At 37.5% G+C, this 56,020-nt stretch overlaps 1 pseudogene; it reads right to left on the minus strand.

Annotated features, from left to right (window-relative positions):
* Positions 1–4,837: 4,837 nt before the first annotated feature.
* On the minus strand, positions 4,838–31,429 carry LOC139442093 (uncharacterized; annotated as a pseudogene).
* Between the last annotated feature and the right edge of the window lie 24,591 nt (positions 31,430–56,020).

Consider the following 56,020-nt stretch of genomic DNA (forward strand, 5'->3'; position numbering starts at 1 on the left):
TAACATATTTATTAAACGTATAAATATTCAGTTATTTTACAAAGTGACTGAAAAACATTTCCATCTGTATTATTATGATAACGAATTCCAAACATTTTGATGTTTAATGTCATCACCAAGAGACTGAAAATGTTACGTTGAAAAGTACATTTCTATGTTGTTTGGCTTCTAATCCTACATAATAATCTGTTGTGATGTTGGTAGGCCCTTTTGATCGTCTTAATCAATCTGGACAGATTTTTAGTCAAAATGACTGAAATATTTACACATTTTATACATTGCCTGAGAGAATCACATTTTACAAATTGACTGTAATATATACACGCTTACAAAGGAAATGACCTGTGAAAACAAGGTCTATCGCGCATTGAAGAATTTCCCAACCAAGACGTAGAGAAACAAGAACGAATCGGTTCAAATGAAGGAAAACAAAATGCAAATACCATAATTACAACTTACCAAATTTATGTGTATAAATAGGCAGCTTCCTTGTTCGAGGAATGTATCCGTGAATATCCACACAAAGGAATAATGTCCCACTCATCTGCAGCTATACAAAATAACTTATTCGATGTCACGTGTCTCTGTAACTATCAAATATTCTAAAAGATATATATCGTTTCGGGATATCATAACCAGTGTTCGTTTCTCAACTTATCACTTGGATTGTTTCAGGTGTTTCACATAGGTGTCAAGTCTCAAGGGTTGGCTGAGAAAGGCCACGTGACAACTATTTTCATTACGTCCACGGTTCCTAAAAAATCCACTGTGTTTGATAACAATGAGCAACCAATCAACGTATTATCAGTTAACCCTTTGAACAAAGTATGTTGTTTTTACATCGGCACTTCACGCCATGATATGAGTGTATTCCCTTTGTTTTAGTAAACCTAGACATGTAAACACTCACTTTTGACATATCCACTGTGCAAGATAACAGTGATTAATCAATCAACGTATTTTCTGTTAATCCTTTGATGACTAGGAACGATCCGTTGATTTACCTAAAAAAGTAAATCAACTTGATCATTCATCTCTTGCTGGGCTGCCACGTGCATATTACATAACGCATATTTCACCTCACTTCAAACCTGGATTTAGATTGAATAATTACCCCAGACACAATAAATGCCAAATGAGAACCTTTGTCAGGTAATCTAAGTGGTGCTACCACTAATTGTACCTGTAATAAATTCATTAACTGAGCATCAAGTGAATGACGACAAATACACAAGTGTAGGGTTATACGAGAAAACGTGGATGACAACAAGGTAGTAGTAATCGTATTATCGACGCAATCCGAAATCCGAAAATGCTTTCACTGCATGGATACTTTTTTTTAGTATTAAACTATAACCATCTGGGGTATTTCCAAATGACGACTTCCGATGAGCTCCGCCGTTCTTTTTGTCTGTTTGTCGAATCTTTATAGATCACATTTAACCAATCAGTGTTTATTCAAAAATGCGTAAAACAAATATTGCCTCCAGCCTCCAAGTTTATTTAGCTGTCCTTGCAGACGGTAGCCCAGTCTCTGGTCACGCTCAGTTGCGTTGCGTATCATCCGGGTACTCACGGGGGAAAAAACAATAACAAAGGCAACAACCAGTCCGGGGAATGGCGTTAGATCAGTGCCCCTTTAACACTGGCGACATTTGGATGTGTTCAGCACCAAATATCCCTAACAAACTACATTCTTGTGCATAATAATGAAAATTAATGCACCGAAAAAATAATATATGTATATTAGTTCCCATTTATAACCCTTTTAGCCACTTGAATTACGAGAAAAACGAAATAAAAAATAAATAAAAAATAAAAGTGTTTTCGTAAACTAGCGCTTGCTATAAAATGCGCCGCCGCAGGCTATATTCAGTAAACAAATATTCAAAACTCTCAACAGCGCTTGGCGTATTCAATGACATTTCGTGTAGAGATGATAGATCACTGGGAGGAGCTTATGCACACTCGATGACCCCTGACGTCACTTGGCATTGTTTCGCCGGTGTGACTGGCAACAAAATACTACAAATTATGTCATAGGGTATGATCACGTGTTTGAAAAGTTTGTGGTATTGTATTCTAAAGGTAGGCCAAATACGCTATCTGAGAGTCTCTGATTTAAACAAGCCGACAGCATGCTGAAAGCGAAGTGACCAATCCATAATGGCGGATATCGTAGCCCGAACATTAAAATGTTGCATTGGTAAACGGAAACGAAATTGACATTGAATAAATCATGCAAGTGCCTTTTCTGTACAGGCAGTTACAAATCCTGTGTTTGCTTTCAGATTCGAAGTTTGAAAGTAAACATATGAGGTCATTCTTCCAGGAACATTCATGTCAAGTTTGTGTGTCTTTTTATAAAATTTGTTTCCAAACAAAGTATATTGTTAAATGAAGATATGTCAAACTTTTCTTCTTTTTCTCTTATGCTATTTGTTGCTTCTAATATGATATTTATTGCCATTTTTTTAACATATATTATGTAAGAAAAATAATAATAATAATGTCATGAGATATTTTAGCACAAGTATAAAGTGGGAATGGGACTACTGCATCGAAAGCGGATTATTCCTATATGAGTTAACACTATTTGTATTGTAACAATCATTATATTTTCGCGATTTTCGAAAATCCACGTAGGTGAAAGAGTTGTTATATGTGTAACTTCTGCCGTAAGTCTAAAAAGTAAAATGTTTCTGGGGCATCAACGCGTCAGTTCTTGATTCTTATCGACGTCTTAAACAAAATAACTTAATTGTCTTTTTATACTGTCGCCCAAATCCAGTTAAATGATGAAAATATATTTGAAAAAATCATAAGAAAAAAACCGCAAGTCTGTCCAGTGGAGGGCAGTGGATATATATCTTCTGTGTTGTTTCAACATATTTATATTTAAATTGGGCACAACTTATTTCAACTTGGGTATATAACTTTCATTAACAATATTTACACGAAACATAAATACACCGTTCGGAAATGTTCAGAAATTAAGGAGTGTAAACACAAGGACGGGGAAGTACAAATGGAGATTATTGATAGATATTTTTGGAAATTCAATCTCTTTTGAAAATATATTTGTATAGGTGTTACCTACACAGCCATTTATTATTAGTTCAAATCTATGTACAATTTGTGTTACTGACGCAAACAATGACCTCGTCGTCCAGTGGACATTCCTTTTGAAGTTATCTCATGACAGACCTCGCAGACAATTTTATCATGCATTGTATGTTCTTATTTCACGTGGTTTGTTTGTTTATTACACTTCAGTTTAGTGAGGGGGCGGGAAAACATCTCTTGGCTTACCCGTACCCATGTTTCAATAACCCTTACTCAGTGGCCCTTGCCTTGAAAAAGCTTACCCGTACCCAATAGAAATTGATATTATTAATACTAATATTCAACACAAAGACATAGTTTTATCTAACATCGACATGACCCTCAAGAGTTTCTAGACCCAATATGCTTAAACATAAGCGGGAAGTTCAATTGATTGTTTCATCGTACTCGGACCCCATGGTACTGCGGCATTCATCGTATCGCGGTTTTTGTGATTTCCGATAGTTCACGCGAGACACGCCTCTTAGCGGCTGTCTTTTAATGCAAATCAGTAACCACGAAGTGCTCACTTCGTAAACAATTTCAATTTCCTCGGAATGTTCCGTCTGCTGTAAGTAAGGAGTTATTAATCAGTTGATACATATTTCTGGCATCTGTTGTAATATTGCCTTACCCCCATCTATCAATGGCCAACTATATAACCCGCAGTTCCCCAATTTCAGTACTGTTATGTGTATTTAGTCCAAATTTAAAAATGCAATCTGGGATGTTGCCATTTAGTCTGGTTACGTGTATTTAGGCAAGGTATACATAGAAAAGAAGAGAAAAATATATTCTTGGAAATCATCAGTTTATGGCACTTTAGCCAATTTGGTCCAATTTCATTACTGTGAAAAAATCTTCAAAATTTAGTCCAAATTTGAAATTTCATTTTATGATGGAGGAGTCTTACAATGTATTTTATGGCAAGAAACACACAGAATAAAAAATAAAAATAATATCCTTTGAAATCACCTCATTATTGGACTTTAGCCAATTTGGTCCAATTTCAGTACTGTGAAAAACTCTCTAAAATTCAGTCAAAATTTGAAAACTTAATCTGTGATGTTGACTTAAGTTGATGATGTGTATTTCACCATAGAACATACGAAAAAGTATAATCCTTTGAAAGCATCAATTTTAGTACTTAAGCCAATGTTCCATATTTCAATTGGGGGTAGGGGGAATGGGTTAGCTCAGTGGTTAGAGAGCCTGCCTTCAGCCACTAGTATCACCAGGGCGCTCACTGAAGATCCAGAGTTACATTCACATCAGCAGCAGTGGTGAAATTAGGGTGCAATGCTACATTGCGAATGCATGCTGCATAACACCCTCTGTGAGCCAGATACGGGCATTGTCCTCCAGATCTTACTACATCACTTAACTACCATGGTGGTGTTGGCTCTCGTCCTACATTAAATCTGAACGTCGTGAGATCAGTGAAATATTCTGAAAAGCCACATTTAAACCCAACTCACTCACTCACTCACTCAAATTTGGAAAAAGTTTATGAAATAATATCCTTTGAAATGAGCAAATCAGGTAATTTTGAAAGTGAGTTAAATTTTGAAACTTCATGCACATTAACCCACCAGGCAATAAACCTACATGTATTCGTGCCACTGCTGTGCATATATGTATGTGGACATCCAACCTGATGTGTGAGACTTACAATAGATTTTCTTTCTATGTCATTTAAGAAACAAAGACAAATTTCAATTATAACCTTTATTACTTCACATAAAATATCAACAGAAGAGTCCTTCACATACCACTAAGCCCTCATTACAATCCTTACTCAATCCTCACTTTCATTCATACACTATCTCTGTAACAAAAAATCTGACTTAAAATATACATTGAATAAGAGTTTTATTTCACATAATGAAAACATCAATACATTTCATGTACATAATACATGCTCAAACAAAAGTAGATGAGGTACAAATTCTTCCACATGATTGTGTTTATAATTCACATTTAATTGTGGCAGAACATCTGCTACAAAAAGGGTAGTTGGAAACCCATGCAGAAAAATAAATGTGGAAATGATTTTGGTATTTTTTAAATACAGAAGACAAATACATGAACCAACATTCACAGCCATTCATTCACTCACACATGAACACTAGTTAAAATAACAGAAAAATATTATCTGTTTTGACCCTGTAGAAGAAAATGATACCAAGTGAATAAATTAATGACAACTCTGTAAAATAGATCACAAGCAAACAATCTAATCATTAACTAACTTCAAAGGACATACATGTAACAAAGTCAACTTTACACAGAATAAACCCATATAGTATAAATATGTTCAGGCCAATGTGATGTCCAATATAAGTTATTGGCAATGTACATTGAAGCCCCTGTAGTCAAGAAAATACCTCCACCTGACAATCATGACTTTGTAAATTGATTCATTAAAACCAGATACAATGTATCTATAGACTTTCATATGGACACCAACCTGTTACAATCTGAGTGCAAGAACTATGCAAGATTTGATGTTGAACTCCCAGTGTGTTTGCTTTACTAACATTCAGTAACTTTTTTTAAGAACAGGTTAACTCAATTGTAAGTATTAATCAATGATTACATCAGCCACAATTATTGGTAATAACCAGAAAATGGTTACTGCTATGCTTTTCAAATTAACAAACTGATGATCATACGATGATCAATTCACACCATTTAGGAAATGTACATCTAAATATATTTTAGCAAAGTTTATTTTGACATTCAATGTAAATGTTTAATGTTATTAAACAAACACTGATAGCAAGAGTCATGAGAATATGACACATCCCCCTGCAGCCTCACAATATATCACCAATCTCATAAATAAGAATAAAAGGCAGTATCCATTTCCCACTGAATCTACATACTGAAAAAAAGTTATAAAAAATGTCTATATTCAAACATATCCAAAGTCACATCAACAATATCTGACTGATCATTTTCCAAATCTTTTTGAAGATATCATTAATATTCTTTCTTCTTGTAAAGAAATTCAACTCTACTGAATTTAACTCCAACTTTATTCCAGAAAAAGTAACAACTTGAAACTTTAAAACATTTTTCAGTAGCAAAAGACAGTTGTCCACTATCTGATTAACCATGCTGCATGTTTCATGAAAACACGTCTCATAATTCTTAAATTTTAATCTTGAACAACACCCTACTCCATCTAAATCCAAGTTGAAATTGTGTCAATGTCAACAGACAGACTTTCAATAAATCAAGAAATTGCTAAAAGCACTAGTTAATTGCTTTAATGATACACATGCCTTTTCTTTATGATCAGGTTAGTTACAAGGAGAACTGTTAAGATCTGTTTCTATAGTATACCCCTATTCTTTTTTCGATTATTGATTCACCAAAATATGCTACATCAAATAGTTTGGAAATTCATAAACATGGATAAGTTTAACACACACAATGATCTGCACTAACAGGGTTTTACTATATTCAACTGAAATATACATCAAAGGGAGGAGACTGAGGCATGTTCTATACACATATGTGAATGATTTGTTTGTTTGTTTGTTGTGTAACGCCACACTCAGCAATATTCCAGCTATATGATGGCGGTCTGTAAAATAATCAATTCGGGACCAGACAATCCAGTGATTGACATCATAAGCATCTATCTACACATTGGGGATCAATGACATGTATCAACCAAGTCAGCGAGCCTGACCACCCGATCCTGTTAGTTGCCTTTTAAGACAAGCATAGTCGCCTTTTACGGCAAGTAAGGGTTGCTGAAGACTTACTCTACCCTGGAATCTTCACAGGTCCTTATGTGATGAAGAAAGGTACACAGAACAACCAAACCACATCAAGGCATCAATGAGTTGGCTGCATTCGTTAAAACAGTAACCCTTTCAAAGGAGCATCATAATTATGCAATTAAAGCTCTTTTGGATGCAATTCTGTCCTTTGACACTCTGGGTTGATTGAAGAGTAGGTTCTCCCTGTCAGTTTCTCAGCAAGGAACATGATCACTTCCATAATGGCCACATACAGAAAGTAGTGCCATGCAGCCTTGTGATAAATTAGAGCATATTTATTATAACCAGACTCAATTTTAAGAATAAAATAAATATCTCCAGTTCCAGTTTCATAAACGTAAGTTGTAACTGGAATAATTGGAAATCATTTAGTTGCCAAAAATTCAAAGAATGAGTTTTTTACAATTACAATGAATATATTTATTTTCAGTAGCTTCATTAGTTACATTGTAATTGATTACTACTTTACAAGACTTATTATCTCATTCTTTGGTGTCTCCATTTTCACAATACTAAATGTTTTTCTAATGTGGGAGATATGCTAACAAAATATGACTGAATCTCTGTTCCCTTCACCAATTGGTTCTTTTCTGTTTAGCATTCATTCCAGTGAGTGTTTAATAATAATGTATCTAACAACATTGTACCTATAACTATGTACCAGAAATCAAGTAAGCAAACCTGTACACATAATACATAATTTAATGTAACAGACATGTTTGTTTTCCTAACTGAAGGAGTGTTTATCTCGTCGAGTGAAGTTGACTAGTTTGTATTGAGTGAGTGGCGTAGCCGCAAGTGTAAAAATTAAACTTAGAATTAAATTAAATTTCAACTGGACAAGATGACATAAACACGGTGTTCGACAGGAAAAGTCAAATGTTCTATTTATTCTATTCTTTCTTATTGCTGAATTTTATGAAAACCGGACCAATGACTCACAAATTCAGTACATTCACTGTGTCAGTCGTCTTGTTGCCTGGTGATGCGCATGATGTCATCACATTGTTTACTTTTTGATTTTGATATCTAACTCAGTGAAGATGCAGGTTTTATTTTAACCAATAAATGCAATATTTCACCGATAGAAATAGAATAATAAATTGTATTTTCTGTGCTTACCGTGTGTACTCCATTGGAAGGTCCCTGAGATTTGCATCAACATCCGGCACAGTAAAGATCTGAGTCACTGACTTAGTGTAAGGGCAACTGAAAGGAATCAAAGGTGGTCAGTGACATTAATGTGAAATTTAGACCATGAGCAATTTTCAATGTATCAATTTCATCTGTATGTCTAATCAAATGATAAGTTTCTTCTATGAATATGCTTTATATGTAAACTTTTCCTAATCACATTTCAACTACTGCTCTGTTCTCATTCAATGAATGAAATTCTGGTTACAACACTGGTAAATATATGCTCAAAACAACAACTGTGAATTTACACTGATTTTAAATTTGTGCCATTGGGATGTTTAGAAAAGAATCTACACTATTCACCATTATTCTTACCGTTTATCTCTCACTAGATGGCGTGTCAAGGATTGCCCCAGCCACTGAAGTATGTGCCCATACATCTGAAATTTGTTTTGCCATGTATAAAGTACAATTCATTGAGCAACTGATATCATCAACCATTTACCATTTTTTCCCCCAAACATTTTACTTTAATCTTCATGAACACTTATATTTTACCTATATGCAGAGAATTGTATGTCAGAAACAAAAAAACATTTATATTGTGTTTATTGCATAAGATGATGATTACTATCACAACATAAGAATTGTTACAGTCATGGGATTGGAATTTTTTCAACAATGAAATTTTGGAAATTGTCGCTACTAAATTGTGGACTTAGGACTTAATTGTGAACATTATCATTCTCATACTTTAATGAAATTTAGCTGTACATATGAATTCATTTTCTTACTTCAGCAGACACAAAATCTGACCCAAATCCAGCCTTGACTTCATGGTAGGGATACTTGGTAACAAACCAGTTGTGTCTCTCACCACGTCCTTCTTTGTCCTCACTGTAAAGACAAAAGTGCCTCAAGAATGCCACATTCATTTTATATTGACTCTGTTGTGTCATGTTGGTGTATATGTGACTGTTAACTTTCAATGAATACTTTCCATATTCATATCTGATGTACAGGTATGAATAATTTCCATATTCATATCTGATGTACAGGAATGAATAATTTCCATAATCATATCTGATGTACAGGAATATCAACAACAGTGTTATATAAAAGGAAAGGATACATACATCGAATTGGTTTATTTTGGCCAGATGTGATGTGCATGTTTAGGACTTCAGATCATTTTCCATGGCCATGTACTATAGAGTATATTACCTCAACTTTCCCTGTAAAAGGCTCTTAATGTAACTGCAAACTTCTGGTTTCTGTGAAGAAAAGTCAAACAGTCAATTCATTAGACAGTTTCCGCTTTAACAGTTTCGATTTCAACCAGCATATAGTCGAAGAAGTCATCTATATTCCCTGCCAACCTTAACATGTAATGGTCCGAAACCAGGTAAACTAACCCAACATTTCTTTAAGCCCAAGTTCAAATAGCTGCCATGAAAACCTTAAAATATAATGTTCTAAAATTGTTGAATAGCAAAAGGCACCAGTTCAGCATGTGTTTGATTTCTGGAAATGAACCCTACCCTCACAGAACCTAAATCCAACTTGTTGCCATAAAAATGTTAAAAAAATAAAACATTAAAAAATTTCTAAATATTAAAAGGCACCATTTCAGAAGTTTGGTAGATAGTATTGAATGTTTTTTCAGTTACACTCCATGAACCAACCCTACCCTCATATTAATGCTAAGTCCATCTTGTTGCCATGGCAACTAAAAAATAATCAAAATTTATAAAACAACAACTATTCCCTCAGCCTGTCCATGATAGCAAAGACAAGGTACTGCAGGGTAGGGAACAGGGGGATCTGAGTTGAACTCATTAAGAAAGTCTAGCTGGCAGCTGAGTGTAGTTGGGAATTCTGGATAGTGTTATGACAAATCAAACATAATTAATGTCAGAGATATGTATAATTAAGTTTAAGCATAAGATGTAGTCTGGCTGCAGAAACCATAACTCTGTGATGTTGCACCCTATAATTACTACCCCAATATGTGCGGTATACGGTTTCCGCAGCTAGATGTTCTACGGTTTCCACAGCTAGATGTACTATGGTTTCCGTAGCTAGATGTACTACGGTTTCCACAGCTAGATGTACTATGGTTTTTGCAGCTAGATGCACCATGTTTTTTGCAACTAGATGTACTATGGTTTCCGCAGCTAGATGTACTATGGTATCTGCAAATACATGTGTAGTAATATCTGACCTTGTTTTCAAAGAAATCAGCTGTGACTCGAAGGGAACCTGAATAGTAATTAAAGTAATTTTAGTATTAACATGAATAATCCGTATAGATAATTTGTGGGTAAGGGCAAGGACAAATGTCAGGTCAATGTTTTGAACAAAAACATGTGTTGATGCCCAGTATGTGCTCCCCTTAGACAAGTCCTCTTGTATTAAATGAAAAAGCATCAAAGGTGACACTACAATAGTATTATAAAGATTTGAAATTCTACATTAGAAGTTAATCATGAAAATCATGGTTCTTAATTTGTACAGCAGAGATATCAATTTCATAACAAGAAAGAAGTGAGCAAAGCTCACATACCCCCGTTATCCCCGCTGGTCAACAACAAATAGTAAATAGTTTGTTAATTAATGAAAGATAACATATTTAACTATATAATATAACTGATTTTAACTTCAATGTTTTAAAAACTAAGATTGAGTTCCAGCGAAAAAAAAAATTGACCCCCAAATCTCCCATGTTACCAGTGTTCACTACGAGGAAGTAGATCACCATGAACACCTTTGAATAAAAATTTGATTGAGGAGTTACATAAGAAGAATTATCAAAAGGACCAAAAATTGTTGATATAAAAACATACAAAATGGAACAATATCATATAAGAAAATCAATAAATTAATAATTTCCATCTAGCCTTAACAAATATGGTAAAGAATTAATAAATTCAAACAAAGCACAGATACTTATGATGATCTACATGAGTGGAAGCAATTTTGGAAAATATATTAGCTATACAAAACCAGACATCAAAATTTCCAAATTCCATCATGTTTCCAATAAACAGCAAAATAGAAAACTTTCAGAATCTTATTAAAGATAAAAAACAATCATAGTGGTTAATATAGCAAGTTTGAAGCTAGGATACATAATATTGTAAAAATGGATTGTACAAAAACTCTATCCAAAATATATGTTTCACCATGATTCCATGGAAACAGCAAAATTAAAAATATCAGAATCTTCAAACTAGCAAAGGGCACAAGTACTCATTGTGGTAAATGTGTGTAGCAGGTTTGGTGAAGCTAGGGTGCATGGATAAAAAGTTATGGGCCGTACAAAAGCTTGGACGGAAGGACGGACGAACGGAACGCTATATACCCCCGATTTACTTCGTAAACAGGGGTATAATTATGGATGGAAATGATTGTGACACAAAAGAATCTTGTGTTAAGCATGAGACTTTGTATCATTAGCAGTAAACACTTACAATCATTGTCTGATTCATCTCCACTTGACAGACTGGGTGACCTACAGCTGTCATCATTGTCAAAAGCGTTAGCTGTGGGAAAAATTACACTTACGTACAATTAGCACATTCAGTTGATGTTCACAAAAGTACATTACTGAAAACATGAAACAATTAATAACAAAAACAGAGTTAAAATAAACAACACTGAATTATCTCTATTGCAATTTAACGAACAAGAAAACATTAAGTCTTTTCAGATGTTTCTTAAACTTTATTTAACTATTAATTAGTTTTCATAAGAAAGGAGAATCAATTAGAAGTAAAAATTCAAATTACATATCTATTTTTATTGATAGTGATTTTATATATAGTTTAGCGCACAATACAAGGAAACAAATTTGCCTGCTTTAATTGCCTCCTACATATGCCCAAATGAGAAGTTCCAGTCCATGCCTGTGACACAGTAGTTTGAAAAGTTGTCACTAGCATTTCTGTGATGTTAAAGAAACATTTACATTCTCTTACCATTAATGCTTGCAGCACATTTGCAGACACTTAGTGTTTGGTGGCAAGTTCTGCACTTCTGGCCTGAAGAATAGAAAGATTATTTCAAGGATAAAATATGAAACAACACTACATATTTATTATTTTGCTGACTTACATTAAAGCAATCTCAAATTGGGAGATACTGGAATAAATCTGAGGAACTTAGCCTCATTTTATGTAATATCTGCTACAGTAATAATATTTTTTATCACGTTCACTTTCACACTACTTCAACCCATGAACCCAGTATCTACATAGGGTTTTAAAATTATATGACGGGACACACTGAGGACCCAGATTACCGTATTTTCTTGAGTATAGTGCGCACCCATGTATAATGCGCACCCCCCTCTAGCGGGTTCAATATTTTGGAAAAAAAGAAATTTGAATATTATGCGCAGAAAAAATTTACACCGTACCCTTTCAGCGAAGTCCGGCAAACGAACGGGTGCTGAGAAACTTCGTCATAGTCCGGTAATTAAAGGTTTATTTTCAATAAGGTTCAACAAAATTGACGGAAAAAGGTTTTTTAACACATTTCACTGCCTTGATAGGTCTACTTTAAAAAAAAAATAGTTTACCAAAATTTGACAATCAAAATCTAAACATGGATGATGACTCCATTTATAATCAACTTCATAGGATCCAGACAGGGGAATATATATATAACAATTTTGAAGTGAAATCTTACACAGAAATAAATTACGGCTGCCCCAAATTTGAAAAAAATGCAATTGTTCCATATCGGACTACAAAATACTTAACACGGGCTTATAAAGAGGATATAACCCTGCAATACTACACTTTACAAGTCAAACTTACTATCAATTTAAATGTCTAAAGTTCAAGACTGTCTTTATAATCACACTCATATACTGTACATGAAGAGACGATTATTCAGTTATGTCAGAAAAGTCATGACTTGGTCCATTTGAACATGTCATCTCTTTGCATTGTCCATATGCTGAGGTACATTGTAGACAAAAATATTCTGCATGAGCATGTGTTTTCATCACACTTTCCAGTGCAATTGTATCTGATTATTTTCAACAGAAATATAGGAGTGACAGCTTGGTGCCTTGTGATTGGTTTCAATATAGTGCCCTTGTTGCTCCTGTGAAGCGTCCAGCCCCATTCTGCCGCATCCATATTGTTGCCTAGCCAGGTCTGCACTTCGAGTCAGACTCGTTGGCTGGGCAATCTGGCAGCATCTGATGTCGGTGGAATGTGTCGAAGGGGTAGGTAATTTGAGCTTGATACATACCTTCTCAGTGAATTTTGTCACACGTTCAGAATTCAAATCCAAGCCAGGCATACAGCCAAAGAGGATTGCAAGTGCCTGATTACCAGCCTGCTCGATTTCTGCATGGTTTCCACCTGGCACCATGAAAACCTTTCAATATTCCTGAGACCATCCCTATGCCATATGGCCTCGATGTTGTGTCGATCCCTGACAATGCATGTACAAAGAGCAAAGAATGGCTGAGATTAGGATCAAGGATCATCTGTAGGATGAAGATTTCAATGATCTTTGTACTTGTCTGAAGAAAGATGGCCTCATGGTATCAAGTCTGAAGTGATATTGCAACAGGATGAGAAGGTCAGTGTCATTCCCTACCACTACCACAGGCTGTGTTTGAGCCAATGTACAGGCAGACATTGCAATGTCATAGTCAGCATCTCCGGATGAGTGTTTAATCTGAAAACCCACCTTTTTCGATTTTTGACCCCAACAGAATGATGAATTTCTGTTTGTTTCTTTCATTTGCCCAAAGGGCTTTTTCTTCATTTTCAGAATCATGTCCGGTGTGAAATCCACATCCACTCCAATTTCACTTCCAGTTCTTCTCTGATGAGTCTCATCCATGGTCGAAAAACACCACAATAACCATCAAACACGATAAGAGCATTGCAGAAGTGGTTCCTCAAGAAATGAGCCTGCACAGCTTGTGACACTGATTTGCCGGACAACATCTGATCTGCACAACCCTCTGAATATACTTGAGTGATGATCTCCTTTAACCCAGATCCAGCCATCAGATTCCCAACTGTACCCACAAAACTCATCTAAGTATGGAATCCCCCCGCAAAACCAGGACTATTTGATGCAAGGGGCTCTCAGCTGGCCGTGATTCGATGATCATGTATGCAATTCACCAAAGTTGCTGGTCGATTGTAATAACCGGTGTGATTCCATGTCGTCTGGCATGTTTGGAAATATACTCCAGCGTTGATCTGACACAGGATTTGTCACTTGGTGTCACGTTGATAATCAACAAGAATATCTCAGAGCTCTTCCTGGGGTATGGAATGTCAGAATGGAGCAACTGCATGCAACCGGAACACAGTGGTCAACACACACAGAAGTGGCACAGTCCACAAATTATCTAGTTTGCTATTCTTTTCATCAAGACAGAAGTCCCCAATTGGTGGATAGATAATGTTCGCCAGCACTGCCTTTGGATTTCTTTGTGAGAATAGTTTGACACTGTTGATTTTTTTAACATCATCCAAGTCCACCTTAACTCTTGGTACCCTCCGTTTCACCATCTCGCCCATGGCATGGATTGAGCCAGTCCCATCAAACCTTTTGCTGGCATGATCTATATAACCAGCCTGGTATTGCACGAATGTATCTGCAATGTCTTTGATTAGGTGAACACCATGAGTAGTCACCGAGAATTTTCTAAATTTACGAGGAGCTGAAACCGAGTTGGCTTATCATATCCACTAAATTACAATGACCATATTTGTGTTATAGTGTGTCAAACTTGTCGAGGAGGCAGAAATGATGGGGACATGTCGAATGCATTATTGCCTGACCCAATGACGCATTATGGGGTTTACTGTTTCAGCTCTTGATGATGCTTGAAGGAGGATGCGTGGGAGGTAATCAAGATTGGTGTCAATCAATGTCATCTGCTCATTGTCGAGATACACATCATCATGTTTCGACATGGTCTCTACCTGCGTATGATTGTATTCTCCCCCAACTTTAATCAAACTGCCCATGTCGGATTTGTCCACCTTTGCAACATTTTCATATGCCGTAAGAGATGCAATGCTAGGTTGTTGCCTGATTGTAGTTATGAATACCTTGTTCCCATAGTGATTCATGAACTGAGATGTAGTGTGTAGTTGATCATCACTCGGTGCACTCATTGACTTCATAATGTGATGCAAATTGTCCAAAGGAATCGTTTCATCATCATTCTCTTCCAAGTAATAAATGGCAATCTCAAATGCTGTCATCTAGGACATACACTTCAGTCGACCAAGTCTCCGTTCCTTTGGTGGAGCCTCCTCATGTTCAATATAAGCTGCAGGTATACTTGTCCCTCTCTGAAAATTCTTATCACAAGCATGGTGATGGATAGCTTCTTCAGCTGGTAGATCGTATATGGGCACGATACTTGACTGTACCATCTTGGCCCAATCATCTTGCCTGTTGACACAGTATGTTGCAGACATATGTTGAGTAACTCAAGAGCCATCGCACGGCTGAAGTACACTTCTATATGGATGTTTGTATGCAACATCCTGGTCAATACAAGTACCACATAGAAAACAGTGAGTTTTAAAATTTAAGGCTTAAACATATGATCGAAGAGTTTTCAGCTACTTTGATTGCCTTTGGATTTATATGCATACTTCGACACTGTCTGTGTACCAACAGGCTACAGTTGTATATGATGTCTGGTGCATCTCATTTGTGCAGTCTGTTTGCTTTATTAATGCTACAGCAGCTGTCAACTTCACATAATCCTGGGGTTTGTCCAGGTTAACTGGTTCCATACATAGCAAACAAGTAGTCATCTGTGATCTACATAGGACACCTTCAGTTGAGAATAGTCACCTGCGAATAGTAACAGTTGATAGAAATATGGTTGACATGTGTACAGATACAAATGTTGCTTTTCCGATTATAGCAAATGATTTTGGTGCTAAATGTCTTGATTATATCTTCTGAATTAACTTTTAATAAAGTTTCTGAGAAGCTAATACCATTTGAGAAAAATAACTGCTTCCTGGAGTTTGGATTTTCCTTGAAACAAATGTTGATGTTAATTGTAGGGCTCTGTTTCAAATTTTATATTTATATTTGTTCATATTTTCATCAGTAATTCCTCTCTAGAGCCAATCAACTATATCTTATACAAGTTTTCATTTTAGCTATAAAAGAAAAATAGCTTATACATACCTTTATGTTCTTGAGGTCTATCTTTAAAACATTGTATGAACGGACGCCATTTTGAAGAAGGGAATACTTTGGGTTTTTTCAATTATATTTGTTTCTAACTTGATCATTTATGTGAAGACGTCAACATTATAATAAATCGGTTCAAGTTCTGCAAGAATTACTGATGTTAACAAATATATGTACTTTTTCGTCATTTTGAAGCATTATTTTACATTTCTATGTGAATTTTCCTTTCAAAATTGTTAAATATACATTTCTTTGCATTTATCCTGGCAAGCTAATATAGATAGACTCATCATATATGTTTTTATTATTATTGGTTCCACGTTTATGACTATTATTACTTTTGTTGGCGGCCATCTTGGATTTGACCTATTTTCGGATGGTTCCCCATGTCCGATTTTGGTAAACAATTTTTTATTTTAATGTATATGTGTCAAGGCACCAAAATCCAGCAATAAACCTTTTCCGTCAATTTTGTTGAACCTGGACCTTTTAATTACTGGACTATCAGTACAAATTCGAAATTTGAGATAAAAAATCACCAGACATGTTTATTTACCGTTTAAATAGTATTGATTGTTCTGCTAGGCATTGTTTTATATCTAGGGATTAAGATTACCTTGTGTATTTTCTCGTAAACTAAGCCGGAAACAGCAATCAGCTGTACACACGTTTTCTTGGAATCGACCGGTGATTCGGTCAAGACACACCCAATGATATAACTTTATAGGATTTTTAATGCAAGGATCGGCAACAATTGTATCTGAAACTATTTTATTTATCAGGAATAATATATTCCATTATTTTCTTAATTATATGCAGCCTTTACTAAGCATATTTAAAATAATAATAACCCTAAGCGAAGCAGCTGATCGCTGTTCCCGGGTATTATTTTTTACATGGAACATGTCTGACCAGTCACCGTCAAGGCTAACGCGCACGGGATCACGTGAGCGCGAGAATTTCATGTTGACATAGAATCGTCAAACAAAAACAAATATGACTTTTAACGAGTCAAAGTATGTCATTTATGATATATGTATCCATTCTCTGTCAACTAAAGTTCGTTTCAAGGCGTCAATAGCGGTATTCTGACCGTGGTTGCTGTTAATAACGGTGAGTTGTGCGATCTTCCGATCGCTTCACACACGATTTCGCCGAAATTAATAAAAACAATATTATAAGAAATTTTGAATAAAATTAATAAAGTAAGTTACAAACATAAGTCCAGAAATACAAAGAACACTTTTTATAGACAGACAGTGTAATTACATAATTATTTTGCATACTTCAGTATGGATTTGTTGACATATGTTTTTTCCGGTGTTTCGTGCTCACAGAGACCATATAATATTATATGGTCTCTGGTGCTCACGGTAATGTCTTTCCATGGGGGAAAAAAACATCCAAACTCATAATTCGTGTATAATGCGCACCCCCTTCTACACAGCTGTGTTTTTTCGAAAAAAAGTGCGCACTATACTCAAGAAAATACGGTATATGGAATAGTTTAAGACTAGTCTAAGATACAGATATTGATTCAAGGGCAGAGATGTGTGATCTATCTACATGATACGACTATAAGTCAAGGGAAATATTGATGATGATAGCAGTTATCACTTAACTCTTAATAGTGTGCACTCACTGCTTACAAGAGTTCTCAACACTAGGGTACCTTTTTTTTCCAAGCTGACGTAATGGAACTCTGCCAGATGACCTAGACATAGTGTTCTGAGACCGGCCTTTTTTTCCCTGGGTTTGATGACTATAGGGTCATATGACCATGTGCTAATGACTTCAATCGTGACTTCTAGGACGTCTGCCGCCCCCATCAGCATGAGATTGTCTCCCCACGTCCCTTTCTTCAGCATCTCGTTCAAATACGTGTTCCACTCCTTTTTTCCGGAACAAAGTTCTTCAGATGTGTTCCATCAATCTGAAATACATACTTTATTTACATTAAATTGCCTATCCCACCAGTCAAATTTTTTTTTTATCCAGGCCAGAATTAACCAAGTCAACCTAACAAAAGATAAGAACTTAACTGCATATGCACACATCATGGTAGAAAAAATAGTAGGAACTCAAAGTCTTTGGAATAAAGTCATGGTTATTGTCATTCAATTTAAGTTAATCATTACCAAACCAATTTTTGCTTTTTCTTCAAGATTACACAATATTGATCACGATATGGACATCAACTAAACTGGTCTAGCTTGTAACTCTTTACAGCTTACAAAATAATGTCAAGATATATGCTAAAAATCTTTTTCTGGTACATAGTATAAACCTATAGAGTAAGTCATATTAATGCCCTATACAAAATTATCAGTATAAGTCGTTATAATATAATAGCTATAACAGTGGAATTGATAAGGACTAAATCTGCTGTTTTCCCTTCGTGTCATTATTGCATCTACCACACTTACCGTTCAGGGTTTTTTCTGCAGATGGTCAACCACCATGTCCCTAAGTTCAAGTCCATTGACCTCTAAATCCAGCTGATGATATATAGGGCTGCAACGATACAGGAAGGTCACGATACGATACGCATCTCAATATTCTGGTCACGATACGATACGTATCTCGATACGCAATGATAAAATAACAAGACTTAAAGCATGTCAAGTTTGAACCTTTCATGATTTTGGAACAGTCAAAATTATTTTATAATAACAAGACTACAGAAGTTGTTCAGCTTCAAAGTGGAACTTTCTCTAACTTTCCTTAAAAACAATTCAAAGTTCAAACACCAGAAAATAATTAATGTACTCCACCAGTGATACAACGTCAAAGAATTTTGATGCAATGGTCGAAGAAATTGTATCTGAATTTTTTGTTTTATCAGGAATAATATATTCAATATCGTGTTACCTTAATTGCAGCTTTTACTATATATATATTTAAAATTATAAGAACCACAAGTGTAGCATTTTGGTACTGGTGATTGCTGTTGCGGGATATTTTTACGTATGGAACAATTTGACCAGTCACCCTAGGGACTTCCCGTGCTACATGTATTTCGATTGCGAAAACGTTATGTTGACATATATTAGCCAAATTGCCACAAATATGACTTTTGACGAGTCAAAGTAGGGCCTTTTTTCATATATGTATCCATTCTCTAGCAACTAAAGTTCGTTTCAATGCGTCAAAAGCGGTAATCTGACCGTGGTTGCTGTATCTCTTCACACACGATTTCACCTAACTTAATGAAAACAATATTAAATGAAATTTTGATTAAAATTAATCAAATATACTACAAACACAAGTCCAGATATATAATGAACATGTTTTAATAACAAGATAGTATAATAATGGTATTGAATTTTAGTAAAATCTAAATATTTTTTACATTTGTATACTTATCCTGCATTACTCCGTATTGCATTTACTGCTGTCTTTGACAGAGTGACGAACTGTGTGAGATCCAGCTGCTGAAGAAAGTTGTCCCAACCAGCTCAGGAGGCAGCGCCCTCTCACAGTCGGCACGTGACCCGGAAGTCATGACGTCACACAAAAACACATAACTGCTTTAAACATAACATCTGAAACTTCGTGGGGAGGTAGCGTAGCGAAAGGGAGGGCACTTAGACTTCGTAATGCAGGATAAGTATACAAATGTAAAAAATATTTAGATTTTACTAAATTTTTTAACTTATCCTGCATTACTCCGTATTGCATCTTTATCAGACGGCATGGCCGGTGGGCATACCTGCAGATGTGAACCATATTAAACCCTCGTCAAGGTCCGATGAATCCGCACCGCATACAAGTGATGACCGGAACATCTACGACCATTCCTGTCTTCAGGAAACAAGAGTCGATGCAAAAACGAAACGCCCGAATAGGTAACCGAAATACAATGAGGCGTGTTGCCAAAATATATAACTTACCGAAGAGCGAAAGCGAAACGCAGTAGAGCCCTCTAATCTGAGGCGATAAACACCAGAGAGTTCGACGGGCCCCGCTCGGGGAATCGAAGAATCACCGGCGTCGGCGGCAAAATCTACGACCAATCCCAAGAGCGAATGCGAAACGCAGGAGAGCCCTCTAGGCTGGAGGCAAGGAACACCGGTGAGGTCGACGGGCACCGCTCAGGTATCAGAGAAGCAGCGGCGTTGGCGTCGGCGCCGGTGTCCACATCTACTACCATTCCTGTCGTCAGGAAACGAGAGTTGATGCAAAAAGTAAAACCCGGATAGGTGACAGCAATAGAATGAGTCGGGTAACCCAAAACTAAAACTGACCTAAGAGCGAATGCGGAACGCAAGAGATCCGTCTCGTCTGGGGTGATAAACACCAGAGAGGTCGACGGGCCCCGCTCAGGGTATCGGAGAATCAGTGGCGTCGGAGATAGATGACCTGTTGGGCTACAACCAGGGACCAAAACTGTGAACGCCGGCGACAACTTTCAAGGCTACATCACGGAAGTAGTGGTTGGTGAAGGCGGTGTCCGATCGCCACGAACAGGCTTCCCTGAACGACTGGATGGAACAGTATACCGTGAAGAACCAGTGTAAATACGATCGCCCTGATCTCATTTTATTTCAGGTGATAGCCTTTGGGGGGAGGGTCCAATCCGGCGGCTCATAAGCTTTAAGGATGACCGTCCGGAGCCACAGGGAAAAGTATTCCGGCTGACCAACGACTGCGACGAAGGGGAGACCGGCAGAAAAAGGTGTTTCCTAGACTTGCGGCAGTCTTTAGATCGTCGTAGAATAACCTTCAGTGCCCTTACTGGGCATAATGACGCTCATCCTCATCCTCGGCACCCACACTGGACGAGGGGGGAGGGGACAAGGAATGATCTATCAGGCTGTCCTGGGAGTTGAGTCTTTACGCTGACGTCCCAGTACGGTCCATGATGAACGGCGCCCTGGGTACCGCATTCGAACCGGGCACGGGAGACGTCGAGGGCGTGCTGTACATGGACTCGAGCGGCAGTAGTCAAAACCAGTAGAAACACCCGTCTTCTACTTAAGGTCGTAGAAGGAAGACGAGGGGAGTGGTTCGAAGGGCGTTGAAGACCACATTCAGATCCAACGCAGGCGGTCCGAACTTGGCCTTCAGGTCTTCAAGACTGAACGAGCGCAGCCAGGCCCGTAGGTCGGGAATTTTCGTCTTTCTCCGATCGTCCGGGATGGCCAGAACGGAGTAGATGGCGACCAGGTGTGTGGGGGTGGTAAGCCCTTCAACCGACGGGTGCTACGCAAGTACAGAAGGAACTGATCCAGGATCTGCGGTGACGCTGTCATCGGATCCTGGTGTTTGTCAGAACAAAATGCCTGGAACAAGCATCATTTATCAGCATACAGTCCTCCTGTAGATGGACGGTGGGCTGAAGCAATAGCCTTGGTTGCTCTAGCCGAATAGCCCTTGGCTTTCTGCAGGTGTGTCAGGCGTGCAGACGATAACATGCGGGTATGAGGGTGTGGCAACAGACCGTGTGGATGGAGCAGAAGGTTGGACCACACCGGAAGTTCCAGGGGTTGTCTCTGGGTATGTTTCGGAGGTCGATAACCCAACTTCTGGCTGACCAATAAGGCAAGACCAAAATCAATGGCAGGGGTCGAGTGGCCTGGATCTCTGAAGAACCATGGGAGGGAGAACCGGAGTCGGAAAAGCGTACACGCGTAATCCTTCTCAGGAACGATGGAAGGCTTCGACTGCCACAGCGGTCGTATCCGGCACAGGTGGAATGGAAGACGACAGCTGGCCACATTCAGATATGAGGCAAACAGATCTAGGGTTGGGGTGTCGACCGTTTGACATATTCTGGCCCGAGGCGCCGGAGAGCGTGAGGCGTCGGAGAGCTTGAGGCGCCTGGAACGCCGAAGATGGTGATTCTCGGGGGCGCCGGTCGAGTTTGTAGCGCCGGGAGAGGGGCGAGTACTCTGGGTCCGCAAACACCACACTACGGTGACGTCGTCAGTGGACACGATCAACAGGGCGTGACCGAGAAAGCACTGTCAGCAAGCGACGTCCTGGATAAGCCTTTATCTCGAGGCTGTTGCTGTGCCAATGGTGTTGATCTCTGGATCACAGGTGGTCACAATGTGGGCTGGTGTGGGCCACTAGCCACTGACAAGGTGGCAGGGGAGGTAGTCAGCAACAGGGGTCTGCGATTGCGTACCGTCGGTACGATTCGGAAAAAGGTGTGATCGCCTGCGAGCCAACCTCAAGTAGACGAAGTAAACCAGCTTCACAATCGACCGCCGGGGCATCGACGTAACCGGGTAGTAGGAAGTCGAGGCAATATGGCCATTGCACGAAGTAATTAGATCGTTTTCATCCCTGAAGCGGCGTATAAGTACTCCTGTTCTTATATCGAGGTGACGATGGAGGACGACAACACGATACGAGGCAGGTATGCAACAGGGGTCAGTGGGACGGCCGAGGGACTTTAAGTATCAAATCGACACTGTGTCCGGTAGTCAAGGCGGAAGATAGGAAGGTGTCGTAGTCGAAAAGATCAAACCGGACGAAGGAAGGCGATCTTTTCCATCCCTTGAACGCCTATAGGCGCTATCGTTCTTACAGCGAAGGGTTGATGAAACAAGGTTCCTCGTGACAGCCGTGTTGGTAGAGGAGGTCTATTGTTTCCAACATCCGTGCATGGATGGACTGCGACAGGCGCCTGTTTGAGTGGTAGCACCAAGCGTACAGGTAGACATGGAAACCAATCTGTAGAAATACATGGCACCCCTTGCCATGGTAAGTTGACCTAATTCCGGTCGGAGTTGTTGACAGTCCGAGTACTTGACACGTGACATGTAAATCACACTGCGCAGTAGCCGAGAAAACCGCATTGGAGTCGGAACTGAGGTGCAAACTCCACACACAGACAATCCTCAATGAACTGCGTGAGAGACGATCAAGTGGTGTACCCGAGTTTTGCGATAAAACACGGAACCCCATGGGCGTCGTGGAAAACCCGGTGAGCGCCGAGGAAGAGTCTCTTTCAGGAACGCTGGCGCTAGGGTAGGGTAGAACAGCGTTGGTGTCGGCGATGTCGACGAAGCAAACTCTTTGTAAGTGGATGTCGTCGTCGAATCTGATACAGACGCTGTTCACATGACGCTCTGATTCGATGGAAACCCGCAGGTCATCTCTCCGGAATCATAGCGCTTTAAACGACGGGATTATGGATAACGTCTCAGTGGGCAAGTTGAATCAGACCAACTGTCTATTGGTTGAAAAGATTCCACCCAGGAACGAAGTAGAACGATAGTCACGATCCCGAAGACCGACGGGAGAGTAGCGACAGGAGCGGCGACAGTTGTTTCACCATGCTTCTCCGTGTGACGAGTTATGAGACGGCAGCAAGAGAAGAGGGCAGCAGGAGAAGAGGGCAGTGGCGCCAGGGAGGCGATTGCCGATGGTGCCCCTTAAGCCGCAGTAGAAGATCGGATAGTCGGCTCGTTGATCTGAGCTTGATAAAGCTTGTTGATCTGGGCGCCGGATATATCATAGGCGCTTCTTCCGTAACTCTTGAGGCGCCGGAGTAGTCAGAGGCGCCAGAGACATTAGAGGCGTCGAAGATCATGAGATCAAAGACCTTAGAGGCGCCGGGAGCGCCGAAGACATCAGAGGATGCGGAGGCGCCGGAGCGCGAAGACATCAGAGGCGCCGGGAATGCACGAGGCGCCGAGACATCGGAGGCGCCGGGAGCGCCGAGACATCAGAGGCGCCGGAGGCGCCGGGAGCGCACGAGGCGCCGGGAGCGCCGGGAGCGCACGAGGCGCCGAGACATCAGAGGCGCCGGGAGCGCACGAGGCGCCGAGACATCAGAGGCGCCGGGAGCGCCGGGAGCGCCGGGAGCGCACGAGGCGCCGAGACATCAGAGGCGCCGGGAGCGCACGAGGCGCCGAGACATCAGAGGCGCCGGGAGCGCCGGGAGCGCCGGGAGCGCACGAGGCGCCGGGAGCGCACGAGGCGCCGGGAGCGCACGAGGCGCCGAGACATCGGAGGCGCCGGGAGCGCCGGGACATCGGAGGCGCCGGAGGCGCAGGGAGCGCAGGGACATCAGAGGCGCCGGAGACATCAGCGTTGATGTGGTGGTGTTGGAGACCGTGAACGGTCGTATGTCGTGCCAGGGGAGGCAGACTCTACGTTGGGAGCGCTGGAGCCGCCGGTGGAGCAGGAGACCGTGAACGGTCGTATGTCGTGCCATGGGAGGCAGACTCTACGTTGGGAGCCGCCGTTGGTGCTGGGAGCACTGCGAAGCTCCGCTGAGCGCTGCTGCCGTCAACGTAGGTGGGGGTCGACGAGCACGTTGAGCGAGGTGTGTCCTGGATACTCGCATGAGCTGAAGGATCACAGCGACGAATGACTGCAACATCGGCACTGCCTTGTGAAAGTACAGGGCGTCGTACAATCACGGCAGAAAGGGGCGGCCCCGACCAGATTTGTTCCCGCGGCAACAAGTGCAGCGAGGCAGAAAATCTGGAATTTAAGCAAAACATAACTATGTGGCAAAGCCACAAAGTGCGGGAAGCATAATGTGATTCAGAAACTTTGTATTTCAATGAAGTTTATGAGATCAAACAATGACGCTAAAAGGTAGCGAAAAAGCATAGCTTTAAGCAAACACATAACCATGTGGCCAATCACAAAGTATGGGAAGCATAATGTGATTCAGAAACTTTGTATTTCAATGAAGTTTATGAGATCAAACAATGACGCTAAAAGGTAGCGAAAAAGCATAGCTTTAAGCAAACACATAACCATGTGCAAACACGTAACCATGTGGCAAAACCACAGAGTACGGGAGACATAATGTAACTCAAAAACTTCGTATTATATTGAAGTTTATGAGAAGAAACAATTACGCTGAGAGGTAGCGAAAAGGCAAGGCTTTAAGCACACCAAAACAACATACATAAATGTAATGTATTACCCAAGCCAAAGAGAGAATTCAAAACGCAGAACACGACATTACGTGGCCACGTGGTGAATGGACAAAATGGCGGGAAAGAAAACAAAATGGCGGGAACAACATTGCGCCCGTAAATTACTGTGACGTGAGCCACAGACGAGCGATAAACGTTACAATTTACGAATGGGAAGACCCTAAGGTCACGGCCCATAACAGGTAACAATGTAGCAGCATATAATGAATGTAGAAACACGCAAAATATAAAAAACAAATAATAAGCTTTAATTTCCACAAGGGATACACAGTACGTCCGTCCGTGGAGGTGACAAAGCAGTTATGTGTTTTTGTGTGACGTCATGACTTCCGGGTCACGTGCCGACTGTGAGAGGGCGCTGCCTCCTGAGCTGGTTGGGACAACTTTCTTCAGCAGCTGGATCTCACACAGTTCGTCACTCTGTCAAAGACAGCAGTAAATGCAATACGGAGTAATGCAGGATAAGTTAAAAAATGCGTACTTCAGTTCGGGCTTGCTGACTTGTATTTCCATTGTTATGTGCTTGCGGGGATCAGCTGATAATGTTTAATGACATGGGGAAAAACATCTGTCGGTGTAAAACCTGAGCTTATTAAAAATGTAAGTACGTTTTTGGGAGCCATGCGTTACCACACGCTATAACCAAGTTTGCGGTTTATTGAAAGGCACAATAGCGAGGAAACGCTGTACTTGAGATTTGCGTTCCGTATCGTGGCATATCGATAAATGGGCCCACGTTTATCGTATATCGTATCGTGGGTCAAGTATCGCGATGCATCGGAATATCGGTGTATCGTTTCACCCTTAATGATATATCTGTTGGCTGAGTGCAAGAAACATGCAGTCACCACCTCCTAGGTTATGTCTAACAGCATAACCTCTCTTGCCAGCCATCTTTTCCAGTTTTTCCAAACTATTTGGTGTAGCTCGGGAACTGCTGAATCTTTTCAGCTTTTCTAGGATTTCGATAAATTCAGCTGAAAGAGAAAGACTGGTTTAAGTTCCTTATGAACCTATATAGGGGCGGTCGGGTAGCCTAGTGGTTAAAGCGTTCGCTCGTCACGCCGAAGACCCGGGTTCGATTCCCGACATGGGTACAATGTGTGAAGCCCATTTCTGGTGACCCCCGCCGTGATATTGCTGGAATATTGCTAAAAGCGGCGTAAAACCATACTCACTCACTCACTCACTATAAACCTATATAGTGTCAAATTCAAAACCATGAAGGGTTACGCTCGAAGTACATGACACACGATACCCCAGTAGATAACTTTGCATGTTTACTTAGCCCTGCTTAAAATACCACTCACCATCATAGCATGCTTTACAATTGATATCATCAGGTCAGTTAATGGCAAATTGTTGCACTTAAAGGGTATTTACATGGTATACACTTTCCTGCTATTCAGCTCTTATTGTTATTCGATCAAAATTGACATCATGTCATACCAGACCAATGTACATCTCTTTAAAAACTATATACTTAATTCATTTCTTCTCAATTTTCTACTTCAAAATAATGATGGGCAATTATAATAACAGTAATAAAGATTATAAATTGCTCTATGAAGTCATAACCTTCCCTTCTTATATTTTTTCTGAGAAGGATTTGTTACACAATCATAATAACAGCATTCAGTCCAGTGTACTGGCTAAAATGAATATCATATCACATAAATGATGTTATCAGTCGTTGCACAAATAGTATGAAGGGCATCTTTGTGAGTTAAATTGACTGATTATTATGCCCTAATAAAATCAGACAGTAAAGTATTACCTTCACTTGAACACACATCTGAAGTAAAGGCAGGTGTAAATGTCCAAAACGTTTTTTTTTTAGTTTACCTCCTGTTGTATGGTGTATTTGTGTATAGTTTTGAAGTCATGCTACATATATGTCAAACCAACATCTGTCTTTCTTAATTTTTTTAACAAGATATTTAAAAAACACAACAATAATAGTAAATTATCCAACATGATGTGAACACATCGTCACCTTCCATTGTATCTATTACTGGAGACAACATTCTCAGGAAGGCGACATGCATAAGGGTAGTTTTGTTTTTACAAGCCTAAAGTTTTCACCTTCTGGAAAGAAAGACCTCTTGGAATGTCAGAGTGACTACCGGTAATATTTGGGAATTTATTGAAATGATGCATGGGGTTTGTTGTTCTGCTATTGTGAGTACATGTATTAAAATGAAATAAAACCTACTTTGACGAGGGGTTTGACGAAGGCTTTGACGAGGGCTTTGACTCCTGTCTCTTTTCTTAGACCTCTTGTCTTCCTTCGATTGAGTCAGTGAGGTTATGTCCTCCAATTTGTGCCAGGACACAACTTTTCCAATTTTAATGTTATATCTATGGGTGTTACTGTTGATTTTGAGTATAGTTCCCTCCTTTGCTTTTGGTGAAGTGATTTTTCTCCCACCTCTTTTCACACCCTTTCCCAGACCCTTGTGGCGAACTAGCACAATCTCGCCGACTTCATATTCAACGAAAGGTTTCCTCTTCATACCTTTCTCAACCATCTTTCTTGAAGTTTTATCGGATTTGTTGCAGATGTCTTTCCTGATATTCCTAAGTTCTTTCAAGCGTGCACACACATCTTTTGATACTGTCACATCTTCATTGCTAACCTGCAAATTATATATATCAGTATCAATTATTATAATAAAGTAGTGACATTCTAAACTTTTGCTTTTCACTGCTTGTTAGTGCTTGTGTTTGATAATATAATACCATCATCACAAATAGTCCTGTCATGGTGTAAAGATTGTGAAAAAATATTCCACTCAACAATGAAAATGTCAATGTTCAATGTTTGGTAAATTGAGAGAATGTAATTCCCGATTTCAAACACTTCTAATCCAGCACTTTCCCACAATGCATCATTCTCTGACTTCACAAGTGTTACTATAATACTTATGATAATTTAAATCTGAAATGAGTTAACTATGGGTATGTATATTGCTAACCATTGTCTTGTCACTTGATACTAAAAGTACATTGTTGACAAAGAAATGGTATTATTCTGATGGTCACTTTAAGCAAAACCTTTAAACTTATCTCAGTTTGTTTAAAAACTGTTACATATGCAATATGAAGATATGACCTATCGGAAACAAATGTATATGTATTGAAAATCTCTGTTCACTGGTCAACATTTGAAATCTTAATACTTTTTAAAGATGAAAACTGAAAATCTTTTTTGGCTGAGAATAAATAACCACAAGGTACGTAACATATCTATTATGATATATTAGTATTCCTTTTACAAACAAACTTGTATTTATTAACTTCAATTACTTTGAAAATGTTTATTCTCTTATGACTCAACCGAATTATGCATTATAGGATTGTTTTACTTTCCCGGCTTAAGTAAACGTCTCTTGGTCACTTCTGAAGTTTATAACTTCACAATGTTGGGACTAAAAAAAGAGAGCAAAAGTGGTTCCTGTCATTCAAGTTAAATATAATAGCTTTGATTTTGGCAGACTCATTTATCCTGATACTGTAAGCATGTCAACGTTTTATGGAGGATTCTGGATTTAAGAAAATTCATTTTAGTTTTAAGTACACAGTTCTTACTTCCATCTGTTCCTGTTCTTCAAACTCTTCCACCTCGCAATCTTCATCACCATCACCACCAGCCTTCAACAGTCTTGTCAAGCGATGGGGTTCAAAGCCAAACATTGCTTTATATGGACATACACCTGACCAAAAATAAGTTTCATTAGTTCAGGAATATTGTGCTAATATTCATGATTCTTTAACATATGCTAGTAAGATGTTTTCACAGATATGAACTGTTCTTTGGCAAAGTTTTGGCATATTCCATTGTTCTAAAGCAAGTTTAATGTACATGTCAAAGTCATGCTATTAAAAGCTAGCATAAATCGACAATCTTTATGAAATATCTTCATGTACAATTTGAATGTACATAAACAAAAACTTAGTTTGTTCAACATATTTACATGATTTAAATGCTCACCAAGTGATGTATTGAGAGATTCATTGTGAATCCGACAATAGTCTGGCAGTGAGTGCACCCAGGAAACATCACCAAGATTCTGCATGTCATAACGGAGACAATCTTTCCATGATCTGTGTGACCGCTCACTCTGGAAGTGTTAGTAAAAAGAGTCAGAATATTCAAGAGATCATTAAATTACAAACAAAAATCTTAATAACCTATTGTCAAATGCATACTTGCAAACTCTTGATCACCCCAAACAGGCAGATTATTTGGCCAGTCCAAGCAAATAATATCTTATGTAAGTAGGGGTTTTCATGTTCTGGCTAGTATTTGACGGGATGTCTTACTGGTAAGTAGTAGATAAAGTAATGTGTTTTCAAAAGAAAAGAATGTTACATAAATATATTGAATCCAAACATAAAGGGCAAGATAAATTGAGTAAAGACACAAAATCTGTTTGAAATTGCTGATTTAGTCCCTAAAATTGATAAAACTGATTGCATATGTGGAATACATAATCCCCAGGCCAGCAAACAAATACACTGGATGTAAAATGGGAAACTGGTAGATTAGGCACGTCTGCATATGTTTGTCCCATCATTCTATGTTTGTCCCAGCTACAATACCATATAACAATACTAAGAAAGAAAGTCCTTACTGATGAAAAGTATGTTGCCATTTAGCAGTGTAGTGATTATGCTTAATACTCATGAATCAGAACCTGAACATACCTCGACATTTGACCTTCATGATGACCCGATTAATAAAGGCGGGTACCATGTGTGCAATATGAGTCAAAAGGATCTTTGCAACAAACTAATAGCCAAGACAGTTTGCAGCAGCTGACAAAACAGTGCAAATACTGTAAGTAGCCCCTTTATCAGGTAGCTAAACATACCTTTCCTTGGGATTGGGGATGATAGGCCCTCGAATGGATAAGTCGCACGCCAAGTCTGCCACAGAGGGTCTTCACAATGCCTTTTTGAATTCGCCCCCTTGATCGGTTTGGATGATTTTAGGGGTGCACCACTGATTGTCTAGATAAATTTCAATCAACGATTTTGCTACTGTTTCTGACGATTTATCTGTTATTGGGACAAGCCACAGAAATCTTGAAAAGTTATCCAAAATAGACAGTACATATTTGTATGTTTTCCCGTCTTTTTTTTTCTGCTACTGCAGACAGGTCCACAATGTCAATCTGGTGTCTCTCCATGGGAGCAACCGAATACACTGGTTTCAGTGGTGCTATATTTGAAAATTGTGGCCGGAGCTTTGTCATCGTTTTACTTTCCTTTAGCCAGTCAAGGATTTGTGATCTCCTAATGCCATGAAAGTACTTTGAAATGAGATTATACAACCGTTTTGAGCCAGCACCTTTTGTTTCCTTGCTGAAACTTCTTATGATGTGTTTAATTTCACTCTTTTTGGCAACTATTTTGCCTTTCCAAACAATCCTCTGTTCCTGCTTCCCAGATACAGGGTTTTGCATCATCTTCAACTCCAGTTTATACAGGCTGATCTTTTTGTATGCTACTATCTGTAGCTGAGTTCTTTCTTTAACTGGTACATTTGTTCCACTGAGAAGTAGTTCAATGGCTTCATACAAAGTCTGTTCTAAGGCTGCTGGAGGCATGATGATTTCTAAAAATATAAAATGTAAATAAGAATTTTTATAGTCTTAGGATACCAGGATAAGTTAATGTAAGGAAATAGGTACATGTATATTACTGTAAAACATGCAAAGAAAACTGAAACAGGAATGTTAGAAAACTATAACAGTTACTTCACAAATATAGAACAAAATTAGTTTTACCAATTCCTTTCAGAGTTTTCAGCTAAGGGCCAAGTCAACTCAGGGGTTTCTGAACACCTGATGGCTGGAACTCCCATTCTGCGTGACTGATAGTTTGACTGATAGTTTGACTAGCAAAGAATGTTTTGGCATATCTTTCTTTCTGTTGTTTATAAAAGAGATGAGTTGCACAGTTGGGTGGCTCCTTACTGAGGATTATAATCACTGAGCATGGCGGTATCTGTGATGTAACTGCATATGGTAAGATTGTTGACTGACAGTAATCCAACAGGAAAGTAAGGCATTCTGTTGGTTACTGTTACATACATACTAGGGTTTGGACGGGTAAGTCGGGTACCTATGCTAATCGGACATTTTGAGACATCTCCTGAGACCTAGAGTGGGTACCCGGGTAGGGTAGGGTAAGAGGGGCGCGGGTACCCGGGTAGTAAATTTTGACTGGTCCCAGCCCTAATAAACACAACATTAGAACTCCACCGTGCTCTTTAGGAGGGCCTCCTTCTAAGGGTGAAACGATACACCGATATTCCGATGCATCGCGATACTTGACCCACGATACAATATACGATAAACGTGGGCCCATTTATCGATACGCCACGATACGGAACGCAAATCTCAAGTACAGCGTTTGCTCGGTATTGTGCCTTTCAATAAACCGCTAACATGGTTATAGCGCACGCTAACGCATGGCTCCCCAAAACGTACTTACATTTTTAATAAGCTCAGGTTTTACACCGACAGATGTTTTTCCCCATCTCATAAAACATTATCTGCTGATCACCGCAAGCACATAACACCGAAAATACCAGTCAGCAAATCCGAACTGAAGTACGCAATTCAATACCATTATTATACTATCTTGTTATTAAAACGTGTTCATTGTATATCTGGACTTGTGTGTTCGTAATATATTTTATTAATTTTATTCAAAATTCCATTTAATATTGTTTTCGTGTGTGAAGAGATACAGCAACCACGGTCAGATTACCGCTTTTGACACATTGAAACAAACTTTAGTTGCCTGAGAATGGATACATATATAAAAAATGCCATACTTTGACTCGTTAAAAGTCATATCTGTGGCAATTTGGCTAATATATGTCAACATAACGTTATCGCAATCGAAATACATGTAGCACGGGAAGTCCCTCAGTACCAAAATGCTACACTTGTGGTTCTTATATTTATAAATATATAATTATAAAGTAAAAGCTGCAACTAAGGTAACACGATATTGGAATAAATTATTCCTGATAAAACAATAATTTCAGTTACAATTTCTTCGACCATTGCATCAAAATTCTTTGATGTTGTATCACTGGTGGAGTACATTAATTATTTTCTGGTGTTTGAACTTTGAATTGTTTTGAAGGAAAGTTGAACAACTTCTGTAGTCTTGTTATTATAAAATAATTTTGACTGTTCCAAAATCATGAAAGGTTCAATCTTTACATGCTTTAAGTCTTGTTTTTTTTTATCATTGCGTATCAAGATACGTATCGTATCGTGACCAGAATATCGAGATGCGTATCGTATCGTGACCTTCCTGTATCGTTGCAGCCCTATTTGCAAGAATATAATTTTCTCTTCTTTTATATGTATTCCTTGCCTAAATACACATAACCAGACTAAACGGCAACATCCCAGAATGAATTTTCAAATTTGGACTGAATTTTGATGTTTTTTCACAGTACTGAAATTGGACCAAATTGGCTAAAGTCCCATAAACTGATGATTTCCAAGAATATATTTTTCTCTTCTTTTATATGTATACCTTGCCTAAATACACATAACCAGAGTTAATGGCAGCATCCCAGATTGCATTTTCAAATTTGGACTGAATTTTACAGTTTTTTCACAGTACTGAAATTGGACCAAATTGGCTAAAGTCCAATAATGAGGTGATTTCAAAGGATATTATTCTTTCTCCTTTTATATCCATACCTTGCCTAAATACACATAACCAGACTAAACGGCAACATCCCAGAATGAATTTTTAATTTTGGACTGAATTTTACAGATTTTTTCACAGTACTGAAATTGGACCAAATTGGCTAAAGTCCCATAAACTGATGATTTCAAAGGATATAATTTTTATTGTTGTTTTTTTCTATTTGTTTCTTGCCTAAAAATACATTGTAAGACTAAACTGCTCCATCATTAAATGGAATTTCAATTTTTGACTGAATTTTGAAGATTTTTTTCACAGTACTGAAATTGGACCAAATTGACTAAAGTCCCATAAACTGATGATTTCAAAGGATATAATTTTTTCTTCTTTTATGTTTATACCTTGCCTAAATACACATAACCAGACTAAACGGCAACATCCCAGAATGAATTTTTAATTTTAGACTGAATTTTACAGATTTTTCCGAATTACTGAAACTGGACCAAATTGGCTAAAGTCCAATAATGAGGTGATTTCAAAGGATATCATTTTTATTCTTTTTTTCTATTTGTTCCTTGTCTTAAAATACATCACAAGACTAAACTGATCCAACATAAAATTTCAAATTTGGACTGAATTTTAAAGATTTCTTCCAAATTACTGAAACTGGACCAAATTGGCTAAAGTCTAATAATATAGATAATTTCAAAGGATATTATTTTTTCTCCTTTTATATGTATTCCTTGCCTAAATACAAATCACCAGACTAAACGACAACATCCCAGCCTGAACTTTTAAATTTGGACTCAATTTTGACGAGTTTTTCCACAGTACTGAAATTGGACCAAATTGGCTACAGTTCAGTATTGAGATGATTTCAAAGCATATTGTTTTTTGTGTTTTTTTCTATTTGTTCCTTGTCTTAAAACGCATCACGAGACTAAACTGCTCCATCATAAAGTGAAATTTCAAATTTGGACTGAATTTTGAAGATTTTTCCCCAGTACTGAAATTGGACCAAATTGGCTAAAGTTCAGTATTGAGATGATTTCAAAGCATATTATTTTTTTGTGGTTGTTTTTTTTTATTCCTAGCCTTAAAATACATCATAAGACTAAACTGCTCCATCATAAAATGAAATTTCAAATTTGGACTGAATTTTGATGATTTTTCCACAGTAATGAAATTGGACCAAATTGGCTAAAGTCCCATAACCTGATGATTTCCAAGAATATAATTTTCTCTTCTTTTATATGTATACCTTGCCTAAATACACATAACCAGAGTTAATGGCAGCATCCCAGATTGCATTTTCAATTTTTGACCGAATTTTACAGATTTTTTCACAGTACTGAAATTGGACCAAATTGGCTAAAGTCCCATAAACTGATGATTTCAATGGATATTATTTTTTCTTCTTTTATATTTATTCCTTGCCTAAATAAACATCACCAGACTAAACGACAACATCCCAGAATGAATTTTCTGCATTACTGCGGGGAAACTTCTGAATGCGGACGAATCTGTTCTATTCACATGAAGTGAACGTGAAATGAAAAAAACAAAGTATGTGATGCAGGGCCAAATTAGCTAAAATCCCATAAATTGATGAGTCCAATGGATATTTTGTCTTTTTTAATACATACTCCTCGCTTAAATACACATCATCAGACAGAACTGCAACATTTCAAATTGAATTTTTACATTTTGACTGAATTTTAAAGCTATTTTCCAAATTACTGAAACTGGACCAAATTGGCTAAAGTCCCATAAACTGAATATTTCAAGGGATATTATTTTTCCTTTTTTTCTATTCATTCGTTGCCTTAAAACACATCATCAGACATAACAGCTACATCACAGATTGAATTATCAAATTTGGACTGAATTTAAAAATATTTTCCAAATTTCTGAAATTGGATCAAATTGGCTAAAGTCCCATTAATTGGTGATTTCAAAGGATATTATTTTTCCTTCTTTTATATATACGTGCCTAAATACACATCACCAGACAAAACAGCAACATCCGAGATTGAATTTTTCAATTTTGACTGAATTTTAAAAAGTGGACCAAATTGGCTCAAGTCCAATAATGAGATGATCTATATAGGATATTATTTTTTTCTTTTTGCTACTTGCCTTAAAATACACCATCAGGCTAAACTGCTCCATCCTAAAATGAAATTTCAGATTTTGACTTCATTTTACATGTTTTTCTAAAGTACTTGCTATTATATTGTTAAATATTGAATGATAGAAAGTTTCTATTGATGAATTATGAATTGTTTCAATTTAAATTGTTTAATTCACCGGACAATTAATAACAAATAATATCATTTTAGATATATATGGAAAACATACGTTTGTTTCTGTTATAATAACGATCTGTTAACGTTGCGAACGGTCTAATTAATATTCATGAGTCTGCTCAAGTGTACGCATTGTAACATTTGGATCGAGACTATTATCCCATCTTTGGTTATCACGTGACCTCACGGGAAAAGTTTTTTTTTAAAACTAAAGATTATTTAAAAACAAGACAGATAGACATAAATCCTAAACTATCGTTGATAGCAATAGTTATTTGAATACTTTTTCATCTGTACTTAATTATTGACCATAAAAAATTGGATATCGATCGTCACAGAAAGCAAAATGGCGGTCAATCAAATCCTCATTGTATGTCAACCAAGTGAAAGTCGTTAGCCACGACTTACAAAATGATCATTCAGACTTTGAGGGTTTGGCAGATCCGCTTGACTGATCTGCATCGGTCGACTGGCTGTCTTACTTACTTACTTTGGAGATTTAACGTGCGCTTTCCGACTGATGCGTATTTCGCACACGGGCCCGGCCAGGCCATTTAATGTGTTTCCGAAAGGGGCGAAGGTGGTCTGTGCAACCCAAGAGGGGGGTTTTAGGGGTTGCTTATATAGAATTTGGGAATTTTGAGATTTGGAATAGATGCCGATGGGATTGGGGAGGAGAACTAAGGGAGCTGGGTATGGTGGATGTTTGTTTGTTTATGTGATTTTGATTTGGTAGGTTATTGTGTTTTTAGATGCGTTTTATTAGTTCCGTTTTTATTAAGAATACGCCTAAGGCCTTGAAGTTTTCTAGTTTATTTTGTGGGTTTAGTATTTCTTCTAGAGTTAGAGCCTTGTTTAGATTGAGGGTGGTTTGTAATGCGGTTCGATGTGTTAGGTAGTGTGTGCAGTGGATGAGTGCGTGTTCTGGGGTTTCTGGTTGTTTGCAGTGTGGGCAGTTACCTGTAGTGTGTTTTTTAATTTTTTTTAGGTGGTTATTTAGGTTGGTGTGTCCTGTTTGGAGTTTAGTGATTACTCTGTCGATTTTTTTGGATGGATGGAGAATTTTTGGTTTGGTTAGTGGTTTGCTGAGCACTTTTTTGATTTGGCTATTTGAGTTTAGATATAGGTTATGCCATTTTTTGGTGATTTTTTGCTTGTTTACACTTTTAATTTCTGATTTTGAGATGGGTAAGTTTAAGCTTATTTCTGGGATTTTGAGGGATAGTTTAGCTGCTTTATCGGCGTTTTCATTACCGTATATTCCTACGTGGGCGGGAATCCACAAGAAGGTTATTTGTTTGCCTGCCTTAGTTAGGTCGTTGGAGCTTTTAAGTATTTGATTTATTAATTTAGGTCGGTTTTTGGTATTTTTGTTTTGGAGGGCTTGCAGTCCACTTAGGGAGTCGGTAAGTATTAGGATTTTTTTGTGTTTTTTGGATTCTTGATTATGGAGGGCTGAGGCCATGCCCATTAGTTCTGCCGTGAATATTGATTGGTTGTTTGGAAGTCGGAAGGATTGTGTGGTTTTAGTTGGTTGTGTGGTATGGACTCCGAAACCTGTGTGTTTGGAGGTCGGATTTGAGGATCCGTCCGTGTAAATGTGACACCAATTTGGCCAATTTTCGTGTATGTATGCTAGTGTGGTAGTTTTAGCTATGTTTGGGTCGGTTTGTTTATTTATTTGGCTAGCTAGTGTTGTGTCTATTTTGGGTATTTTAAGTTTAGGGGTGAAGATATTTGATTGTTTGCAGTTTTGTTTAAGATTTTTAATTTGGTGTTCATTTAGGTAGTTTGTTATTCTTCGGGATATTGGGGTAAGTAAGGGGTGTTAACGAGCTAGAGCTTGGTTTTTGGGGCTGATGTTTTGGTTTATTAAGTTTTGGATGAGAGGGTTTGATTGGGACGCGGCCCAGAAATTTAAGCTTAGCTGTTCCCTGCGTAGACTTAGTGGCATTTCTCCTGTTAAGGCCTGAAGTGAAGTGTAGGAGGTGCCATGTTGGGTGCGTGTAATTAGTTCGAGAGCCTGATATTGTATTGAGTCAAGTGTTTTAGATAGAGAGTTGTTTAGGGTGTTGTATATGGCGCAGCCGTAGTCTAGTTTTGATCTAATTAGTGATATGTAGAGAGAGAGGAGGGTATCTTTGGAAGCTCCCCAGTTAGAGCCAGTTAGGCATCTTAGGGTGTTTAGGTCTTTACTGCATTTAGTTGTTAGGTTTTGGATGTGAGCATCCCAGGTGAGATGTTCATCGAAAATAAGTCCTAAGAATTTGGTTTGTTTTTGAAATTTGATTGTTTGATTGTTTAGCTGGAGGATTGGGGAGGCGGGTTTCATGTTTTTATGTTTGAATACTATTCCTGTTGTTTTTTCTGAGTTAAGGGAGAAGCCCCATTTGTCAGCCCATTGTTGTATTTTATTAAGAGATTTTTGGAGTAAATTTTGGACCATGTTCATGCTTTTAGCGCGGATCCAGATGGCTCCATCATCCGCGAATTTTGATGTGCTTACTTTAGGGGATAGGCCCTCGAATAGATCGTTTATCATTATATTGAAGAGGGTGGGGCTGAGGATACTGCCCTGTGGAGTACCATTTTCTAGGGGACATTGGTCCGATAGAGTTTGGTCTATACCCACGGTTATTTTACGATTGTTTAGGAAGTCCTGGATGTAGTTTATTATCTGACCTTTGAGTCCTATTTTTTTAAGTTTTTGTATTAGCCCATCATGCCATACCATGTCGAAAGCTTTAGAGAAGTCTAAGAAGATGCCTGTGGTATATTGTTTATTTAGTTGTCCTGTCTTAATATCTTGTTCTAGTCGGGCGAGGTTATCTAGGGTTGAGCGGCCAGGAGTGAAACCGCTTTGATCTGGGTTTATGATGTTATTTTGGGTTAAGTAATGTTGTAATCTATTTTTAGCCATTGATTCCATTACTTTATTACGACTGGCTGTCGTCACGCTTTCGCTTCTTGTCTGAGGTTACGTATCGTAGCATTGTGGGGATAATGAGGTACATCGATGATGCAAGGTATTTATGTACAGTTGTAAACACCTTTCACGCAAATTAACAAGATGTTCTCAGTAATTAATCCTCGATTAATCAGTGTCAACTCAATTTATTGCCTATTACAGTGATTGACTGATTGGACTATCATTGTCGGTACGATGTATTTACAGCAATCAAAACAAACAAAGCTTGTCAGTGTAGATAATCTTCATTGTGTTACAACTGCAGACAGAAACTGCTCAGTCCTAACTGTTGATCATGTCCGGTCAAAATTTAAGAATGTCCGAACAGAAAAATTTAAATGTCCGATAAGCAATAATTTAAACCGGACGTTTGAGATTCCCAATCGGACATGTCCGGCGCATATGACGGTTTCCGGACCCCTGATAGAAACATTTTTTAAACTGAATGACGGTATATTTTTGTATTGGTCACATCATTTATTTCATCAAGAAAAAAATTGAATCAATAAACGTAGGATCATTTTCAGCAGGTTGTGCTCAGTGATGATGAGTGGGGCTTGCAAAAAAAAAGCTGCTTTTTGAAAAAATATATGTAACAGCGGTACTCTGGTCGTCTCAAAGATAAGGGAGTACTTGTTGGGTCAGAAGGGATTTATTTTCAATGGGCGTAGAGTGAGAACTACACGATAGTCCGGATCTGCCCTAAAACATACATAATTTGATATAAATATCATGGGTATGGACAGTATAAAGGCACAAGATAACAACAATAATAATAATACATTTAGATCTATAGTTACTTACTTTGGCATATATATTTGAACAAATCCTTCCAGATAAAACAAAGTACACTCTATACATAGTTAATCATGCATACCTTGTCTCAGGGACGCAGGCAGGAACCTCCTTTATTGATGTACAGTGAATAGCCCTGCACAAATAAGTATACTACATATAAATATATTACATATCGGGATCCACCGTTACACTAGTGTGTATGAAATACAAGCATAATAAATTCTACAAAAGACTATACATATATACATGATACATATACATTTATCACTTCTAACCAGTTTATATCTATTTTATAAAATGTACACTTGGCTATTACCTCAGTCAAATACACAGTTAGGGTAAAAGGTAAAATAAATTCCTACGTGCACAAAATAAGTTAACAGCACAATATGTCTACTGAACTGTCAGGGGTTGAAAAATTATGAAAAATGTTACTTGACCAAGGGCAAGTAGGACCAACATTCTCACTTGCCCTATTTTAAAATGTACTAGCCCAAAATCAAGCTTATAAATTCAGTAAAATGTTACTGCTGCAGAACTGAGAATAAAATACGTCATCATACGCAACCCAAGGAAACTGGTCTTTCCACCCAGCGATGAATGTTCGTTTTCGTTTACGGTACATTCGTCATACTTCTTATTCTTTGCCGATATACAACTTTCGGAATTTCCCTCTGCCTTCCTTCTAAGTTCGTCCCCACCGCCAAAGAAACTTAAAATAGACCGCTGAGACATGATCGGCCATGTGCGGTACTGGCAATATAAATTGTTATTGCAGATACCCCTCTGGGTGCTAATGAGGCAAAGGGAGGCTACTCTGTCCTTTACTAGCTTACTCATTTGAAACAACAGATTTACTTACAGTGATCCCTCGCTATTGCACTCTTCAATATAGCGCTAACTCGGTTATTGTGTGCGGTAACACATGGTTCCCAAAACTTATATACACTTTTAGTAAACTCAAGTCACTGACACGATGTCATTTCCCCATCGCAAGAACTATACCACATGCACGTAACACCGGAAATACCAATCAACAAATTCCGCAATTAAATCCTATTATTACTATCTGGTTATAAAAAAAACCACGTTTGTACCTTGACATATGTTTGTAGCATATTTTATTTATTTTATTTAAAATTTCATTCAATACAGTTTAGATCAATTTTGCCGAAATCGTGCGTAAAGGGGTCGATAGAGCGCACAACTCGCCGTTATTTACAGCAACCCCGGTCAGCGCCTCGAATGAACTTTAGTTGACAACGAAAAGAAACACATATTAAATAAATGCCATACTTTCACTCGTTAAAAGTCCCGTTTGTTGTAGTTCGACAAAATTATATTTCATCAAAGCTAGGCCTAACGAAGCATCTAAAGTCGGAAAATGTTTCAACCTCGTGTTACAATTTCCAAGAAATTCCATTTCCAAGAAACATATGCCATATATGGAAGTGTTACTACGATTTAACAATGAAACAAGCCTGGTTCTCGTTGTTGACCTGCCTGACATCGAAATGTATTAATCCCATTGGTTGACTGGTGTAGCTGTATGCAAATTACATTGTCAGTCTGGGACACTAACAGAATATTAGCCAATCAAATACCGTAACATGATCACATGATTACATTCGCGTGAAACTTGACCCAGTTCTTTTTGTGTGATCTACTTGTCCACGGGCATGCTAGAAAACGTATATTACACGCCCGACATCTAAACCTTACTTGGCACGGGCGTCGGGCGATGGTATTTATCAACCCCTGACTGTAAACAGTCACATGTCTAATGTCACACAAAAACAATGTTATTAACTCTGAACAGACAAGCTATGTTAGATCTACGTAGCTGAGGAAAATGACAATAGGACATTTCTTGGAAAATCTCTGATGTTTAGAATTTTCAATAGGACATTCCCATAGACTGCTGTATAATTTCCACAAAATCAATGGGACATTTGAGACAATGGGTAGGCAAATATCCTAAATATTGGACGATCTTTATCACTGGTAACGTTACTTGAAGGCTTGTTGCAAGCGAGATTTCGTACAGTTCAAACATCGTGACACTGAAAGGGCCATGATCTAATCAGTGTGTGATGACGCCTGGCGTGCTAAATAAGAAACAGACCTTTACTATCTGGTCATAAGTTTACAACATTCACAGGCTTCGTAGGACAGGTTAAAATCAAACAATGCGCTATTGAAAAAGCATAAAAAAATATAGATCTACCTTATGCCAGACGGCTCCTTCGCATTATCAAGGGAGGCAACTCTTAATACGTTTTGCTGCCCACTATCAATGTTCTCTTTGCGACACATGAATGGTTTCATAGCTGGGTAATACTTTAGAATGTTGGAACAATATTGGCCCAACATTGTTGTATGTTTGTAAGAGTCTGATATCGCAAATAAAATTTATTCTAGAATATTAACACGTAATTTCCATTTTTTTTCTTTGTTCGTCGAAAAACTTCTCACAGTTTTGTATCAACTGGTAAAGTGGCCCGCAGAAAGTGGGTTGAAATAAAATTGTGGATCGTTTAGTCAAAATGGGCCTAGTCAAAACGGGCCGTTACACCCGTATAAGTATAAGCAACACGCTGATAAGGAGACCTGAGCCACAATTGGAGACACGAGAAACGAAATAGAAGGCATAGCTACGCCAGTGGAGAGAGAGTTTCCCAAAATGAGCACAGACGTGGAGGTAGAATCATTTCCTTTCGCTAATGACAGACCCGGTTGTATAAAAGCCTCATTAACTAATGGCTACATTAAACCCTAATGATACATTAAATGCTTAATGCACCATTAGTTAATGGAATCATTAAAATCGGTTGTATCAAACGTTTATTAGCATATCATTATCTAATGATGCCTTAATGTAAGTGTCTTCATTAACCTGTCATTAAATTCGGTGTTTCCCCTAAATATTTCCCACAATTCCTTGACGTAAACACGTACGCGTTACTTCCGGTCGTCTGTCAAAATGGCATCGTATCCACCTAAACCTAGGAATAGAAACAAGAATTTCGACAGTTCCGAAATTCAGCTTATTGCCGAGTTGGTGGAGAAACACATCTCCATACTTAACAGTAAGTTGTGTAGCACCGTCACCCACGAAAGAAAGAAGGCTATTTGGGCAGAGATAACTTCCAAAGTTAACGCTCTCGGTGTTTGTCAGCGTATGTAGCGACCAGAACTGGGATACGACCAGAACTAGGATAAACACCGTAGAGAATTATTTCTCTGGCATGCAACTATGTGTTTGATTGACAAACAGGGTAGACTGCAGTATTTGGGTCCCCACTTCGGAAGGAACGTTTTTACGTGTTTACGGAAGTTGTCGAATGAAAAACGTTCCACGCATGCGCAGTTCGTTATTTACGGTCGAAGCGAGAGGATTTGTTGGCCGCCATTTTTCTACCGAACGCTGTCTGCAGTTCATTACACAGATAACACACGGGGGGTACAAGGGGGGTTGTCCCCCCTTGTCGAAATATTAAAGTAAAAATGGGAGGTAAAGTGGGGTTACACCCCCCTTTTTTCAAATAAATCGCACGACGGTAAGTTCATTCTGTTACTTGAACAATACATTGTTGGGCGGACAACACAGCGGGGTTCAAGGCAGGTACAACCCCACCTTTATAACATTTTTAAAGAAAAATACGGGGGGTAAAGGGGGAGGATCCCCCTTTTTCAAATAAATCGCAATATGGTATAACTTCATTCATGAAAGCATGTGAATTTTCATAGGAAAATGATCATCGATAGATACTTTCTCATTCAAACAAATCATTTGAAACGTTGAATTCGTTTTGACTGTCATATAGATTCTAGGACCTAAGTCTGTGGATCCATTTGGACCTGATTCAATTTCTTTTTCTGCTTCTTTTTCATCTTTTCTTAAACGATCAGTTTGCTTCGTAAGTTTAATAAACGTAAACACGGCCGGTGAACTTAGAAACTGATCAATTGAACAACTGAAATATTTCTTTTCTGATAATGTTTTCAACAAAATAATTGTCATACATTCCCGCATTCGCCCCATACCTATGCAAAGATGTCTTCACTGTACGCCAAGTCGACTCTGTTTTATTTGTACAAGCCACACTTTATGAATTTACAATTTATAAGCGAAGTTGCTTTCGTAGTAACGAGTCCATATAAGGAAAGTCACATGATCAGACACGTGACGTCTTACGTCATTTATGTCCCGCCCACAAACAACAAGAAGTTGACAGTACAATAATTCGGCTTCACTTTCTATCGTAAAACTCTCGACCCCCACAGGGGCGGAGTTTTAGACCATACTTTTCACGTCCAGCTCATTTTTGGGGTCCTTTTTGCTAAAAAATGCCTCCTAACGGATTTCGGCACACTTGCGCGTGCGCGCTTATATATAAGCGAAGCTGCCTTTGGCAGCTTCCGTACTGAAACTGCCGAAGGCAGCGGTTGCCTTACGGAAACCCCCGAAGTGGGGACCCAAATACTGCAGTTGACCCTCTTGGCCACTTCTGAACACAGTGTTTCCTACAAAATAGCAAAAGCCAAATGAAAATAAAAATATTCTCTAATTTATGTATTTTAAAGTTGTTATGCCACTCATTGGTGGGGATACAAGCGTAATAATTCAAGTTCCTAGGATGTTTGTGTTATGCAATTTTGCAAGAGTTATGAGAGTTGGACATATTTCTTCTCATACACAGTAAAACAGCAGGTAAATGTCTAGGAATAAATACTCATGACATTGTACAATAGGCCATGATGTTCACAAAATATATGTGGGAGGGTATGTACATCAATATAATAATATTAATTATTTTGAATATAACTAAGTGTGTCATTAAACATCAAACAATGAATACTCAACATGTCAGAGTTGAAAGGGGTACAGTTAAATTTGTACTGTTCAAGGGATTTCTAAGCAACAACACCTCACAGCCCTCTGGCACCTGATGTGTGTATTTTTGTTTGTATTCTCAAGTCCAAAGTCATTTTTTGTAAATATTACTATCATTATCATGTTAGATTTTAGTGGTAACAATTATTCAAAATCACTCCATTTGATTATTGTGTACATGATGATAAAAGCAACTATTTTCTTATATTAATGGAGGAGGTACATGTAACTGCTTCCAGGCATAGCAGATGCAGGATGTGAGAAAGTTTGTGCTTCATCTTATCAAAGGAACATTAAAAAATAAAAGAAACTAATTACATATAGAAATATTAGAGTAGAAATTGTTGAAAAAGATTTCTCTTGTTAAAAAAAGATTTCTTTAATGTTGCTTTGATTCAACCACCACCCTATTCTTTTTCTCATTGTTTTAAAGGAAAAAATACATATGTAATACCCGGTATGACAAAATCTCCTTCCTGGTCAGTATTAAAATAACTGGGAAACTCATTGAACCATTCCTGGTAGCTTATTGACATAAAAACGTTGAAGCTTTCATAACCGTTTTGCCAGCAAAATGTCCTCATATTTCTGGGGAGACCATATGGAATCTAAATGATATTATTTAATATGATTGAAATATTTAGAAAGGTTTCAAAATTACCAACTTAAGACAGATAACATATATTTAATAAACCCATTACTAATAGAGAACTGAACTTGTTATCTCATGCTCTGTCATCATTGACATTAAAATTTGCAAGACAAAGCAACAGTAAGAGTTATCCTCCCTTTACAACTTGATCAAAATGGTCAACTGGTCCTTGCTGTTGAAGGCCAAGTGGCTGAAGTTTCTAAGATAATATTTCTTTGAAAGACGAGAATGTGTAGGTAAGTCATTATACCTTTACTTTTTACCTTTTTTCTGTGGTTTCTATCAAGGCAGGTACAGACCTAGCACAATGTCATGCATTGTGCAGTCAGTCCCTCCATGATGATCAATTAGCCTGTTACAGCTGTGAAGGTGACGAAGCTTTTTTTAAAACTATGTAGTTTCATATGCACAGCTTATTGTCAAAGTACATGTTTCTCAAAGGTTGTAAATGTGAATGACAATGTTCAGAAAACAAAACTCTCAAGATTCCTTTCATTCTTGAAAGCATAACATTTATGCCACTTCTGGTTGAGGGGATGTGAGTAATAATATAGTCAACAATCTCTTAACATTAGCAATATTGACCCATAGCATTCAGATTCTCCTCACAAGTTTGAAATTATATTTACTATCATCAGCCAAGAAGAAATCTTAAGATTTCATTATTAGTAGATTTTAAAGGTGTTATCCCATTTCTGGTCAAGGTTATATGAATAATAATATACCAGTAGTAAAAAAAATCTTTTAAAATTAGAAATCTTGACTCAAAGTGTTGAGGCTTTACTCACAGGTTTGAAATGTTATTTACTATCATCAGCCAAGAAGAAATCTTAAGATTTCATTAATTGTAGATTTTAAAGGTGTTATCCCATTTCTGGTCGGGGTGATATGAATGATAATATAGTAAAAAAAATCTTTTTCAGATTAGAAATCTTGACTCATAGTGTTGAGGCTTTGCTCACAGGTTTGAAATGTTATTTACTGTCATCAGCCAAGAAGAAATCTTAAGATTTCATTAATTGTAGATTTTAAAGGTGTTATCCCATTTCTGGTCAAGGTTATATGAATAATAATAATATAGTAAAAAAAATCTCTTAAAATTAGAAATCTTGACTCAAAGTGTTGAGGCTTTACTCACAGGTTTGAAATGTTATTTACTATCATCAGCCAAGAAGAAATCTTAAGATTTCATTAATTGTAGATTTTAAAGGTGTTATCCCATTTCTGGTCAAGGGCAGATGAGTAATGATATATGATTTTGCGCATACCACATGCGCCGTCAGTTTAAGGTTGGACCGTCCGGGTCAGCGCACCTAGCGGGTTAGTGAAGGGAAGATAAATTGAAAAAGATCGCCCATTGGCTAAAGTCCCATAAACTGATGATTTCAAAGGATATAATTTTTTCTTCTTTTATGTTTATACCTTGCCTAAATACACATAACCAGACCAAACGGCAACATCCCAGAATGAATTTTTAATTTTAGACTGAATTTTACAGATTTTTCCGAATTGCTGAAACTGGACCAAATTGGCTAAAGTCCAATAATGAGGTGATTTCAAAGGATATCATTTTTATTCTTTTTTTCTATTTGTTCCTTGTCTTAAAATACATCACAAGACTAAACTGATCCAACATAAAATTTCAAATTTGGACTGAATTTTAAAGATTTCTTCCAAATTACTGAAACTGGACCAAATTGGCTAAAGTCTAATAAAATAGATAATTTCAAAGGATATTATTTTTTCTCCTTTTATATGTATTCCTTGCCTAAATACAAATCACCAGACTAAACGATAACATCCCAGCCTGAACTTTTAAATTTGGACTCAATTTTGACGAGTTTTTCCACAGTACTGAAATTGGACCAAATTGGCTACAGTTCAGTATTGAGATGATTTCAAAGCATATTGTTTTTTGTGTTTTTTTCTATTTGTTCCTTGTCTTAAAACGCATCACGAGACTAAACTGCTCCATCATAAAGTGAAATTTCAAATTTGGACTGAATTTTGAAGATTTTTCCCCAGTACTGAAATTGGACCAAATTGGCTAAAGTTCAGTATTGAGATGATTTCAAAGCATATTATTTTTTTGTGGTTGTTTTTTTTTTGTTCCTAGCCTTAAAATACATCATTAGACTAAACTGCTCCATCATAAAATGAAATTTCAAATTTGGACTGAATTTTGATGATTTTTCCACAGTAATGAAATTGGACCAAATTGGCTAAAGTCCCATAAACTGATGATTTCCAAGAATATAATTTTCTCTTCTTTTCTATGTATACCTTGCCTAAATACACATAACCAGACTAAATGGCAGCATCCCAGATTGCATTTTCAATTTTTGACTGAATTTTACAGATTTTTTCACAGTACTGAAATTGGACCAAATTGGCTAAAGTCCCATAAACTGATGATTTCAATGGATATTATTTTTTCTTCTTTTATATTTATTCCTTGCCTAAATAAACATCACCAGACTAAACGACAACATCCCAGAATGAATTTTCTGCATTACTGTGGGGAAACTTCTGAATGCGGACGAATCTGTTCTATTCACATGAAGTGAACGTGAAATGAAAAAAACAAAGTATGTGATGCAGGGCCAAATTAGCTAAAATCCCATAAATTGATGAGTCCAATGGATATTTTGTCTTTTTTAATACATACTCCTCGCTTAAATACACATCATCAGACAGAACTGCAACATTTCAAATTGAATTTTTACATTTTGACTGAATTTTAAAGCTATTTTCCAAATTACTGAAACTGGACCAAATTGGCTAAAGTCCCATAAACTGAATATTTCAAGGGATATTATTTTTCCTTTTTTTCTATTCATTCGTTGCCTTAAAACACATCATCAGACATAACAGCTACATCACAGATTGAATTATCAAATTTGGACTGAATTTAAAAATATTTTCCAAATTTCTGAAATTGGATCAAATTGGCTAAAGTCCCATTAATTGGTGATTTCAAAGGATATTATTTTTCCTTCTTTTATATATACGTGCCTAAATACACATCACCAGACAAAACAGCAACATCCGAGATTGAATTTTTCAATTTTGACTGAATTTTAAAAAGTGGACCAAATTGGCTCAAGTCCAATAATGAGATGATCTATAAAGGATATTATTTTTTTCTTTTTGCTACTTGCCTTAAAATACACCATCAGGCTAAACTGCTCCATCCTAAAATGAAATTTCAGATTTTGACTTCATTTTACAGGTTTTTCTAAAGTACTTGCTATTATATTGTTAAATATTGAATGATAGAAACATTTTTTAAACTGAATGACGGTATATTTTTGTATTGTCACATCATTTATTTCATCAAGAAAAAAATTGAATCAATAAACATAGGATCATTTTCAGCAGGTTGTGCTCAGTGATGATGAGTGGGGCTTGCAAAAAAAAGCTGCTTTTTGAACAAATATATGTAACAGCGGTACTCTGGTCGTCTCAAAGATAAGGGAGTACTTGTTGGGTCAGAAGGGATTTATTTTCAATGGGCGTAGAGTGAGAACTACACGATGGTCCGGATCTGCCCTAAAACATACATAATTTGATATAAATATCATGGGTATGGACAGTATAAAGGCACAAGATAACAACAATAATAATAATACATTTAGATCTATAGTTACTTACTTTGGCATATATATTTGAACAAATCCTTCCAGATAAAACAAAGTACACTCTATACATAGTTAATCATGCATACCTTGTCTCAGGGACGCAGGCAGGAACCTCCTTTATTGATGTACAGTGAATAGCCCTGCACAAATAAGTATACTACATATAAATATATTACATATCGGGATCCACCGTTACACTAGTGTGTATGAAATACAAGCATAATAAATTCTACAAAAGACTATACATATATACATGATACATATACATTTATCACTTCTAACCAGTTTATATCTATTTTATAAAATGTACACTTGGCTATTACCTCAGTCAAATACACAGTTAGGGTAAAAGGTAAAATAAATTCCTACGTGCACAAAATAAGTTAACAGCACAATATGTCTACTGAACTGTCAGGGGTTGAAAAATTATGAAAAATGTTACTTGACCAAGGGCAAGTAGGACCAACATTCTCACTTGCCCTATTTTAAAATGTACTAGCCCAAAATCAAGCTTATAAATTCAGTAAAATGTTACTGCTGCAGAACTGAGAATAAAATACGTCATCATACGCAACCCAAGGAAACTGGTCTTTCCACCCAGCGATGAATGTTCGTTTTCGTTTACGGTACATTCGTCATACTTCTTATTCTTTGCCGATATACAACTTTCGGAATTTCCCTCTGCCTTCCTTCTAAGTTCGTCCCCACCGCCAAAGAAACTTAAAATAGACCGCTGAGACATGATCGGCCATGTGCGGTACTGGCAATATAAATTGTTATTGCAGATACCCCTCTGGGTGCTAATGAGGCAAAGGGAGGCTACTCTGTCCTTTACTAGCTTACTCATTTGAAACAACAGATTTACTTACAGTGATCCCTCGCTATTGCACTCTTCAATATAGCGCTAACTCGGTTATTGTGTGCGGTAACACATGGTTCCCAAAACTTATATACACTTTTAGTAAACTCAAGTCACTGACACGATGTCATTTCCCCATCGCAAGAACTATACCACATGCACGTAACACCGGAAATACCAATCAACAAATTCCGCAATTAAATCCTATTATTACTATCTGGTTATAAAAAAAACCACGTTTGTACCTTGACATATGTTTGTAGCATATTTTATTTATTTTATTTAAAATTTCATTCAATACAGTTTAGATCAATTTTGCCGAAATCGTGCGTAAAGGGGTCGATAGAGCGCACAACTCGCCGTTATTTACAGCAACCCCGGTCAGCGCCTCGAATGAACTTTAGTTGACAACGAAAAGAAACACATATTAAATAAATGCCATACTTTCACTCGTTAAAAGTCCCGTTTGTTGTAGTTCGACAAAATTATATTTCATCAAAGCTAGGCCTAACGAAGCATCTAAAGTCGGAAAATGTTTCAACCTCGTGTTACAATTTCCAAGAAATTCCATTTCCAAGAAACATATGCCATATATGGAAGTGTTACTACGATTTAACAATGAAACAAGCCTGGTTCTCGTTGTTGACCTGCCTGACATCGAAATGTATTAATCCCATTGGTTGACTGGTGTAGCTGTATGCAAATTACATTGTCAGTCTGGGACACTAACAGAATATTAGCCAATCAAATACCGTAACATGATCACATGATTACATTCGCGTGAAACTTGACCCAGTTCTTTTTGTGTGATCTACTTGTCCACGGGCATGCTAGAAAACGTATATTACACGCCCGACATCTAAACCTTACTTGGCACGGGCGTCGGGCGATGGTATTTATCAACCCCTGACTGTAAACAGTCACATGTCTAATGTCACACAAAAACAATGTTATTAACTCTGAACAGACAAGCTATGTTAGATCTACGTAGCTGAGGAAAATGACAATAGGACATTTCTTGGAAAATCTCTGATGTTTAGAATTTTCAATAGGACATTCCCATAGACTGCTGTATAATTTCCACAAAATCAATGGGACATTTGAGACAATGGGTAGGCAAATATCCTAAATATTGGACGATCTTTATCACTGGTAACGTTACTTGAAGGCTTGTTGCAAGCGAGATTTCGTACAGTTCAAACATCGTGACACTGAAAGGGCCATGATCTAATCAGTGTGTGATGACGCCTGGCGTGCTAAATAAGAAACAGACCTTTACTATCTGGTCATAAGTTTACAACATTCACAGGCTTCGTAGGACAGGTTAAAATCAAACAATGCGCTATTGAAAAAGCATAAAAAAATATAGATCTACCTTATGCCAGACGGCTCCTTCGCATTATCAAGGGAGGCAACTCTTAATACGTTTTGCTGCCCACTATCAATGTTCTCTTTGCGACACATGAATGGTTTCATAGCTGGGTAATACTTTAGAATGTTGGAACAATATTGGCCCAACATTGTTGTATGTTTGTAAGAGTCTGATATCGCAAATAAAATTTATTCTAGAATATTAACACGTAATTTCCATTTTTTTTCTTTGTTCGTCGAAAAACTTCTCACAGTTTTGTATCAACTGGTAAAGTGGCCCGCAGAAAGTGGGTTGAAATAAAATTGTGGATCGTTTAGTCAAAATGGGCCTAGTCAAAACGGGCCGTTACACCCGTATAAGTATAAGCAACACGCTGATAAGGAGACCTGAGCCACAATTGGAGACACGAGAAACGAAATAGAAGGCATAGCTACGCCAGTGGAGAGAGAGTTTCCCAAAATGAGCACAGACGTGGAGGTAGAATCATTTCCTTTCGCTAATGACAGACCCGGTTGTATAAAAGCCTCATTAACTAATGGCTACATTAAACCCTAATGATACATTAAATGCTTAATGCACCATTAGTTAATGGAATCATTAAAATCGGTTGTATCAAACGTTTATTAGCATATCATTATCTAATGATGCCTTAATGTAAGTGTCTTCATTAACCTGTCATTAAATTCGGTGTTTCCCCTAAATATTTCCCACAATTCCTTGACGTAAACACGTACGCGTTACTTCCGGTCGTCTGTCAAAATGGCATCGTATCCACCTAAACCTAGGAATAGAAACAAGAATTTCGACAGTTCCGAAATTCAGCTTATTGCCGAGTTGGTGGAGAAACACATCTCCATACTTAACAGTAAGTTGTGTAGCACCGTCACCCACGAAAGAAAGAAGGCTATTTGGGCAGAGATAACTTCCAAAGTTAACGCTCTCGGTGTTTGTCAGCGTATGTAGCGACCAGAACTGGGATACGACCAGAACTAGGATAAACACCGTAGAGAATTATTTCTCTGGCATGCAACTATGTGTTTGATTGACAAACAGGGTAGACTGCAGTATTTGGGTCCCCACTTCGGAAGGAACGTTTTTACGTGTTTACGGAAGTTGTCGAATGAAAAACGTTCCACGCATGCGCAGTTCGTTATTTACGGTCGAAGCGAGAGGATTTGTTGGCCGCCATTTTTCTACCGAACGCTGTCTGCAGTTCATTACACAGATAACACACGGGGGGTACAAGGGGGGTTGTCCCCCCTTGTCGAAATATTAAAGTAAAAATGGGAGGTAAAGTGGGGTTACACCCCCCTTTTTTCAAATAAATCGCACGACGGTAAGTTCATTCTGTTACTTGAACAATACATTGTTGGGCGGACAACACAGCGGGGTTCAAGGCAGGTACAACCCCACCTTTATAACATTTTTAAAGAAAAATACGGGGGGTAAATCGCAATATGGTATAACTTCATTCATGAAAGCATGTGAATTTTCATAGGAAAATGATCATCGATAGATACTTTCTCATTCAAACAAATCATTTGAAACGTTGAATTCGTTTTGACTGTCATATAGATTCTAGGACCTAAGTCTGTGGATCCATCTGGACCTGATTCAATTTCTTTTTCTGCTTCTTTTTCATCTTTTCTTAAACGATCAGTTTGCTTCGTAAGTTTAATAAACGTAAACACGGCCGGTGAACTTAGAAACTGATCAATTGAACAACTGAAATATTTCTTTTCTGATAATGTTTTCAACAAAATAATTGTCATACATTCCCGCATTCGCCCCATACCTATGCAAAGATGTCTTCACTGTACGCCAAGTCGACTCTGTTTTATTTGTACAAGCCACACTTTATGAATTTACAATTTATAAGCGAAGTTGCTTTCGTAGTAACGAGTCCATATAAGGAAAGTCACATGATCAGACACGTGACGTCTTACGTCATTTATGTCCCGCCCACAAACAACAAGAAGTTGACAGTACAATAATTCGGCTTCACTTTCTATCGTAAAACTCTCGACCCCCACAGGGGCGGAGTTTTAGACCATACTTTTCACGTCCAGCTCATTTTTGGGGTCCTTTTTGCTAAAAAATGCCTCCTAACGGATTTCGGCACACTTGCGCGTGCGCGCTTATATATAAGCGAAGCTGCCTTTGGCAGCTTCCGTACTGAAACTGCCGAAGGCAGCGGTTGCCTTACGGAAACCCCCGAAGTGGGGACCCAAATACTGCAGTTGACCCTCTTGGCCACTTCTGAACACAGTGTTTCCTACAAAATAGCAAAAGCCAAATGAAAATAAAAATATTCTCTAATTTATGTATTTTAAAGTTGTTATGCCACTCATTGGTGGGGATACAAGCGTAATAATTCAAGTTCCTAGGATGTTTGTGTTATGCAATTTTGCAAGAGTTATGAGAGTTGGACATATTTCTTCTCATACACAGTAAAACAGCAGGTAAATGTCTAGGAATAAATACTCATGACATTGTACAATAGGCCATGATGTTCACAAAATATATGTGGGAGGGTATGTACATCAATATAATAATATTAATTATTTTGAATATAACTAAGTGTGTCATTAAACATCAAACAATGAATACTCAACATGTCAGAGTTGAAAGGGGTACAGTTAAATTTGTACTGTTCAAGGGATTTCTAAGCAACAACACCTCACAGCCCTCTGGCACCTGATGTGTGTATTTTTGTTTGTATTCTCAAGTCCAAAGTCATTTTTTGTAAATATTACTATCATTATCATGTTAGATTTTAGTGGTAACAATTATTCAAAATCACTCCATTTGATTATTGTGTACATGATGATAAAAGCAACTATTTTCTTATATTAATGGAGGAGGTACATGTAACTGCTTCCAGGCATAGCAGATGCAGGATGTGAGAAAGTTTGTGCTTCATCTTATCAAAGGAACATTAAAAAATAAAAGAAACTAATTACATATAGAAATATTAGAGTAGAAATTGTTGAAAAAGATTTCTCTTGTTAAAAAAAGATTTCTTTAATGTTGCTTTGATTCAACCACCACCCTATTCTTTTTCTCATTGTTTTAAAGGAAAAAATACATATGTAATACCCGGTATGACAAAATCTCCTTCCTGGTCAGTATTAAAATAACTGGGAAACTCATTGAACCATTCCTGGTAGCTTATTGACATAAAAACGTTGAAGCTTTCATAACCGTTTTGCCAGCAAAATGTCCTCATATTTCTGGGGAGACCATATGGAATCTAAATGATATTATTTAATATGATTGAAATATTTAGAAAGGTTTCAAAATTACCAACTTAAGACAGATAACATATATTTAATAAACCCATTACTAATAGAGAACTGAACTTGTTATCTCATGCTCTGTCATCATTGACATTAAAATTTGCAAGACAAAGCAACAGTAAGAGTTATCCTCCCTTTACAACTTGATCAAAATGGTCAACTGGTCCTTGCTGTTGAAGGCCAAGTGGCTGAAGTTTCTAAGATAATATTTCTTTGAAAGACGAGAATGTGTAGGTAAGTCATTATACCTTTACTTTTTACCTTTTTTCTGTGGTTTCTATCAAGGCAGGTACAGACCTAGCACAATGTCATGCATTGTGCAGTCAGTCCCTCCATGATGATCAATTAGCCTGTTACAGCTGTGAAGGTGACGAAGCTTTTTTTAAAACTATGTAGTTTCATATGCACAGCTTATTGTCAAAGTACATGTTTCTCAAAGGTTGTAAATGTGAATGACAATGTTCAGAAAACAAAACTCTCAAGATTCCTTTCATTCTTGAAAGCATAACATTTATGCCACTTCTGGTTGAGGGGATGTGAGTAATAATATAGTCAACAATCTCTTAACATTAGCAATATTGACCCATAGCATTCAGATTCTCCTCACAAGTTTGAAATTATATTTACTATCATCAGCCAAGAAGAAATCTTAAGATTTCATTATTAGTAGATTTTAAAGGTGTTATCCCATTTCTGGTCAAGGTTATATGAATAATAATATACCAGTAAAAAAAATCTTTTAAAATTAGAAATCTTGACTCAAAGTGTTGAGGCTTTACTCACAGGTTTGAAATGTTATTTACTATCATCAGCCAAGAAGAAATCTTAAGATTTCATTAATTGTAGATTTTAAAGGTGTTATCCCATTTCTGGTCGGGGTGATATGAATGATAATATAGTAAAAAAAATCTTTTTCAGATTAGAAATCTTGACTCATAGTGTTGAGGCTTTGCTCACAGGTTTGAAATGTTATTTACTGTCATCAGCCAAGAAGAAATCTTAAGATTTCATTAATTGTAGATTTTAAAGGTGTTATCCCATTTCTGGTCAAGGTTATATGAATAATAATAATATAGTAAAAAAAATCTCTTAAAATTAGAAATCTTGACTCAAAGTGTTGAGGCTTTACTCACAGGTTTGAAATGTTATTTACTATCATCAGCCAAGAAGAAATCTTAAGATTTCATTAATTGTAGATTTTAAAGGTGTTATCCCATTTCTGGTCAAGGGCAGATGAGTAATGATATATGATTTTGCGCATACCACATGCGCCGTCAGTTTAAGGTTGGACCGTCCGGGTCAGCGCACCTAGCGGGTTAGTGAAGGGAAGATAAATTGAAAAAGATCGCCCATTGGCTAAAGTCCCATAAACTGATGATTTCAAAGGATATAATTTTTTCTTCTTTTATGTTTATACCTTGCCTAAATACACATAACCAGACCAAACGGCAACATCCCAGAATGAATTTTTAATTTTAGACTGAATTTTACAGATTTTTCCGAATTGCTGAAACTGGACCAAATTGGCTAAAGTCCAATAATGAGGTGATTTCAAAGGATATCATTTTTATTCTTTTTTTCTATTTGTTCCTTGTCTTAAAATACATCACAAGACTAAACTGATCCAACATAAAATTTCAAATTTGGACTGAATTTTAAAGATTTCTTCCAAATTACTGAAACTGGACCAAATTGGCTAAAGTCTAATAAAATAGATAATTTCAAAGGATATTATTTTTTCTCCTTTTATATGTATTCCTTGCCTAAATACAAATCACCAGACTAAACGATAACATCCCAGCCTGAACTTTTAAATTTGGACTCAATTTTGACGAGTTTTTCCACAGTACTGAAATTGGACCAAATTGGCTACAGTTCAGTATTGAGATGATTTCAAAGCATATTGTTTTTTGTGTTTTTTTCTATTTGTTCCTTGTCTTAAAACGCATCACGAGACTAAACTGCTCCATCATAAAGTGAAATTTCAAATTTGGACTGAATTTTGAAGATTTTTCCCCAGTACTGAAATTGGACCAAATTGGCTAAAGTTCAGTATTGAGATGATTTCAAAGCATATTATTTTTTTGTGGTTGTTTTTTTTTTGTTCCTAGCCTTAAAATACATCATTAGACTAAACTGCTCCATCATAAAATGAAATTTCAAATTTGGACTGAATTTTGATGATTTTTCCACAGTAATGAAATTGGACCAAATTGGCTAAAGTCCCATAAACTGATGATTTCCAAGAATATAATTTTCTCTTCTTTTCTATGTATACCTTGCCTAAATACACATAACCAGACTAAATGGCAGCATCCCAGATTGCATTTTCAATTTTTGACTGAATTTTACAGATTTTTTCACAGTACTGAAATTGGAC

The sequence above is a fragment of the Haliotis cracherodii genome, unplaced genomic scaffold (assembly GCF_022045235.1).
Source record: "Haliotis cracherodii isolate W230 unplaced genomic scaffold, xgHalCrac1.p SCAF_5, whole genome shotgun sequence".
Classification (NCBI taxonomy): domain Eukaryota; kingdom Metazoa; phylum Mollusca; class Gastropoda; order Lepetellida; family Haliotidae; genus Haliotis; species Haliotis cracherodii.